General features: G+C 37.9%; 2 protein-coding genes and 1 long non-coding RNA gene across 5 annotated transcripts in view; 1 reads left to right on the top strand and 2 right to left on the bottom strand.

The window, feature by feature from the left end:
• Positions 1-3,577: 3,577 nt before the first annotated feature.
• Positions 3,578-41,009, bottom strand: tsc22d2 (TSC22 domain family 2). Its single transcript, XM_028027477.1, has 3 exons — positions 38,744-41,009; positions 6,197-6,248; positions 3,578-5,850 (listed from the first exon to the last, which is right to left on the bottom strand). Exons 1-3 carry the CDS (start codon positions 40,219-40,221, stop codon positions 5,560-5,562), a joined length of 1,821 nt encoding a protein of 606 aa, XP_027883278.1. The 5' UTR covers positions 40,222-41,009; the 3' UTR covers positions 3,578-5,559.
• A 17,666-nt stretch (positions 41,010-58,675) lies between these two features.
• On the bottom strand, positions 58,676-59,708 carry LOC114150451 (uncharacterized). The gene is made up of 2 exons (XR_003596750.1): positions 59,627-59,708; positions 58,676-59,222 (listed from the first exon to the last, which is right to left on the bottom strand). It is a non-coding gene; the product is annotated as an uncharacterized LOC114150451 (long non-coding RNA).
• A 9,845-nt stretch (positions 59,709-69,553) lies between these two features.
• LOC114150693 (profilin-2-like) overlaps positions 69,554-72,089 on the top strand; it is an 8,836-nt gene continuing 6,300 nt past the window's right edge. The window contains exons 1-2 of one of the 3 annotated variants that reach the window (XM_028027294.1): positions 69,554-69,660; positions 69,763-69,907. In XM_028027294.1, coding sequence (XP_027883095.1) covers positions 69,779-69,907 — 129 coding nt within the window. In that variant the 5' untranslated portion in view covers positions 69,554-69,660; positions 69,763-69,778. Of the gene's footprint in view, positions 69,908-72,089 lie in introns of all 3 variants that reach the window. The other 2 variants (XM_028027293.1, XM_028027292.1) reach the window with 2 other exon arrangements.

Raw genomic sequence — 72,089 nt, forward strand, 5'->3', positions numbered from 1 at the left:
TGCAAGATGATGAGATTAAGTGTAACTTTGTAAAATAGAGAGAGAGGAAACTGGATTCACATGACATGACGGCAACTGTAAACACAGGAGCCTGGATTCCAGGGAAGCTGATCTTTTCAATATTCAAGAGCAAATAGATTCATGATTTTTACATTTTAAAATTACAGCTATTCAACAAAGAATAGAATGGTTGGCATTTAGGGTGGATTTTAAGTCATTTTTATTGAATAGTTTCAGATTTTTACCTAATATTTCAGAATATTGCCACTTCTGCACTGCCTGCAACTAAAATTAAGCAATATGTATTTGAATGCAACAAGGCAATTCAAAGTGCTTTATATGAATAGTAGGAAAATAAAACAACAAACCAGCAAAATAATCATTACATTGTAGTGGTAAAGTAAAAGGAAATGAGGACAGGATGAAAAACAAACTACACTTTATGATGTTCTGGTTGCAATTAATCAACTGTACACAAATGGCCGTTAGCATTGATTTAAAGGAACTCAGTTTTTTAGCAGTTTTGTAGTTTTCTGTACGCTTGTTCCAGATTAATGGAGCATGAAAACAGGATGCTGCTTCTTCATGTTTGGTTCTGGTTCTGGGGATGAAAAGTAAATTAGAATCAGAAGACCTGAGTGCTATGGAAGGTTCATACAACACCAGGTTTTTAATCTGTTTTGCTGCTAAACCATTCAGTAATTTATAAACTAAAATACGTATTTTAATATCTGTACTCTGAGCTCCAGGGATCCAGTGTAAGGGCTGTAGAACTGTTTTATAAAGAACTGTACATTTTGTACATACTTATTGTTTTGGGAAAACGTTCTCACCCTCCTGACAGTAATGACAGTTTTTGCTCATAACAGAAAACTACGTAATAAGTGCTAACAGAGGGGAATGATTAAGGTCATCTTTAGTGTTGGATCTGCTTGCACACAAACATAAACATGCAGATAATTAGAGGCAGAATATTCTGAACACCAGCACTAACATGCTCTTCTGTCTGACTGTATACTAATGGACATATTTCTATTCAAAGACAAGTTGCAAAAAACAAATAGTCAATATCAGGTACAACATTAAACTTTATCCTATAAAAATATCTTACAGTTGCTGTGCCTTGCATAAAGTATTTTTACAGTTCAAATTTGAAAGGGAGGTGCATTTTTAATTGAAATTAGATCTGGACTTTGACTGGGACATTCTGACACATGAAAGTGACTTGATCTAAACTAGTCCATTCTAGCTCTGGGTGGATGTGTGCAACCTCCTTATTGCAGTATTGTCCCACATGCATCTTATCAGTCAATTATGACCAGCTTTTCTCTCCCTGTTGATAAAAAAGCAAACCTACAGCCTGCTGCTGCCACCACCACGTTAACTTTACTCCACATACAGGCATACAAGAAACAGATTTAATTTCAGTTAAAACCATTCATTTGATTTAATTTTATTTTGCTTGCTGCAAATTACCAGATTTTGCAGCGCACAACGAGTAGTTAACAGATTCTTTCACCTGAGTTGTGGATCTCTGCAGCTCTTCTAATGTTACCAGAACCTGCCAGGCTGCTTCTCTGATTAATGGTCTCATTGCCGAGTCCCTCAGTATAAGTGGTCAGACATGTCTTAGTGTGTTTATGTAGGTTTGTAGCATATTGTTTCCGCTTTGAAATGATGCATTGATCAGCGCTCTATGAAATATTCAAAACTTGGGATGTTGTTTTATTAGCTAAACCTGATTTGAACCTCTCACCCTCTGTATCTATGACCTGTCTGCTGTGTTCATTGGTATTCGGTTTGCTATTTGTTCCCTAATGTTCTCCAGCAAACCTCTGACATTTGCTGTCAGAGCTGTTCTGTTTCACAGAACAGCTATTTTTATATTGACAGCAATTTAAACATTGGTGGATTGTAGGCAACTGATTTCGCCAGGATATCAGAGAAAAGAAAATACTTTAATATTAATGCTTATAGCTGTAAATAATTTCCCTGTTTAAATAATTTCCCTGCTGGGATGAATAAAGTAATTCTTAAAACAGTGCTGCCATCTTACCATGTCTCTCTTGAAAAATTGATTGTAGATCTCAGAAGCTTTATCTGGTTAATTGTTTAACCAAGCTTTATCTGATTATTGTTATACTTATCCACTTTTGAGATTCTTATTTGTAAAATGTCAAAACTCATTAATTATTGTCTGTGATAGTTACTATGTCTTGATCTAACACATAAAGTCCTAATAAAATATGTTAAAGCCAGGTGTTAACATTAGCTGCCATCCACCCAGAATTCATTAAAAAAGAAAATAAATATGAAATCTGATTTGTATTTACACTCTGATTTATGTGCGAGTCGACACGTAGCTGACAAGTGGCTGAGGATGGCGTCATCTAGGATTTTACACGCACCTCTGCCTGTTCTGGTGTCATCTTCCTTCTTCCTCTGTATCAACAGGGGGAAAAAAACACAAAAGAATATCGCTCTCATCTCTAAGGAAAACAGGTAACTACTTCCTTCAGGGCAAAACAAGTAAATTCCTCCTAACCAACAATCAGATCAGATTCCCAGGAACATTATCAGAATCCAGCTATGAGAAATTTAGAGAAGGCTTCACCTCTTCTGAGGGTATAATTATTTTAATGTTAGGTAGGGATCATAAAAATATATATTCTGAGTTCTATTTATTGTTGTGACAAGACTGTGATGTAATTTTTGGGGAGTTTATGATTGAATAGTTACAGTTTTAGAGTTAGGGCATCTAGGAACATAACATCTAGATGACATAAGCTCAAAACAAAAAAACAAAATATATATAGATGACAAATCCCTGGGTAATGACTGCTCTGAAAATAGAAGGAAGCACGTATGCGACAGTAGCAGGTGAGAAAAGGTTCTGACTAACAGGAAGCTACATCAGAAACAGTCTGTGAGGGGAAGGCCTTGAATAGCTGGAGATGAAGGGACAAAGAAAGAAAACCTGAAAAGGAGACACTGCAGTTAATGTTTAGTCTAGAGATCATGTAAGATTCAATTCTAGCAAAAGATCTGGGTATTTTAATGTTTTATGGGTCTTTATATCTTGGTTTTTTTATGTCTGTTGTTCTCTATTACAATTTTATATTCAGTGTTTTAGTCAACAGGTAGAAAATGTCTGCACCTGCTAAATCCAGAACTAAAACCTGTTACACAAGAGAGCAGATTAAAGCTAAAGGGTTCTCCTGCTAATCGTTAATAGGAAATACAGAATTTGTAAGCCTGCTTTCTGGGTGCAAAGTGCTCTATGGTGAAAATGTGAAACTAATGGGGGAACAAATCCTGATCAAGATTCCTCACAATAAAGAATTCCAAAACTGCAGAAAAAAATATGAACCTCTTGATGTTTTTAAATAAGACTAATAAAACATAACTTTACCTGCAGGGTTTGTCCTTGCGATCATGTTTACATTTGACCCAAAGTTGATTTTTTGTTTGCACATCCCACTGTTTACAGTCAGAGCACGTCTGACATCAGAGATAAATTCAAGAGAAACTCCAGTATGTTAAAATTGAAGTGTTAATAAATACACCGACAGCACAATGTGGTAAAACAAGTCATTTATTTCTGAATGAAAACTAAAATTTTCTTTAACAGCACATTACAAGGGCATTTGTTTTGATATTTTCTCCTAGGCTCAGTGATCACTTTCATACAGTAATCTGGCATGTACGCGGCGTCTCCTTCAAATGAATAAAAAAAATAAGAGGGGGGCAAAGGGGAAAGAAAGCTATATATATATATATATATATATATATATATATATATAAAGATGTCTGATTGTACATTTATCAAGCAGCTTGGTTTGGTTCTAAGCCACAGAAATGGACCGAGCGGCCCGCCGACCGAAGGCATCGGCACCAGAGGCACAGAGACGTGAAACAGACAGGACATCCCATAATAAGCCCAGCGGCTTTAAAGTGTGAAATGTTTTAAGTTTCCGCGGATATTGCTCTCTGGTCTTTGCATGCAAAGTGCTGCACTTTGCAGATGAAATCGCGCCAACAACGTTCCTCCAAACATGAGAACAAGAGGACTCCTTACATCTTACGCACAAGGTTTGCTCCCTTCATCGCTAAACAAAATACATCTCCAGCCTTTCTTTGTTTTGCCGCCACAAACCTTGTGCGTCAAACATTTTACTTACTTACTCCACCCCTTCTGCTCACAATTCCCGTTCTTGTTCTCAAATTGTCTAACAATCATTCACAGACTTGATAGAAAACTAGAGTGCTGGAATTAAAAAAAAATAATAATTAAAAAATGAGGTAAGAAGGTGGTCTGGTTACAGATCATGCAGAACATCCAAACCCGCAAAATAAAAAAATAAAAAAAACAAAGGAAGGAGAGTTAGAAAAAAAAACGTGCATTTAATAAAAATGAAAATAATGACTTAACACAGTTTGAGTCTTTGGTTACAAAGTAGGTTGAACAATTTTCACAGCTTTTCATCTCTTCCCCCCAAAAACACTAAACCCCAAAAGTTTTGTTTTTGTCTCGACAAAACAATTAAAAAAAAAAGCCTAAAAGTAAATTAATAATTTCTTTATTGAAACATCCCATCACATATGCTATATCATAACAGGTATTGTCCTGTACAAACCCTCCTCGTTTTTAATACTTTACAAAATATACATTCAACCTGGATTTCACCTCATAAAATCTCATCTTTAGTGTTACCAGTTCTTGAGAACAATTTCAACCAAGGAACTTATTGCCTACTCATTCACGTTGGAAAAACCAAAGGATGTTATATCCGACAGATGTTAAAATACCCCAAAAAAACTAAAGTCATTTTGAATTTGTAACTTCATGACATTGTTCATTTTACATTATGAAAATAGCAGCCCTGAAATAAATAAATGAATTGCTAAAACTGAACAACTAAAGAGTATTTATTACGATTAATGTCAAAGTACAGAGGCTTTGAGAAAACAAGCATTCGATGCAGCATACATGTATTTTTAAAAAGCGGAGGTTTTCGTCTCGCTCTGATGGAGTAGAGACAGCCGATCTTGTCCTCCGCTCAACGAGGACGTTTTCTTTTTTTTTGCTGATTCCAACCAGCGCCATGTCTGGCCTTCTCCTCTTCCAGCCCTGGAGTGTTGTGGGGAAGTGGACACATGGAGGACAGTTTCAGTCTCATTTGACTTTTTCTTCGCAGGACTGCTGTTGCAACACCGTCTTCCAGCACTGTTTGTCCCCACAGTTTAAACTCACCAAGCTCGTGAACTCCCCCATCCCTCATCTCCTGCTCAAGGACAACATTCAGTTTTACGGCTCACACGCAGCCAAACACAGGACACAATAAGACTTCAAGTGTTGGTAAATGTCTTAACAGTGTGAGGGCCCTGCGATGGCAGCAATGCATGCAAATGCACCGACCAGAGCCGAGCCTTTTGCTTTAAAGGGCTGCGAGGACAGTTTGTTGACATCTTTCCCCAACGAGGACATTCTGCTCCCGTCCGTGGGAGGCGTGTCTTTAAACACGGGTTTAAAGGGGAAAAAAGGGAGGGTGAGGGGGTTCACGCCGAGGTGATGTTTGGCTGATAGGAGACCCCCTGGCTCCCCTCGTGGTGAACCAGGGAGTGGGTGCTGTTTTTGATGAACGGGGGCTGGTGCAGCTGCAGCGGCGGCGACGAAAGGCAGCTGAGCTGGTTGGACAGCTGGCTGAGCTGCTGCGTGTTAGCCAGCGACTTCAGCACGGCGTTCTCGCGCTCCAGCACAGAGTTTCTCTCGTACAGCTCCTTGATCTGCTCCTTCAGCACCTCCACCTCCTCACGGACAGCGTACATCAGGTGGCTCTTCACCAAGTCCTGAGAAGAAGAAAAAGAAAGAGAAAAAAAAGCGATTTAGCATATAGCAAATACAAACAAAACACATTCCTGATATCTGAGATAAAGCAGTGATGTCTGATCTATTTTTAGAAACAAGTTAACGGCACAGGTACCTTCTACATGTGATTACTTATCTTAGATCGTTTCTAATCAATGACGATTGATGAAACAGTTCAAACTGCAGCTCAAAAGTCAGTTTTATAATCCAACTTGTTAACAGCGGAAAAGCTTTCATGGAAAATTAAATCATTGTTGAGGCATAACAGGAAACCTGTGCAGCCTGACCTTGTTTGTGTGTTGAAATGCAGAAATAAAGAAAAATTACCATGGCCTGCTCAATCTTGTTATCGATGGCGACCACGCTGGCACCAGATGCACTGTGGAGAGAAAGATGGAGAGATAAGACGACTATTCAGCATTTATCATGAGCTTCAGATTCCTATCAAATATTTCATATTCACTAACAACATTAAAACATTTCATAATCACTTCCTGGAACAACAGTCATAAATCTGGAGGCCTTTTCAGGTAAGCAGTAGAAGCTAGAACATATGAACAATAAGAGCAGATTTTGTCACTTTTCAAGTCTCAAGGCAGTTAATATTTGTAGTGACAATACTTTTAAATATTTCAGTGCCACTGGAGAATTTAGTGAAAAAAAAAACAACAGATTGAGGCTAGAGGTGAAGAGTTCACCAACTAAAACTTACTCAATCCAGACATTCTAGATTAAAACAAAATCCCCTAAATGGATGTTGAACCTTTGAACTCTGACAAAACCGAGTCTAAAAGCTGTATTTTTTACTTTTTTTTTATTTATGGGGAGGGAGGAAAACAACAGCAAATTTACAGGCAACAAAAAAATATTAAAAACAAATCTAAGTGTATTTTTTTGCAGCAGTAAGCACTTCTAGATAAAGTAAATATCCAAAAGCTATGTGTCTGGAGACAAGCCTCAATCCATAATGAAGCATGGATTATACATGTGAGGGGGAAAAATCTGTTAAATCTATAATTTTCCGTTCCCTGTAAATAGGCATTACAGTATTAGCAGGAAGTCTTCAGGTCATTTAATTGAAGCGCAACACCTCTTTTGAGCCCAAGTATAAACACCACATCATGACCTCACTCTACCTCATAAAAAACAGACCACATTTCGACTTTTCCCCTCAATCACAATAGCAACACAAGGGACCCTTTAGTAGTGGAGGCGTGAATAGGTGTGAATAGAGAGCCAATGGAAAACAAGGAAAAAATCTGAATAGTATGATGAGAGAAAATACAATGTAACGCTATTGAAATGTAATATAAACAACTAATTCCAGGCACAAACTTCTCAAATACAATCCAACAACTACAACCTTGATCACTTTCATTATGAATAACGTTTAAATTCATGTGTATTCAAGCTTACAGGGGGTGGGAGGGTTGCATGGTCTCCTATTGAATCCATTATCTATTTACGTCCCGCGTGCAGAAGGGCACGTACAGCTCCGCGTGGAGCCCCCAGACCGCAAATGACAACCACACAGCAAACAGATGCCACATTTTAAGCGAAAATTAGGAGTACGTGTCCCAACCAGACACAAACCAGGCTGCTGTTCAAACACACAAAGTGGATGGCTTAAACGGAGAGCGGCAGGAGCCGACTGAGAGTGAGAGACGCGTAACAGGAGATTAAAACATAATTGTAAAAAAGTTTACCACATGGAGGTAAAAGCGGGATCATTTACCTGACGCATCTGGATCTGTACGGCATCAGCCTGCCTGAATGCGGAGAAGTTGTTCCCGGCGAGCAGGGAAGACTGTAACTCATCATGCAGCGCATGTTTCTGCTTCTTCAGATAGTTTTTTTTATTAAAAGGTTTACAACCGAGCGAGGTTCAAAACACGAACGAGTGTGGTTTGAACACGAAGCGAGAGTTTCTTAAACCCCCGCTGGATCACATGGTCAGAGTGAAGGGAGGCGGAGTCCAGCCATGCGCTCCTCCTTCCCTGCTCGCTTCGGCTCTTGAAGGAATACATCCACTGCCACCGTGTGCCAAGAAGCTTTCTGAAGTACAGCACGACTCATTCTAAAGACTCGGTGATAATTTAAGAAGAAAAAAAAAAAGAAGAGGCAATGATTTACATGTAGAGGCAGCGTTAGTCAAGCTGAGCCTGTTTTTTGTGTTAACGGACATGCTGAAACTGTTTTAGTAACCAAATTATCCATTTTCCACTACAACCTGGAGGCTTTTTCTGCTTCCTACAATGCATTACTTTCGTTTCTAGGTCATCTTCTTCCTAGGTCTTCTTTCCTTTATCGCCATTTTTGAAATTATACAAATAAAAGCTAATAGAAAATGTTTCAACCAGGTCAATTGATTTAAACCTACCCAGCCATTGTCTCTACACCAGTGGTGTCAAATGCCAGTGTCCAACAACTTTCAGATGTGTCCCTTGTCCTGAATTTCACGTGTCTTGATCAAGATTTGTGGCAGCAGAAGACATTCCTCCCTTTGAAGTAGGCACATACACATCTGGGACAAGCAACGAGAGGGAATGTCCACAAGGTCTTGCTGGAATGTGTTTTCATCAATAACAAAACACAAAAGCTATGCAGGTTGAATCAGATTAACAAGTTAAGCAACTTAGAAATGTGTCCAGAAGGAGTTACAGAAAATGTTAGGAGGAGAGAAAAGAACATTCCTATTTGGCGTTCAAGAAAAACGCAGTAAATTGTACATTTAACTCAATGAGGAAGACATGTGGTGGTTTATATAAGAACCACTTGCTGAGTTACCCTCCTCGTGGACCTTCCCTGCAGTCTGCAGCAGCGTACATTTGCACCGGTTCTCTCCTCACAGGAAAGTCACCAGGACAAGGCGACACATTCCAGCTCAGGACACCTCAGGACCCGAACATCTGTGGCTGAGCAGCCCTCACGCTGGGACAACACACAGCTAACTATATTCACAAAGTCTGCTTTAATCGTCCTTTACACTATCTTTATGTGCTGCCACACTTCATGATACACATGGAAAGTATCTCCTATCCCTCTCAACCACAGCATTACTTTACATGATTGGTTTATAGTTTCAGAAACACAATGTGTTTTTTATTAAAACCACAGATGAACCAGCACACGTCCCCGATCCCTAAAGCCCACAAACAGGCACTGTGGGGGAGGCAGCTGAATAAATCAAGGCTTGGGGCTTACATCTCCCCCCCTCTCTTTGTATTTCAAAACAATAACTGGAGGATGGGGGCTGACGACTCACTGTTATTCTCTTACAGATGCAAACAGCTCTATTTTGGCAAAAATTGATTAAAAGCACACAGTTCAGCAGTTCCACCAGAGGGGGGCAGTAGAGGTCCCAATCAGCAGGCACACAAAAAGTGAAAAGCAGTTATGACTTCTCTGAAGTTCCCATTTAATGAAAATTCTCTATAAGATATCATTCAAGCCAATTTATGCATAACATTTTTATAGAAACATTTAATATCTTGATTCTTTCTATTCACTGTTTATTAGGAGCTACAGAGAATCTCTCTGTTTTAAGTAGCAGAAAAAGTAAACAAAAGCGTGACCCCATCACTCTACCGAGACGACCCCTCAGCACTCTGTTCAACTAATGACCATCCCATCTGAAAACAAAGGAGCAGCAGTTTAGAAGCCTGGAAATCCTACATGTTCACATCTATCTGCATCAATTACATCAAGTCAACAGAGGAACAACTACTCAAGTTTAGAAACTTATTTCTGAAAGGTTGAAGCTTTATGACAATAGATAGTTGCATGTTTCATAAAATAAATTTAAGTTATATTTTTTAATCTATCAAGTACTTTCCTGTTTATTTTTCAAGCTCTTCAAATGCTTGAAGCTGTTCAAATGTGAGATGCTTACAAAACAAAGTCTGCTACAGTTTCCCTTAAGTAACCAATCAATACTGTAAGAAATTAATTTAAATGGTCAAAAAGCTGTGGTCAAGAGACATTTCACTTTTTAACCTCCCCATATCCCTACAAAGAGAGTGGGATTGTAAATGTTTTATTATTATCTTACATGTATTAATCTTAATAAGCAGCAGCTTTTTTCTACTCATTTAAAACTAAAAATTAAAGTTTGTTTTGTGTTTAATTATTATAGTTATCTAGAAATAAAAACAGGAACTTGTTAGAAATAAAAATGTTTCATTTTGATGTAAAATGGCATGTTTTTTTTTTTTACATTTCAATCTCCATCATTGAGTTAAAACCCACAGAAAACACAAAAGACTTCATTGCCTGCTACAGCATCATGGATGCTGAATGTTTGTTGCTCTCCTTCAACATGCCATCTTTTTAATATTCAGTGTCCTCCACATAATCACTAACCAAGAAACAGCAAAGACTGAACAAACTAGGACATGCAGCAGTAAAATGTGATTTTTCCTACAGTCAAATCAGTTATGAGTGGTAGGTGTGTCTGCTGTCACCAAGCTTCCTCAGAAAAAGGCCTCAGGCTGCATCATGGAGCTGAATCACTAAACTGACATTAGCAACTGTGTCCCAATGTGACACACTGGAAGCAGACCAGCATGTGTAAGACATGGACAACTCCAGTAAGTGCAGAAGCAGATGATGGGAGTACAAGGGGTTTCATACCGGCAAAGATAAGACTTTACCCATTCCTGTCCATTTAATCCGTTTATGGAAGCCCCTGTTATTTCAGGCTGATTAGGGGCTAAAATAATGACCAGCAGGGAAGTTTTATGTTGGTTTCTGAGCAACCTCAGCTGCTCCTGGAGAAACCCTAAAGGAGCTACAGAGTAACATGATCACCGAACTCCAACAGAACAGTGGGGGGTTTCAGGGGGTCCTCCAGCCTGAAATAGCAGTTCCTGAGGTGTTAGCTTAAATATTGAAAAGTGAAAGAGTACTTTTTTTCCCTTAGTCTTCTTATTTTGTCATTTACAATGTTTCAGGACAAACATATTTTAACACCAGGCAAAGATAACCTGAATAAAAGGTAATTGCCTCCTAAACCCAAGAACTGGTTGTGCCACCCTTGGGGGAAACAACTGGCAACAAGTGTGATGACATGCAATTAGTCTCCAACAACACTGTGGAAGAATTTTGGTCAACTCTGTCCACTCCTCTTTGCCAAATTATTTAAATTCAGGGTTCTCAAGCAAGAACAGCCTGTTTAATAACCATTTAAATGCGCACTTTGACTAGGCCACTCCAAAACATTCTTTCAGAGGTGGACTTACTGATTTACTTTGAATTTAGCCTCCTAAGCCAAACAAACTGATCACAAACTAATGGTTGAACATTTTCCTTCAGTATTTTCTGATAAGAGAACACAATTTATGGTTTCAGCAATTACATGCAGGTCCTCCATGTCCTGAACAAGCAAAGCAGCCCTCGACCATCACACTGCCACCACCATGTATGCCCATCGGTATGATTACCTCTTTCTGTAGTAATATTCAACAAGATAGACAATGCATTATAACCTTATACGCAGCATATGAGGTCAACTTTGTTTTTGTTTTTTTTTAGATATTTTCTACATCATGGAGAAGAGCTGGGAAACAGTAGTGTTAACATTATTTTGTTTCAATGTTTGCACTTTTAAGTAGTATTAAAAATGGGTGAAAGTGTCATTAATAATCAAAGTCTTGCAACAAAAAAAGACAGAAATCTTCAAATGCACAGTACAGTAAGTGCCTCTGTATCCAATTCCACCACTTTTTTTAAGCCATAGTGATTTGGGCCAACTTTTTGACTCCTTCTGGATTAAAAGCCCACTGGAATGTGTTAAGTGTAATAGAGTTACACTTGAGGCTTTAATAGGAAAGTTCTGGCAGCTCACTGCAAACAAGCCTCTGTATTCAGTGAAGCATTTATCACAAAATCAAGGGTTTATCCTCTCTCTCTCTCTACGGTTTGAGTCACAATATTATCTCTGAGAGCTTTTGCTGGAAAAACAATGAACTGCAGATCACATCTGTTTATCCACTGTGGGCTGCATTTGATTATCTGTAAATAAGCATAAGTATTACTATGTTTTGGACATTAGATCATGAAAATGAGCAAATGACAACCAAATGCTGAATTTTTATAGCAAATGAAACTTCAGCAGCGAGTTCAAAATGTAAGAGTCAGCCAAATATCCAGTTAATTTACAAAAACAACAACAAAAAAGAAATTGCAAGACATTTTTAAGAACAATTCAGCGGCCAACTTTGTGCATACCAATTATTCCTAACTGTAATAAAAACTGCAACAATAGTAATTTTTATAAATATTATTCACACTTAACACCTATTCTGTCAAACTGATCCTGGCAGAGTCAAAGAAATGTGACAACAGTTAAAACACAACAGATGTATAGAATTTTGTTCAAAGTTTTGCATTAAATTCCTTTTTTTTGAGAGGAAAAATGTTTATTTGTCGTGTGTTAACAATATTAATTCAACTTAAGGTTGAGTGCTAAATTTTCAACCTTCAATCTTCTCATTTCAACCTTATCTAATGTTGAAACGAGATTTTTAAAAATCTCAAGCTGGGTTTTAACAGTGTACAGGAAACACGTCGGATATCTTTATGAAAATGCTTTGTTTTTTTACATGGTTGTGTTGGAAAGAGGAGAATCCCTGCTGGGCAGAAATTTCCTAGAGCAATGCAGGTCAAAAGTCACTTCAATTTTCAGAGATGAAGCAGACGGAGTGAAAACTCCACACAGTACTATCATTTAGACATGTTGTGTGTTGAGCAAGTGGAGTTATCGTTGATGCTTAAAATCGCCATCCATCAATTCCCGTCTGCACAGAAAAAGCTTGTTAAAGCTGAAACGAGACCCCTGCTCCATGTCATGTTGCGCCATATGCATCAAAGCTCTGCAGTCAGAGATTTCGCTGGAGGGGGTCTTCTACACAACCGCCGAGTAATCCGTTCAAAACTGGGCTCTTATTGAACAGAGAGATCCCGAAAGTAAAAATGGGTTAGGTCCTCTGAGGATATGTCTCAGGGCCTGTTAGCAATTACAGTGTTCCTGACTGCGGGCATGCTTTCCATTTGTGTGCAGCGAGAGCAACTCCAACTGACAATGTTTAAACAAATGCAGAAGAAACTATGAAATAAACACTTCATAAAATACACACAGACTAAAAAGTGAAGTTTTAAAAAGCTGCAGATTAGCTCATAAAGGAGCCAACTACCAGAGTTCTGGCTTGTCAGCATAAAAAATGTGAAACTTCAGCTTTTTGTCCACTAACTTTGCTCCTCGACCTACAGGTAAATGTTTCTGTGTCGTAAATAGCGGCCACATTCATGGTCTGCATCAAATAAGGCTTTAGAACTCGGGTGACGGCTACTGATTAAGCTCACTCAGAGAAAATCTAAATCCACAGTCATAAAGTTGATTATTGTAGAAAGAAGGCAGTAAAAGGGTTTCTGCTGCTGAATATTGGGACAATTGACCCCCTTTACAACAAATCCATTCAGCAAGCTAATGCTTCCCTGAAGTGTTTACCAATGCAGACTATAACTTAGAAAATTAAGTCATTCTTTGAAGTCAAAATTTAATCTGTTACCAGAGATAAAAGTCCTAATGTGTAGGGTCAAATAACCATTTAGGATTTTAGGATAGCATGCATCCAATCATGTATCCCAGGCACTTTTATGGAAAATCAGAGGTTGTCAATCTGTTGAAGGGACAAGCCTCGGAAAAATAAATCCATCTCGTTTATTATCATACAAATTCACAAGTTTTAACTTGAAAATAATACTTTCATTAAAAAAAGACCGTTGTTCAGAATATAAGTAATATTATTAACACGCACATAATATTCAGTAGGTCTTCAAGGTTCAAGACACAGGGAGAGAGATGTGAAGAAAAAAAATAAATAGTATTTGTAGGTAATGAGTATAATAACATTAAAAATATTTTGACAAAAGAAACAGTCACAACTTACTGTTTCTTTTGTCTATTTTAGTGAGCCAGTTTCCTAGAGTAAGTTGGGTAGCAATGGGCAACATCACATCATTTATTGTTAAATCGAGCGAAAACTGTGATAAAAACTCTTTGTTCTTTCGGTGCACGTCTATTCGCAGTTTAATATTTTCAGATTTTTCTGTTCAAAGCTAAACTTGGCTTGTCTCATATTTTTCCGTACAGCATATCTAAACTATTTGACAGAAAGCAGCTTGGGGAGCTGAAATATCTTGGCACAATGCTGGCTGACATGTTATAGGATGGCGTTTGCATTGCAGCCAATTCAGGAGCGGCAGTCATTTACCTTGGCTCTGATAGGCTCAAGAGTGGAGAAAAGAAAAAAATGTGGAAGTTAGCTAAGTTGATTAAATAAAGTTTTGAATGATACTTTTATAATTATTGGAAAGATGGACAAAAAGCATCAGAATTATATTTTAATTAGTTGTCAATCCCTAATTTGAGATTTCTACATTTATCTTATTTGATTCCATGCGATGGCTTTCTTGAAAGTCTGCAGGCTGGGTAAAAACCTTAATGTTATGTAGTGCTGAATACAAATGCAGGCCAAAACTTTACACTTTTATTCATCATAAACTGTGACATTTATGCATGTTTTTACTGTAGTGCTACAATTATGCACGACAGTGCGTCAGTCTATTACATAAATACCCAATAAAACACATTGAACCTTGTGGTTCTAACCTTCCAAAACGTTCTGCAAGGCACCGCACTTGCTGCTTCTAAACTATGTCTCTATGACTATTTAGCATGCAGTCTTACTGTCACACTTTTTCAGACAACTTGGGTCACTTTAATTACCATTCTTTAAAGCAGCTCAGCTATTTCACACGAGTGCAGTTGTAGCATATACAGTACTAGCAAGTGAATCTGTAACGACAAAGGCATGCACATGTTGAACCTCGCACTGCTGGAGAAACCTGAATTAATTATATTTGATGAGAAAGCCCACAACCGAATTCAAGTTTTAAATTACTCACAAATCAATCACTGAGAAGAATGCTCTTCCATGCCCTCAGTCTGTTTGTGAGCAATGCCCCATTCACTCCCAACAAGTCCAACCTTGCAGGAGAGCTGGCCCAGGACAAAGGAAGTTGGAATGAGGCGTCTCCCACAGGTTTACCTGCGGTTAGTTGAAAAGTTTTGAATAAAGCTGCTCTGTTATAGAGCCTGAAGGCAAACAAGAGCTGGAAGAGGAACAAACAGTCTTTCTAGCTGAGAGGACAGACACACACATGCTTGCTCAACTGCTACTGTTTCTCCTACATAAACATCGATGGATTGTTGGGATGGATAAGGCTTCAATATAATCACAGCAAAATAAAGACTAAGAGCTTGTGGAATATCTTAACTTTTAAATTAAGGCTGTCAATAAAAGTGTCCTGTGTCAGTATAAATTAGTTTGGAACACTGAAGCAAAACTTATATTGTGAACAATTTTACAGAAGCAAAAATAACTTAGAGACTTGAAATTGAAATAATCAGGACAGGATTTCTTTTAATCAAAAAACTTTTCACTAGTCCTGTTTGGTCAAGAATGAGTCTGAATCAAAAGCACAAAAAATATTGATACTAGCGTTTAAAGAAGTAAGCTAGCCACAAATATTTGTATATTCAAGAATTTAAATTACAGGAAAAAAAAATTAACATTTTCCAATATATTTTTCTTGCAAGCCAATTTGGCCTGAGAGGTGATGGAACCAAATTGTGACCAGTCAGAAGTCCACTTCCAAGTAATAACCAACAGGCGTTCCTCTGCCGATTAAACTGATATAATTAAACAGGAATCTTCATGCTTTTGAGTTGCTGCTGTTCACGCTGAATAACAAACTGGAAGTGAGTAATGAACAGATGTGGGTGACGTAGCCAAAAGTTGTACACAAGCAGGAGTAGCACTACTGCAATATATTTTTACTCAAGTACAAGTAAAATATCATTTGGGCTTTTTTGTAACCAAAATACATTTAGTAAAAACGCCACTCCAGTACTGAGTCTTTGGGTATTATGGCTTAATCAAAACACCTGATTGAATTAGTGAAAAATACGATCATACAAACCAAAACTAATATGTTCTTTTTTCTTAGGAAGCATAGCGTTCACAAGTCCAGTGTGCAAACCACCAGCTTTGTCGTCGGAGCATAAAAATGACTCCAGACACTATTGCTTTTCTTTCTTTGTAAATGCAATTTGCTTTTTCAGAGCTCCTGAACTTACAATACAATAAGGAACGATAAAGTTAGGAATCTGCATTTTTCAAACATCAAATTGCAAATATGGTTTTACAAGCAGGAAAACCAGCTGAATGTTTAAAACCAATTTAAATGCCGTCAAGCATGTTGGCTTGACAGCATTTAAAGTATGTTCTAAATATAGTGAAAAAATGTGTTACACAGATTATTTTTTAACATGTTTTCAGAAACTCTGCCCTTTATATCTAACATTTATAACATGTGAAATTAGATGTCATGTTGACATCTAATTTCAAAGAATGTAAATTATCCTTAAAAACCTAATTATTATTTTTGAATATTGAAATAGTTTTCCTGTTTTTTTAAATTAAGATGTCAAAGAGAAAAGTTTAAGCTAGTTGGACTGAAAAAAGATATTCAAGTCTCCTTAAATGAAGAAACAATGACTTCCCTAACAACTGAGATACTCCTTAGGATGGAAATTTTGTTGTAAAGGGGTGAAAGTAGTGCAGGGTCTGGTTTAGCCAGCCAGTTCAGGCCACACACGTGTGTGTAAACACACCCGAGCTCATAGCTATCGCTGATGGGCTTTGACCCCGTAATCTGCTAAGCCGGAAAGCCTGATAGAAAGCAATGGATGGGTTCCTGCATTTATGAAGAACAGCGAAGACAAAAAGGAGGAGAAACATGGGAGGAAAGAGAAACACATGCAGACTGCGATGGCTTAAGACATACAGGAATTTGAGTGAGATTTATGAGAACTGAAAAATAGGGACAGAGAAGAGACTGACAGCAGATTTTTAAGATTTACATGCAACAATAAAATGCATTTCTGAAAGCGTGAACAAAGACATCTTGAAATGTTGTGAGCAGGATCCGTTTTCCTGTGTGAAGTCTGACAAATATGGTCCAAAATTTAAAGTGTACAGAAATATGATGCTGCAATGGGAGAGATCTATGATGACTCTTCTGCAGTTTTGAGTTCTTGTGAAATAGGAAATGTTCAGACAGAACTATGCTCTTGTATCTGTTCTTGGAGCACAAGTACAGGCCTCAACTCTAAAAAGAAGGATGGAAAAAAAGTGTATTCTGTTTAATGATCCCTTGAGAGTGACATTTTTAACTCAATAAAATTTAAAAGCATTAAATGCATGTTATACATATTATAATACCCATCACAGAAATATTTCATTGAAGTAGCTTTATAAAAAAAGCTCCTGATAGCGTGAGAATCTCATACAGCCCAAAGGAATCAGATCGAACTAAATAGTCCAGTGAGCTAAATTACACAGGAACAAAGTTATAATTAGAGATTTTTTTTCAAGCATCACTAGCATTAGTGGAGGACAGCAAATAATATGTCTCTGTTGGATACTAGTCTCCAAGCAAAGGGCTTAGTCAAGTGTCGCCACAGTATATTATTATACGATCTTTTAATTTATGGTTGAGCATGAACTGTCTTTTTTTACCCAACACAAAATGGGAAAGAATATTAGTTCTCCACACTGGTGTCCAGACTTATCTCATAGGGCGACACTGAAAAATGACGCAGCTGAACACACATCGTATCTGACGACCTCAACTTGTTTGTCATGATGCAACTTTTACTCCTGGACTGGATTTTTAGAAAGTTTACACAGTACACTATGCTCAACGTCAGACGCTGTTGAACAAATATTTCCACATCACCTTTCTAGTGTGACTACATACGTTTTTGAAGATGAAATCTTCGAAGACAAAATCTTTTAGTGATTGTTGCATTTTATAGTCATCATGAAGCGATGTTTTGATTTCTTGTATTTGACTGTCCCAAAACAAAAACTGACAAGAGAGATTAGCTGTTATAATTCCTATATTAGCTGCCATCCATCCATCCACATACATATAAAATCCTATTAATTTTTTCAGTTTATTTTTTGTTTCCAAACAGTTAATTTGATTACTATTTTTTTTTACATATTTCAAGTTTACTTAAGTATTGAAACCAATTCTGCCCAAAAACAGTTGCAAAGTCACAAGATGTAAACTACCCATAAAAAAAAAAAAAAGCCAGAAATGGTGAAACTGACGTAATTTAAGAGAGTCCATGTTGGGTGTTAGGTTTAAAATCCTGTCAAGTGTTCTGCTGGATGTAGATGTCTCGTCATGCATGAAGGAGCAGGGGTGGTCTACAAGATCAGGAGTTACAAATATACACAATAACCGGAGGCCGAAAAAAAACAAAACACAAAAGCCGGCAGAGTTAAAACGACTAACATGGGGTTAACCATCCACTACTGTGTAGCGGTGACTGTCGGGCCTGATTTATGGCCAAGTCTTTATATCTGAGCTTTGACAGATTTATCTCTGCCACACCTCACGCACAGCAGCTCAGGACCTTCGAGTTTCCTGGAGCTCTGCTGAGCTATTTAGACAATGCAAGTTTAAAGACCTTGGTTCAAGAAAGCAGCTGTGACCTGAGCTCCTTGAGGAAACCAAACTACAGGGTTTGACAAGAGATATGTACCAACTATTTATGTGGCAGGACAAGAATGACACACAGAGAGAAAAGCAATCATTTAAAAGTCAAGGCAGGAGAGTCTGGGAAAATTGGGAATTTTAATGAGTCATTTATTCTAAAGCCAACTCTGCAGTCAAAGACAAGAAGCAAAGTCAATGTTCTGCAGCACACAGCTCTGTAAAGTTTACCTTGAACATTTTTTTTTACAAGCAAGAAAACCAGCTGAATGTTTAAAACCAATTTTAAAGGATCGCTGGATTGAGTAGTTTTATGCAAGTAAATTTACTAATCACTGCTTTGTTTTACTGAGTTGTTGTAAATGTTATAATTTGTCCCAGAATGACTAGAAATATAAAACACATTTTGTTTCACCGAAGACCAGAGGTACTCTTTTATCAAAGTGACACTTCCTGCAATGGTTAACTAATCAATGATATAAATCCAACCTTGAGATTTATTTCAACATTACCATGAAAATCAAACAATCACTCACTATAGCAGTGGTGTCAAACTCCAGGCTTCAAGGGCCGGTGTCCTGAAGTTTTTAGATGTGCCACAGGTACAAAACACCAGAATAAAATGGCTTAATTGCCTCCTTTTTGTGTATATAAGTTCTCCAGAGTCCTGCTAATGACCAAATTATTCCATTCAGGTGTGGTGCAGCAGAGGCACATCTAGTTACAGGACAGTGGCCCTCGAGGACTAGAGTTTGACACCTCTGCTCTATAGCATCTGAAGAAAACTCTACAAAGGAATGTAAATGCAGTTTTACTAAGATTACCACTCCTACTGATCCACATGTTTTCATATTGACTGAGTTTTAAAATTAATCTCCAAAAACAAATACATTAATCCTAAAAAAAACAACAACAAAAAAACAAACAATAAGCATCAATATCAATTTACAACCAAAGGTTTAAAGTCTGCTTTTCTAATTGAAGTCCAATGCAGCAAAAGCTATTTTGATTTTGATTAGCATAAAACATTTAGATGCCGTTTCACCAGACTTCCTAAGCTAAGGTTTGCATTGTCAAGGTTTCACTTCATGTTTTTAACTATACCAAAAAAGAAATATATATATATATATACAGTATATATATATACTGTATATACTTAATTGTTTTTATCTTGTAACCAAATTGCTATGTATTGCAAATTTTTTGCTCAGGTCCCTCTTGAAAATGAGATCTAGATCTCAACGGGGTTTACCTGATTAAGGTATATATATATATATATATATATATATATATATATATATATGTATACACAGTACAGACCAAAAGTTTGGACACACCCTTCTAATTCAATGGGTTTTCTTTATTTTCATGACTATTTATAAGGCAAGAAATCCCACTTATTAACCTGGCAGGGCACAGCTATGAAGTGAAAACCATTTCAGGTGACGACCTCTTGAAGCTCATCAAGAAAATGCAGAGTGTGTGCAAAGCAGTAATCACAAGAAAAGGTTGCTACTTTGAAGAAACTAGAATATAAGGGGTATTTTCAGTTGTTTTACACTTTTTTGTTTAGTGCATATTTCCACATGTATTATTCATAGTTTTGATGCCTTCAGTGTGAATCTACAATGTCAATAGTCATGAAAATAAAAAAAAACTCATTGAATTAAAAGGTGTGTCCAAACTTTTGGTCTGTACTGTATATATAAAAACCTAAAATTTTTGCAAAACTATTGAGCTTTAAATAAAACTCCCAGAAGATCATGCTAGATACCAACCTCAATTTAAGGTTGAGAACAAAATAAGATCTCACAATATTACAGTGCCAGAATATTGTTGGTGTTTATTATGAAAACGTAAAAAAATGCAGCATTTTTCAACGTCTTTTAACATTAGGGCTCCTTATATTAAGACAATGATACAAACCACATTCAGATCAGTGTTTCTCAATTCCTCAGGACCACCGCCCTGCATGTTTTACGTGTTTCCCTTCCTGACCTTAATAAATGGGTGATTAACAGGCTTCCATAGTACTTGATGGCATCCAGAAGCTAATGCTATCACTTGAGTCTGGTGCGTTGGAGCAGAGACACATCTAAATATGCAGGTCATTGGTCCCTGAAGACCTGGATTGAAAAACACTACTCTAGACAAACCAGAACTGAATGACCAATTAGAGATCCCTTAAAACACAAATTGTGGTTTTTGAATGCCTTAAGGTGTTTGTAAAAACAAAAAAGGCTCATTTGTTTTATTAGAAAATATTCCGAAACCCTGATCTTACGAAGTCCAGGATTGCGTATTATCAGACTGATGAATAATTACTCCTCTACTTCTAAACAAAGGTCAATAAGATATTCTACAAAAAGACATAAATGGAATGTTGTGTTGAAATTGCTGTTGTTGTTCCTTATCTCATGATGAGTGCTCAACACTGGATTAACCAGCCAGTGTTTATCAGTACAGCAAGACAAATCTTTACTATGTAAAAATGCTCTGTTAATGCAATCAACTGTAAATACTTTAATCTAAAATGGCATTGTTCTTTCAACAAAGATTAGACATTGAAAGGTCATACACTGGAGATGTAACATCATTATTTTTGATCAATTCAGACCCACAATACAATGATATTAAAACCACAAAGGCTGATTACAATCATGCTGTTCTGCCCTTCAAACATCCAAAGAGGTAAGCAGAGTCTTAAGACAAGGCAGAGTGACACAAAGGACCAAACCCAATGAAAACGGAGTTCAGACATACAGGCTGTTGCTCCGGACTTGTTTTTCCAGCAACTACCTCTTTGATGTTGATCTCCACGCATGTAAAAACACGTGTAGAGATCGTGCTCTGAAAACTCTCCTCTATTTTTGATCGCAGAAGTTACATTTGTTGAGTTTTTTGGCTGAGAAGCAATTCGGGCCTGAGCGCCGACTAAAATAGACTTTGGGAAAAGATGTGACCCAGCAAAGTGCTTGATTCTCATAACGAGGCGATTAGGAGAGGCTGTGGGAGTGGGGGGGTTGGGAAAAGCTCAGTGGCAAACATGGACTTGATTCTCTGCATGGGGCAAAGCCTGCAGTCATAACCAACTCAGGCAAGGCCCCAGCTGTGCAACTAACCAACACTGACAGCACACACCCCACCCACTCTCATATCGAAGGCCTCAGTATTCAGGAAATAAAGAGCAGCTTGTTGGAGCAGTCTGTGACTAAACTTACAAACCCTGAGTAAATAAGAGCATAGCTCAGGCTTCAGCTGTGGCAGGCCACGACGTCTCTGCAGGGGCTGACAACAACCATGTAAAGTCAGAAAAAGATAAGTGAAAATATGTCACACTGATACGAGCATTCTCGGAAGCAGAGGTTGTTAATTTCTGCTCAACTTACACATAATTGTTACCATGAGCACAGATGAGTCAGGATATTCCCTCTCAGGAGGCTCAGTCAGCTGTGGGGCAAACATTCATGCTAAGCTACACAGGAACACCAACTATCTGCTTCACTTCATTTCACAAGGCTCAATCTTGTTTACTTCTTTGCTTAAATAAGGTGTAGAATTGGTTCCTGAGGCATGACAGCAGCCTAGTGAACTTTGCCACACAGATGGGCAGCACTGTTGTCAGAGCTCGTCAGCTGCTCTCCAGCAAGACTGGCCTGTCACATGCCAGCGCCTCTGTTGGGGTTAAGTGGGCAGGCCGGGAAGCTAATGAGCACATACAGTAACAGCCAAGAAATACACAAGACATAAGCAAATCAGTTACACTTTACACTCTGAGGAAATGTTCAGATCATTGATGTAATCAGACTTTAGCAAGACACTGTTTAAAATGATTAAACTATTAAAAACATATATTCTGAAGCTATTCTCAAATCCAAAATCAAAACTAAAGTTAACCATACACATGTCCATAAGGAATGTAACCAGCTGATGCAAATGTTTATCTCAAGACATTGATCAAAGGTCTCCAAACTAAGACTTAACAGCTGCTGTGTAGATGAGATGACTTTGCATATCATATCTAGCAGATTCCTGTGACAAATCACAGTTAACTCCTCTTACATACCAAGCACATGCTGCACACTGGGTGTATCGTGAGGGCATTACATTTACTGCCCCATGGTGAACTTTCCATGCTCAGAGTCTTTATCAGCTACATGGAGCCATAGTTAAGGTTCCTTATAGACATTTATGGTAAAAAGTCAAAACAGCAATGAGATAGCAATTCAGAATGTGGAAATAGGTTATTATATACATTACATTATTATAACTGTAAAACAATTTTTTATATGTAAATTACCATACTGTTTTTGTAAAAACAATGATCAGAATTGTGATGATAACAGTGATACTCAGTCCCAATGCTAGCAATTAGGGTGCCTAAGCACAAATGCTTTGGGAAATTTGCAATAATTCTGAATTTGAGTGCATTTTCCTTAGTAGTGGAAAATTAAGACTCACAAAGAAAACACATTAAAATGAGGAAAAGTTAGATAAATGAAATCTAACAACAAGAAATGTGATACAGAACTAGGATTCTTAAACTCAAATCGAGTTAATTGCAGGGTCTGTAATTAATTGCATTTTAAATAAAACGATATATCGACAAAATAAGCAACATTTTCAATTCAAAAACCTTTTTTTCTGATAAATAGCTGAATAAGGAATTTAGCAGAAAACATCTATGTCAACATGTTGTTGACATGAGCTCAACAACAATATTTGTTTTTAAACCGTTATGTAGGCTATTCAATCTGCAGATTGGTGCAAAGTGCTATTATATCCACTCAGTATTCAAATATTTCAGGAAAACCTACTGATTCACGAAAAAAATACTTTCGAAATGTGAACTGTGGATGCTGACATTAGCATTGGGAGCAATTTGTTGCAACAACATGTGTTGCATTGAGATGCTATTTTTAGATTGAATAGTTTCAGTGACAGGCCACTTTTGCACAACTTGCACACAATAGTCCTTTCAAGTGTTTCTTTAGAAACCCTAACAGAAGCACCTTTGTCATCCATTGCTGTTGTCTTCAGTTGCTGCTTATGCGTCAGATATAGGGGCCTACCAGAAACACATTACAAAAGTTTCAGTGTGGGACTTTTTATGTAAAAACTTTAATTGAAATTAATTGCTCAAAAACATTTGAATACATCAAAATCTGTGTAATTACTTATAATTAGCACAATAAAGTTCCCAGCTCTAGTTACAGACATTAATGTTCAACTGGTTGTCAAATTGCAAATTTAGTTGCAAATTATTTTAGAATAACAGACTAACGCTGCTCAAAGTAAATCACTTTTGAAGCAGTACAAATGTAAAAAACTGAACATGGGATCATTTCTCATGTCTTTGCTGCTTGTGTGTTTATCGTTTTCATTTGTTCAAAGCACTGCATCTTCTCCCTATAAATGGTAAAATAATTCCAAGGCTTCTTTCTGTTTTTTTTTTTTTTTTTTAACTCTCTACGGTGTTTTGTCCAACCAAATGGAGCATACACTGACCAATCTGTGAACACTTTGAGACTGATGTGAGTGCATGCATCTATGTGAATGAACAATAATTTGTGACGTACGCGTTTACATAACACACACTTGATCAATAGTTTTTTGGCATGAACTCATCTCTGACAACTCTCACTCTGCCAGAACCCTGTCAAGCCTGTAAGCAAACATGGTAATTTGCTTACAGGTTTGACAAAATGGTAAGAATGGTGACAGAATGAAACGGTAATTCACAGGTATGAAATGGGTGTACAAAATGGCAAGGAGGCTAATTCAACCAGAACATTTGCTACAAGGTTTGTTTTGTAAAATGATGTCTCTATTTAGATGTGAAGACATCATAATGGCAGCTGCCAATCAAGATCAGGGCCGAAATAAAAGCCTTATTCTGATCCAAATTAGTCATTAGATTCCTGAATGCTAATCTCAAGAGAGCGCTTAAGTTGAACTCTTTTTGTGTGATTAATTTCTCTTTGGGATCAATGAAGGTTTTTTGGGGGGGGTTTTAAGGAATCCAAGAACAAATGTCCTTTTTTCAAGTATTGAAGACTGCAGCAACTCCTACATAATGAATAAGTGCTTCAATGAGCAGATTTGTGTTGAAATGCCAATGTGTTACCCTTCCTAATCCCAACTGCTGTCTGTCTGCTTGGTGGGGATCATTCATTGACAAGCACAGGATGTGGTGGCTGAAATATTTTCTATTGTTTGGTATGGAGGTTTTTAGTTGACCTTGTTCTGGGCCAAAGCTAAGGATAGCAAAGGACTAGAAGAACAGACAGTCAACAGCAACACTAAAAATGAAACAACCTGAGCACAATGAAGTGACTTGTTTAGATTTTTAAGAAAAATGTTATGTTTTTTATATTAAAAACTGTTTTGGTAGATCCTCATCTTTCCGCTATTTTGATCACTTCAGCTGATAGGAGTGTTGTATAATTCTGACAAGTTAAAACAGTGGATGAGAAATGAAGAGGCGGAAAAGTGTGACTCAGCAGCATAAACAGGTGATCCCACCTCCCTCAAGTAATGAGTAGAAAGTCAGTTTATATTGTATTGATCAACTCCTGAAACACTGAAAAGCTACAGAAATCCAGCACCTTTGGGGCTTTCAATTATATGAAAAAGTCATAACTTTCAACATAATGGTTTAAGTTGGACATTTTACCTTGAAACAACCAAAATGGACCCACTGTTTTACAAGGAGACAACGATGATGATGATGATGATTAAGACCTGATTAAGTAAAAGCAAAAAATATGCTTGTGCCATCTGTTTGACACCGCTGTTTCAGTGTAGAAATGGCTGTCAGTCTACACGCTACAGTGACTCACATCCGCTTCCTTTCAGAAACCTGCTTGTTGTAAGGCACGGGAGGATGTACAATGACCCGCTGTGGTTCAACGCTGACAAGAGGAGACACTTCAGGCAAACTTGACTCGGCAAACAAAAGAAGAAGACGACGACAGGGGAAGTGATTGACAGAATACAAAAGCAGACATCAAAGCGAAGAGGGAAACTGAGGTTCTTACAAAACTGGCAGTTTTCAACTGACTACAAGGGGCCAATCTGATTTGCTTGCATGGATGTTCGAGTCTCTTCAAAGAACAAAACCTAGGAAGTTTTAACTGTCTTTACTTCAATTACAATTCTGTTAACTTTTTTTATTATAAGCTTTATACTTAGCAAATAATAAAATATAACCTAACATAATAAATTAGAGTTTTATATTCAAATACTTTCGATTTCAGTAAAGCTGTAAAATATAGTAGCTTACAAAAGTCCCAGGTCACTTGTTATTTTTGCCTCCTGTGAGGTAGATTTTCTTAAGATCTTATAACATGGTTAACTGAGGAAATCTGAAGGTTTTACAAAGTTTTCCTTTTGGTTTAGGAATTGGAGAAAGTTGGACAGTTGTTTGTGTTTGCACAATAACTTCTCGTCAGATTAACAGCATTCAAAATGCAGTGCAAAACAGTCCCAGAAATATATATAATATGTATTGATGCCATGACATGTTTGAGAATTCATTGTTAAAATAATATACAATGACAGAAAAAAAAATTGTAATAAGTTTATTAATGGTTAGTGGTTAAAAAGAAAAATAAGTGAATAAATAACATGTTTATTTTACAGCAAAATATGTTACAAGCTAAAGGTTAGAATAGGTTATGTATGAGCATTGTTAATTTATAGCCATTTAGTTAAATATTTCTAACTCTCCAGAGTCAGCTTTTAAAAGTAGGTCAATGGATTTTCAAGTAATCCTAATTAAAAACCAAGACTGACAACTTTTAAACTTTAAAACAAGTATGTGTTGCCTTGTTGTGTGCAAACAGATAGTGACTGAATGGTCAGCTGTCTATGTTTGGTCTGTTTACACAATCAGAGTGCAGAGAGCAGCGACTTAACAAGAACATCTTTTTGCACCAGTGCAGGGTGCCTGCTGAGTGAAAAAATGCCTTCTGATAAAAAGCTGTACATAGGCAGCTCTTGAAATCAACTTTTCAACTCCAGCATAGCAGTTTGATACCACAACACACAAGGAGAGCCAGAAAGCATACAAGGAGTCAAAACTGCCAGAGAACCAGATTGGACGATGGGCTTCATTGAAAATTCGGAGAGAGGATGCATGACTCAAGTGCAGCTGCCTGCCATGCTTTCCACACATCCTCATTACTCACAATGAAGACATGCAGAACTTTGGGAGGGCCTGAAGCTCTGAAACCTCATTGTTCAGCCCCATTTGAGTCAAACTTAACACAAAGCTTCACATTTTGAAACAGCATCTGCTCGACATTTTTAGAGTTAAAGACATTTACGGTATATGCCACAGACTTCCAGTCGACACAATTTCATTCCTAAGGGCAAAACCCCGATATGTGGTCGGCCTTTAAAATCTTCTTCCACTCAAAACGGCTCAGTCATTTCAGTACTACAACAAAGAACATCTAAAATGCCTTTCACAGATCTCTATTGCTGTTTCACAGAAAATGGCAAAAAAGAATGTGACATGGAAAATTTGCTCTAACTGTGGCATTCAACTCTTGCAAAGTAGCAGTCTATTAACAGACATAAAATGGCCTCTTTCTTTTTCACTTCCTTAATCCTGTATCAAAATATCTGCTTAACGGTAAAGCAATGAGTAGGGCAGATGATCAAAAAAGTGAAGACAGATTTCCGAGGAAGTGGCCTTTGACGGACCTTCGTTGATAAAAAAAAAAAAAGAACTGACTTATTTTAGACACAGACTTCAGTCTTTATTCACGTAAGCCTGACTGAATTTTGCTTAACTCACCTAAAGAAAATAAGTTTTCTTCTGCTTTTATAGTTGAGCAAGCTGACAATGATCTGCACATAAAGCAGCAAATTGACTTGAGATCTTCAGACACCTAGGCCTCCCAGATATCCATCATGTTGGGCAAAACCATATGCAGCATGTTTCACATGTTGGGGCAGAGCATAACACTTCAGAATATTAAATTGTTGAGTCTTTTGAAAACTATATTGAAGAGTCATCAGATTGAGCTTCAGTGATTGAATGTAAGTATATGAAAAACTAATTCAGTTTGAATATTAGCACTCACTCAGGTGCCTGAGCTAACTTTTTATTTCCTCACATAAAAATGTGTAAATATGCATTTCCTAGCCCTTTGGATCCAGTGAAGAAAACACCTCTGCCGCTACTCTGCTTCAGTTAAACATCCAACAATCCAGAGTTGTATCAATGTCACTGTCACATGACCAAACAAATGCCACATGTCCCTCCACCCAAAAACAAACACACAAATGAAACCAAAAAGAAAATAAACACTAGTTATTAATATCGGCCCAGTTCTACTATTAAAACCAAAAAATTACCAACATCAATAGATACCAATGTTAATGCTGATATGTTGTGTAACCATAATTTAGGCTAGGATTGCATATTAGCCAGAAAACTTCATATGTGCATATTAATAAGCAGTATTTGAATCCAGATTAAATATAATAGCCTACCGAATATTGTACCTAAGCAGTCATTTATGATGCAACACTGACTCAGTTTATCAGTTGATCTACACCCAGGATAGGTCATCCTTGTTCTCATAACATGCTGCCTACTGTTTCAAAAAATAACTAAATTAATAACTTAACCTACCATAAATAAATAAATAAATAAATTTTTAAAAAGTGATTGAGCCAACAGAGTTGTCATTTAAAGTTTTTTGGTGTGGAAAAATGTTGTTATTTTGGGCTATTTTTTAGTCTTCCTTGTCTCACATTTATTTTTAAGACATCATTAAAGTTGCATTAACTTAATCAAAGCCACAGAATTTAAGTATCTTTGGGAAACTTGTGGTGTTTTCACACCTGATAGTTCAGTAGGCTCGGTTTGATCGGGAATCAAAATTACAACATACTGTATGTTACATGTTCAGCTGGTTCAATTTATTTTCACACTCCACTGTCACCAAGCCAAAACCTTCGAGCAATAATCTTCGCTTGTGGTGGCATTGCACCATAAACTACGGAAGGAAACGACACAAAAAAATAATACATTATTTTTTTTTAACTGCAGATGAAGACGTGAAGAAGTGATTTTCTTCTACACGAGATGTAAAGAAAAATGGAGTGGTGTTCTCTCCCACTAGTACTAGACTTCAGCCTTTGTTTCAGTTGTATTTACCCAGAATACCCTGTTGTATAGTCCACCTCCAACTTTTGGAGCGCTCTCTGGTCGATTTGCAATTCATATATGCATTTGAACTGCACCACGGTTCACTTCAACCAAACAGAGACCTTGGTTTTTAAGCGAACCAGAGGTGGCAGTTTTTGGTCGGCACCAAAGTTCGATTTTACATTCACATGTCCCCAAACAAAGTGGACTCTCAAGGCAAACTAACTACAGTTTGATTAAACAGAGTGAAAGCAACCTTAATTAATGACCAATGATTCTTGCATAAAAATACTCCTGATTCGACAAGTTCAAATTGATTGGACTAATTGAATGGCTATATCTGACTAAATGAAATATAGCTATAATGAAAAGCCAAAGTTGTGCATTAATTTGGACATAGCATAATGCTTACATTCAGTACACTCCTTGTAACAAACAGTCTGGTAATGAGAAGATGCCAAGATATTGTTTTGCTTGCAGAGCATCTTCACACATACTTCATGTGCTATATCCACTCGTAATGAGAGGTTTAACCTGTTCTGCACTGACAGCACGTTGGAACGAGAACAAAGACCAACATGTTTCACTTGCCGACCTCCTTCTTACAACAATGCAATTCCTAACTGATTTAATTACCGTTTTCCAGCATGAATAAACATAGCCTTAATGGAGAAAAAGAATCACAGTTGTTTACTTGCCACTACAGAGTCACTCTGAATGGAAGTAATACCCCAACATCATCTGGATGGGTGTACGGCTACTTATTCAAACTGTTTTTCTTTAACTTCTGGACATTTTGGAACCAAAAAAGAAGAAGGAAAGATTTTGTAACGACTGGACAGGACATTTGGAGGGAACCATCAAAAAAAGGAAAGTCCTGCCCTTTGCCTTTAGAAAAATCACGGTTGTCATAGCAGGCATGAAAAACAAAGTTGAAAACCAGAAATGAGCAATACTAGGGCAGTTCCAGGAGACATAATTATCAGCAGCCAAAGCTGGTGAACTTATAAAGCTGCTGACTGCTCAACGCCTAAACCCCAACCACAAGTTTAAAGCCAAGTCCAAGTGCCAAGTCCAAGTACAAACTAAAGCTTCTAATGAAAAGCGGCTTTGTTATTCACAAAAAAAGGAAAGACAATGATGTGAATGGAAAACTGTCTACAACATCGGGAACCGAGAGAGTGAGGGGTTAATCGTTTTAAGGGACATAAGAGGGCGGCAGAAGGGGGGCAGACCCCGCGATTCTGGGCCAATAAACAAAAGCGTCGGCTCAGATCCTCCTCTGAATCATCATTCAGTTACAGCCATTAAGCGTTCCACAAACATGTCCCCAAAAATTAAATAAATGTACAAAGATACCCGCTGCCTTGAGCTCACATGTAGCAGAACCAAATCATAATCAACCAAACAAGTAATGGTAATATTTACTTGAATGATGACTCAAGTAAATATTCAATTTACTTTATAACAGAATCATACTGCTGCACAAGTAATCTACTATACTCATGTTCTCTATGACACTTCTTTTTTTTCCCCACAGGCTTAAAATAATACAATGCAATTTGCTGGGTTTCCTTAGAATGTTTTTTAAACAATTTGAATATTTAACTGGACTTAACTGCATTGTTTGAAGGATGGGATCAATTGGAATGTATGTATAATTGGACTGAATTAGAGTTATATAAATAATCTTGAACTGAATTACATAGGAATGATGAGGGGAGCTCCTTTAGCATCACATGGCTGTATTTTTCACACTAATATTTCCCAACAGCCAAATTCATATCTGTTTTACACAAGGAGAAGGTGTATAAATCATCTTTCAGCCATGTGAGGCTAAGTGCACAGCAACATGTGTTCATATTTAGACAACAAGAGAAAGATGGGCTCCCATTTTGTGAGAGAAAAATAATGGAATAAACAATTTGTATTCTAATAAGATAGTCATTTAAGAGGTCGCTGCCCCAAAATAGTAACTTAATACTCCCATCAAGGTGTATTAATTGAAAACAGGGCACATATCTGCCACTGAAATGAGAAAACAACCAAATAAGCAACAATTATCACCTTCAAGTGAAGTTATCTTCTGGATTACTTTCAGAAGTAAATACAAACCAAATAAACTTTCAGTTAAATCTATTAAGATCGGTTATGTTATGGGGACTGTTCTGGAACCTATAGAGATGATGGTGCAAAGAAGGATTCGTTTAAAAATTAACAACATTATGGATGATAATTAGTATCCTCTTCATCAGACTGCTACACAACAACAGTATGTTTGGTCAGAGGCTATTAGAGCTGCTGTAATAAAGACAGCTGCAGGAGCTCCTTCTTGCCCACAGTCATACAGGGGTGTCAAACTCCAGTCCTCAAGGGCCGGTGACAATGCAAACCTTAGCTTAGGAAGTCTGGTGAAACGGCGTCTAAATGTTTTATGCTAATCAAAATCAAAATAGCTTTTGCTGCATTGGGCTTCAATTAGAAAAGCAGACTTTAAACCTTTGGTTGTAAATTGATATTGATGCTTATTGGGGTTTTGGGGGGTTTTTTAGGATTAATGTATTTGTTTTTGAAGATTAATTTTAAAAGTTCTCAGTTTATATGAAAACATGTGGATCAGTAGGAGGGGTAATCTTAGTAAAACTGCATTTACATTCCTTTGTAGAGTTTCTTCAGGTGCTATAGAGCATCTGAAGAAAACTAGAGGACTAGAGGTGTCAAACTCTAGTCCTCGAGAGCCACTGTCCTGTAACTAAATGTGACTCTGCTGCACCACACCTGAATAGGATAACTAGGTCATTAACAAGGTTCTGGAGAACTGATCTACACAAGGAGGAAGTAATTAAGCCATTTCATTTCAGTGTTTCGTACCTGTGGCACATCTAAAAACTGCAGGACACCGGCCCTTGAGGACTGGCATTTGACACCTGTGATCTACAACAACTGTGAAGAAACTCGAATAAATTGAGTTACAACAATATTTTATTTAATTAAATTTTGAGTTAATCACATCTTCTGAAGCAAAACAATCTGCGTAGCTACTTTGAAAATAAATCACTGAATGTTGAATTTGCACTACTATCACGCTTTAGTTTTTTTTTTTTATATATTTGATTTTATGTACCATATCTAACAAAAACTAAAATATGCTACTAAATTTAAAAACAAACCTTATCAATTATAAAGAAATATTGGTATATGTAGAATATTATATATCAAAAAAACCTTGCTTACAACCACAACCTGATACTTGAGGTCGGAAATCCTTGCTTGACAGTACAGTATAATGTGTCCTCTCAAACAAATCTCCATTTGCTTTAAATGTAGGGCGGAACACTGACAAAAACAAATCACACAATGTCAGAAACTTTAAACTAATCCCTAGGGAACAACATCAAAGTCATGTCAATCCAACTCCGAACTGTACTTCCCACAGGGTTGGTAGATATTGCGAAAAACATGCTACAAGTAGGCCAAAATGTACCAAAATGTTCTTTCGCAGAGATTAAAGCAAATCATACCTGCTGGACTGACGGGTTAAATAATACCTGTGATACAGAGTGTTGTGATCTAGGAATCATTAAAGGTTTGCAATAAAGACAGCTGCCAAACTTCAACTAATCCTCAAATCAATCAAGTTCTTGTTCTTTCTTTCTTTTTTTTTCTTTTTTGACAGCTGCATTAAAACGATTCGTGTCAGAGTTAAAACCACTTTTCTTTTATGAATTGAATTAAGTGTAAATTGTTTTAAGAACTGGTCCAAAGGTGGTTATTAACAAGAATAAACCCAATAAATCACCTTCACTTAGCCGTTTGTGTGACATTTAAGCGTGTGAGAAGACCATTTTATTTTGTCTGCAACAAAGTTTTCCCTTTTTGGCGGTGACATCACATGCAGACAATTTGATCAATCTCAGGAGGTTTTGGCAGCTTGTTAATATTGTTGACCCACGGTAACTGACTCACTGGTGATAAGAGAGGTAATATTTCTATCTACATGCTTCTGACTGTACAGCTGTTATCAATCTTTTTCAGGGAGATACATATGCCTTTTTTTTCCTGGATTACACTGTATCGCTGCATAGATAAAGCTCTTTTAATGTTACTCTTGCTCATCTTTGCTCATTCATACAGTTCAAATAAAGGCAGAGTCCATTCATTTCTGCCTAGGGGCAATAAGTCCTCTAGTGTTCACAGAAAATGCTTCTTTTTAATATATTCCACTCTAAAGATGCTTTCCTGGAGCCTCATTGTGCTATATTTATAAATTCTTTCACTTTTAGCCAAATTATGCTACCTACCCTGCCCACAATTCATAAATACAATGTCAGCGACATACGGAAAACACCAAAACCTCAGTCATTTTTCACATTGTAGTGCATGCGAAACCCTATTTGTGAGGGAAAACGGGAAATTCATTGCATTCTTGAAGCATTCAGGTAGATTTCATCAAGCATCTGCAAAAACTACCCATGTGTGAAGGGGCCACATGGATAACAGACAACATGTGATCGCATCACAAACAGGAATCACAAAGGAAACAGAAAGTCCATCAGTATATCTCAATGCATCACAAACCACAAAGAGTTTGCTGCCAGCTTCATGTGGTTAGTATTAGGCTTGAGAATGATTTGGTTACATTTATTGATGATTCATGAAAATTACAGTAAAAATGACCCATACTACGCACAAGCGTGGTTACTGATATCAAGGTACATGAAGGTTTCAAAAAACTCCATTTCCAAAAGAGCAAATATTTTCCATCACATTGTTCCTATGCCTCAAAATCCCTCCAACTGAGATCCCAGAAAAAGGTATGGAGGGAACAGAGATGTTCCCAGCTAACATGGAGGTTTGAGTAACAGAACCATTCCCCTCCCCAACCTGTTGCTTTGCACTGCTGACGAGTTGGCTAAATAAAAGAACACAATCATTTTCCTTACATACAAGGTCAACTTCAGCTCAAATGGATTTTTTTTCTTTGCTTCAGTAAATCATATTGCGAAACTCTCAGTCAGCCCATGGCAAGTCTAGGAAAGTTTTTGCATATTAAACAAACTTTACATTAAGCAAATGTTTTTTTTCTTAATGATGCCCCCAAAACTTGCCCGGAGTATTCACCACAAATGAGCATCAGCACACGGGCCATGTGTACACGTGAGGCACGGTAACGTGAAAGATGACTTAGCCTACAGGTGCGTGCAATTATACGGGTAAGTTACCAGACAATCACAACAGCATGATATTCACGTGCTACTACAGCTCCGAATATGTCACGCTTAAGCTCACGGTAATTATTTTTTCCATCATTGTCGCTGGGGACACTTAGAACTTCAATCAAAGAAAAAGGTCAGAGGATAAAAATTAGTCAAAATGCTTCAAGAAAAATATAAAAAGGAAAATATAAGACAAAATGTAGAAACTCTGACATCCCCCGTGGAATGTCAAACTGAAATGAAGGTCAATGATCCACGGGGGGTTTTTTAGGTTTATTGAAGACATCCATGAAGACATACCGATGGGAAGATGAAATGCACATCCTTTTAAGCTATAATGTTCACTACTTAACACTTTAGGTATTTTGTTTTTTTGTTTGTTTTTTTAAATGAAATTTCTGGGTTTAATTGAGTCCATAAAAACACAAACTTTAGACTCTTCATTGCCGAGTGTTGTTGCAAATGACATCATTGGAGATTCGACCACAGCCTCTCTGTGCTCACGGCCTGCTTACACTCCCACTTTCCTGCCCTTATTCACACCCACAATAGTGAGGAACAGACTGACAATAGAGACACACCTAACTTGGCTAGAACCCAACCAGACATTAACCGGCTAGAGTGAGACTTGACCATCAAGAAGGGGCTTAAAAAAGGCAACAAGCAGCTATGTTGAAGAGGCAAGTTGGGTTTGATAGATTTCTTTTCTCCCTGAATAAACCATAATTAGTCTACAACTCATGGTTGTTTGATGATATGAAAACATACAAGTGTCACAAAATAAGTTGTTCGATGAAGTGTGCTCCGCTCTTCACAAACAAATGAAAACCCATCAAGAAAAAGTTGCTTCCACATAACATTTACTCTGTTGTGTAACTCAGCCACCACTGTTGATTCACTTGAGTAAATGTATTGAGCTATGAAGTAATCACTATCAATCCACGCTCAGACAGTAAAGTGAGAGGTGGTCTACCCAGGGAAAAGGAATTACAGCAAAGGCCGAGTGCTCCGATTAATGGGAACCAATTTGTCCCTGGGGGAGCTTCATCACTCCACTTGGCAAAGATGAGGGGCACTGAGCCTAAACCCAAACCATTTCAAGCTGAAGGGAAATCATTGTTATCTCTCAGCTCCACCCCCACAAAGCCTTGTTCCACTTTGTGATGAACTCTAATTCAAAACAGAACAATGAAGCTCGGAGCAGATTCCTCAGGGAGACCGAGTTTGTACACAGAACAATGGTCCCGCTGCCAAGAGGAGAAAATTTTAAAAATCCCAGTCAAGTCATGTATGGGTGTGTTGTTTGAAATATGTTTGGTCGTCAAAAACATTTACAGGAAAGTTATGAGTGAACAAGGCGTTTTAATTACAGCTGAAAACAGTTAAAATTGTGGTTCTGGCTGCCAATTTGCCTTTGGGTCCACAAACCTCCCTGGACGTTTTGTGGCTTACGATATGAAAGCATCTGGATTTCTTCATAGGGAGCTAAAACAATCCTTTCTGCAACAGAGTGAGTAAAAGATAAGACATACTAAGGTAGATAATTAAATATTTTCATATGTCTGGGTTTAGACAAGACTATTAAAAAGGAGCTCCTCCTCATTTTTTTTTTACAGTTGCATATATAAGTGATGATAAATGCTTAGAAAAGTTTCATCTATTCCAGGTAGGAAGGAGAATAGAGGATAATGGACACTAGAACAAAAATATCTTCATGAAAAAGGGGTTACATTCCAACAGTTATTTAAGTGAATAAATGTTTCTGAGATTTAGAACAGCCAAAAGTTTCATGACGGGCTTTAAAGTTCATTTGCAGCAGAAAGAAATGCCCATCTACTGAACCTGGTCCATCCCAAAACCAAGATTCAGAATAGTTAAATCTATTCTTTGGTTTTAGCTTTACAATCAGCCCACATAATTATTGAAACATCATAGTGCTTTAAAGGGAAGTGTCAAGACTTCTTGAATGAGGGTCTTATAAAGGCTTTAAGCGGTCAATATGTGACATACAGTAGATACTTTTCTTTGCACCTTTCTGAAGTTTTAGCCAGACCAGGTGACAAAACTAGCAGCTAATCCAAGTAGAGTTTAGAACTAAATGGACTGCTGTTTAATAGATTTATTTTTCTAAAAATCCCCTCTCCAAAAACACCAAAGAGTTTAAGTGAAAGTCATTTTTTGAACCACATCAAACAGAACTTGATGATTTATTTTATTTAGGAGGCATCAATGAGCTTCTTGTGGTAAATCTGTACTTTGAACATAACGTGAAGCATTTTCAGGCAGAATACCCATCAAACAGAAAAGAACAGTGTCACTTAAACCTCTGTCATATGTTTGATTCTTACACTGATTTACTTCTGTATCAGTCAATTACTCTGACCTGAGAGACTCTTTATACCCCATTATTAGGTTGTGTTAAGAACAGGAAGATCATGGTGGTGTCCAGCCTCCCACCATCTCTTGTGTAAGTAGTCATGGGTTTATGTGCAAAATAAAATGACATTTGCAAAAACAAAAATATTCTTTTGAAAGCTTCTGCCTCTGGATCAAATTATTCTGGATTTATACTAAATGAAGATGCCAACAAAGTTCTCTTTTGTAGATTAGATATTATCTGCTTATAAGCTTTTAAAAGGACAATTGGTTCAAAAACCTCCTCTATAAACAATGTACCCAAGGGTTTCATGTTGCTGCGATCTAAAGGATGCGCCAGATCAGATCAGTTGAATAGAGGCTGCTATGTTTTGCTGGCTTGCCCTGGACAGGTTACACAGCTTTGTCTGGACATTTAAGGCCAAGATAAACCCTTAAGTGCATAGTTTTAAGTAAAGCCAATTTACAATCTCATATAAAAACAGGGAATTCGCAGGAAAGAAGCAAAACTCCTCAAAGGTGGAGCACGAGTCAACACTACGTTAAGCTTATGCTTCAAAGCTGACAGCTCCTTCTGGGCTCCTTCAGAGAGCCAGAGCAGAAGGCAGTCAGCATCCTGCTGGTTCAGTCTGGCCATGTCACTGCTGCTACGGAGCGGATTACGTGCCAGCTATTGTTGCAGCAAGTGTGTGTTAGAGAGATGTCCATCCTGTCCCTCTCTCCGACATGCCCCGTCCTGCCAGGATCTCTCCAGTTCCCACATACACCTACTGATATCTCTGCCTTTCATGCATTAAAACAGATGAATGACAACTAAATTGATAACAGCTGTTACTATTTAAATCAAACTCAGCGATGTTTTCCACATAATCAAGATAAAGCCAAACTGATGCTGCTTGGACAAAGATCTTTGTAAATAATAATTAACTCGGTGTTCTAAAGACCATAAAAATCCCAACTCAGCATCACATATTAAAACACAAATTATATCCCACACACTGACTGGATCATTCATAACAAGTCCAGAACAAAGCACACAGACAAACACAGAGGCCTCCACAAGACAGACGATGCACGTGTGTGGACGCCAGCCCTCATTTTAGGTTATTCTTGGCCCAAGCATCACCTCGGCGGCAGCACAGCTCGCAGCCAGAGTGTTGCAACATGTCAGCACAAGCTCCAATCAGTCCTAAATAGAGTGTGTACATTACAGGAGTCCTATAGGAGAGTCTGTATTTATAGGGTTTAAAGTTAGGAGGTTGGGAAAGGTGCCCAGAGTAAACACACAGGCTGTCTTTCCCCAAACAGAGCACAGAATAGAAGCCAACCTCTTTATGATTGGCACTTACTTCAATCCCAGTAGCAAAGCACAGGTTGTCTTGTAGCATATACAGGGGATTTTTAATACCCAGAAGCCCCAAACACACTGGTAGAGTAGCATAAAGAGAGAAATTACCATTCAGTTTAGGCACACAAGCTGCTGAAATCTACCGTCACACCCTTTTTACGGTTTAAATTCGTCTCAATGAGAGTTCAGAGAAAGTATTCGGTTTTCTCTGGCTGGATGTAGCAGAAAGTAAATCTGCTTTACCCCTCCCCCACTTGTTGCTTCACACTGCTAGTTAGCTGGCTGAAAGAACGCAGCTGCCTGCAGTTCTCATTTACAGACTAGAATTGTTTGGAAAGAAATCTTACAGGTCACAACAGACACATATTCAAGACCTAGAAACAAAATCAATTCATTATATAGCTAAATCACTCAGCTAACGTTTCTTTTTTCTTTTTTTTTTTTTACAGCAAACAAACTACGAGCTGCAAGTCTGCCAATCAACCAATAGCTGAGTAGGCGGACCTGCAATAACTCTGAGAACAGCCAAACAGCAAAAAGGTATAACATTCAAAACATTCTGCAAAAACTACAAATAAATGTAGCACATTCATATTTAATTTATTTACTTATGTCAATGTATCAAAACAATAATATAGATAGCATTTTTATTACTGTAATAATCCATGTGAGGCTGTTTAAGCAGCAGAAGTAAAAATTGTTACTCTACTAGTTTTAAATAAACTATGATAATGTTACACATTTTGCTTTAAAATTTTGTGTAATTATCATGATACTGAGGTATTTTTATTCAAGGTTATCACAAAATGAGAATCTCATACTGACTTATGCCTACCTAGTATTTAAATTCCCCATTATTGGCAAAATATAGTAGTAATAAAACGCCTCATGTAAACTAAGTTCAAGTAAGAGGCATTTTCCACAGTATTTAGTGCTATAGAGTAAAACTGAGACCTTCAGTTTAAGGGCAAACTTCAATTCAATACTTTATTCTATAAATAATAAGTTCAAGTGGTATAATTTTCCCCTGACACAAGGAAATAAAGGCGTACTGTATTACTGATTGCCTACAGGGAAAAACACGGATGATTGACATGGAAAATAAACCATCAACTGGATTTATAACCTCTTACCCGTCTCCATCCTCATTCATTGTAATCTGGATGCCGAAAAAGCTGTTGACAGCCGGACTGGTCAAGCTGAGGCCCTCGCCAATAGGAGACTGCACATGGTCTTTCACTGCCCCCACACCAACACTCTGCTGAGGTAGGGCTTCGGTCATCTTCCAACCATCCTCCGCCGGATTAACGACTCCTCCGTACGCTCCCTGCAGCTGGATGAGTCCCACTACACCAGGCGCCTGACTGGACACACCTGGAGGTACGCTGGTCGTATTTGGCACTGTGGCAGGCACGTTCTGGACACCGCTGTGGATAGAGACGGTGGTCGTGGATGGTGCAGGGGCGCTGCCCGCACCCCCGGAAGGCTGCTGTTGTGTGCTTCCTGAAATTACAGGGGCCATGACTGATGCATTGGCCACCTGATGCATGAAACTCAGATCTCCATTGGGCCCTTGTGCTCCTGGACCAGCAAGGGTGAACTGAGGTGATGATACCTGACTGGTGGAGCCTATGGAGGAGGACGTAATAGGAAGATTCTGGGTGCTTGACCCAAAGTGTTGCTGGCTAGGAAGGGGAGAATAGACAAACTGCTGGGGAAGCGAAGCAGGAGGTATGATGGCACCATGGTGCACACCATTGAGGCTGTCAGGTATGAAAGTCTGGGGGGTACCAGGGGACATGGTTACCTGAGCCTGTTTGGATTGCTGTGATGCTGCTGCTGCATACCCCGTGGGCTGGAAGGCACTTGCTCCACTCCCAATCTGAGGAGACAAACTGTAGCCCTGCTGCAGAGACTCTGGAGCCTGAGAGTGGGTGTGGAGTCCAGTGGAGACAGAGTAGCCACCATCTGTGGAGTTCTCCAGAGCCTGTGCAGGAAAAGCACTGCTACCGACAATAGAATTACAAGTTGCTCCTAGCCCACTGTCTCTGTCCACACTGTGATCGACGGATGGAGAGGACTTCAGGCTGTCCACAGTCCGATGAACTCCTGAATCCGATTCTTTCACATAAAACTCAGTACAAGTCCACCTGCCCCGTCTGAAGGGCTCTCCATTACTATGGTCGAGTTTAATGACTCTAAATCGAGAACTACAACTGTTGCTGGGCGCTGTGTGGCTCATGCTGGTAATAACAGCTGTAGCACTGGTTACTATGTGGGAGCTGGGGACAAAAGGCACACTCCCCCCTACATTATGTGGGGTGTTACGACCACTGGATGTAGATTTCATAGAGATCCCCCCGATAAAAGGGCTTGTAAAAGGCAGCTGGCCCTCCTGATTCTCCCCAAAGCAGTTGTTCAAAGTATCGACTGGTGAGATCCGGTCACACCCCCCCGGCGACCTGGGATCAGTCCTGGGTTCCTGCGGATCGTCCAGTCGCTCGCTACCGTCCCCAACAACGATCCCGCCCGCCTCCGGCTCACTTTTCTGAGCCGGAGTTACACTCGTAATCTCGAAGCAACTTCTCTTCTTTCCTGTTATTTTCGACATCGTTAGAGATTCGGGTTGCCCAGAGGAAACAGAGTGCTGCACTAACGTGTTGCGAAGCAGTTCACAGCTGAAGCATGGGATAAAGGCACGTACCGTCACAGCACATTTCCTCAGAGTTCATCTTTCAATCTGCTGTCCAGAAAAAGTGTACAAACCCCCAAGGCCGGGCCCCGTAGAGAAGGCTCAGGGTGTGTGGTCCCAGTGTATGTCGGCCTTCCTTGTATCCGGGCAGCGAAGTAGTAAACAGGCCCTTGTCAAACTTCTGTCTGAGCAGCAACCACCGGTACTCTAGTCTGAGGCGGGCCCAGCCTCTCAGCGGTTCAAGTATTTCTCACCACTTAGCCAAGATAGCTGCTGTTGGCTACTTTCCTCTGCCTCTGTTGGAGCATATGCGCCATCGCGATGTAAACAAACTCAGTCGCAGTTTCAAAAAATCAGTACACAATCCCAGCAGCAGACGAAAGGGAGCGTTTCTCAAAGTTTCTCCGGAAAGTTTGCCTCTCTTCTTGTGAACAGCACTTCTCCGGCAGGTAGCTGACAGAAACAGCTTCTTCCCTCCCACCCCGCAGCGGCACCGAGCTAACGGGCAGCTAACTGCTCCTGACTGCCGCTCAACCGCTCCGCAACACGCCAAGAACCGAGAGCATCACGAGGCGGGAGGTCAAACGCATCCTCTGTTACCTCCAGCAACTTCATTCAGTCAGAAACTCCAACTGTATACGCCCTCCATGGAGTTGGAGCTCCAAGAAATTGCGAAATTAATTTTAAATGGCTAAGAAGTTAAACATTCACTGTCGTCACTTCCGGTAAGCGTCACACCCGGTAGTCGGAAAAGGGCTGTTAGTTTAAAAAAAAAAAAAAAACTCTCTCATATTAATGTGACTTTTTTCAAATAAAATATTTATATTAGTGAAAGGGGAAATTATACATTTATTAATAATATAATTTCAGATACAATTCAAAATACCAGCATTGCTTCTGTTCTGTTAATTTCTTTTCATCAAAGCTTCTGCTTTTCCAACTTTCCTCTCTTTACACAGTAGAAGCGTTTCTTCCCGGTTGTGATTATGTTAGAAAAAAAAAAGTTCACTAGAAAACACACGATAAACTGAAAATGTCTGCCATCATATAACTGAGTTACTTTTCTCCTACATTTCCATTTCCTTGAGCTTGATGTCGCTCACTTCCATCCATCCAATGGATGAGGGGGACGTATTCAATAACTGAAATATTACTGAAAAGCCCAATTATTTTAGGAACTTATCACAAAGTGAAACATATTATAAAGACTAATTACACATAGATGGATGTTTGAAAGCCTTTATTTCTGTTAATTATGAGGATTTATTTTCACCTACAGCTAATGAAAAAATACCATTTAGAATTAAAACCTTACATGGGATATTTAAAATATATTAAATAGAAAATTTGGGTTTAATTAAACTTGTGCTTAATATGTCCTTATAGCTTGTTTCCTTCAAAGGGTACTTTTAGGTTCATCTTATTAATATGACTGTATAGGATTAGATAAAAACTATATACATATCAAGTTTATTTGTATAGCAAATATCAGCATAAAGGCAGCTCAAAGTGCTTTACATCATAAAATCACACAAACATACAAAGTCATGAAACACAATCAACAATTGAAGCATAACATTTTGTCTGGTGGCATTATTACATATCAGAATGTTTATTAATGTCTTATTTATTATGTTTCTAAACAAAGGGATTTTGAGTCTGGATTTAAAGGAAGTCAATGGAATATCATAATGATTAATTTAAATTAAAAAGAGAAATTTCTACTTATTATTGTGGATATCAGATGTGAAATAAATGCACTTTTTGCAAATTTTCAGGTTTACCAAATATGACTACATATTTGTTCCTTGTATTTTTAACAACACGTTTTCTATATTTTTATAGAGCTTTTTTTATATATAGCTTTTTAAAAAAAGCTCCCTAGCACACACTGGCCTGTGTTGAAAGTTTTTAACTGGATTTAAAGTGAGAAGCATTCACCCTGTAAGCATGCAGATCGACGCTTCAGCTGAGTCCACTTGAGTGAGTCATCAAAAGACTTGTTATGATTAATCATATAAGTTTGAGAAATCAGGGAATGTTGGCTGACAGGGCAACAGGTGGATTCTGCTTGGTTGTAGTCACCAAGTTAAAACAAACATCCTAATAAAGCTGATAAAGCTGATATGCATCCAGTCATTCCCTAGAAACAAAGACACTTTACATTTATGACTTATGCTTTTGGCTAAAGGTGTGTCACAAAACCAAACCCATGAAGAAGTTTCAAACATTTTTTTTTTTGCAACTTACAACTCTTGGAAATGATTTGTCACGATAGCTGTGAATGATTTATGTTCCTGAGAAGTAAATGTATCCTTCACAACTAGCTGTAATCTTCATTTTCCAGCTCATTTCAGCCAGTTTGATTACTTTGAAGGTTGAATCTCTAATTATTGCAATTTCCTCTGGCTGCACTGGAAGGATACAATATAACTTGTAATTTAATTGCAGTTCTTCTTTCCAATGGCAGGGCACACCCGTTTTAAACGCATGGTTTGAGTCGATGAAGTCCAAGAGTTTAAGAGATTACCACTCTAAAGACAGAAACAACTGATGTTTTGATAGAAACAAGGAAAAGGGTGGAGCGGGTTGTGACACATTTTATATCTGGATCTTTTGTTGCCAACCTCACATATCTATCGTCATAGGATTTCAACACCTCATATTAACACAGTGACTCATCTTCCATGTGACTATCTGTTCAACCAGCATCTGATAACTCGTCACGATCCCGTTTGAATGAATCTGAAAATTTATCATGCTTCTATCTGCTTTTTTACCTGATTTTTTCCCATACTCCGTTAACTACATTATTCTCTGCAGTGACTCCTTTGCGGTCACCTGATGGGAGGTTAATTCATCTGCAGAGGCAATCACTCCATATTACATTCAGCTGTGGGACAGTATGTCACAAGATAAGCGCATGATGCAAACACAGAGAAAAGGGCCATAAAGTTGACCTATTTTGACTCACTCATTGATATATGCAAAATTTTGCATGTATTTCATTTTGACCATGTTATGTTGCATCACTGTCTTAAAAAGTTTTTATAGAGGAGCCAAAGGTTGGAAAATATTGTCTTCAACTGGAAGTTCAGGAATTATCACATCATGTACTTCAGTAAAATAGAGTTTTTAATTTTGACAGTATATTAAAAAAATCTAAAGTGCATCAAATTATCCAGTAGTTTTAATTTAAAGAAAAGTTGCCACATTTCTTACTGCTGATAAAATTAGATCAAAAATGTTTTCATACAGTTATCATATGTCAAGTTTAATCTCTTTTTGTTACAATTTCAGTACCCTAAAGCAAAAGTGTTGAATAAGTAACTTGCAGTTTTACTTGCAGTTGTGAAGCGCTTATTGCACAGAATAATATCCCTTTTTGCAAAAGCTGATTTTAGGTGGTTAAAATATCAGCCTAAGTTTATAGCTTGCCTTCTGTAGTTTTTAAACAATTGCCTAATAAAAGTGGCAAGTGGTAAATATGGGCATCATAACGGCCCATACTTTTGTGATCATGTATATTTTTAAACTTCCTTACTTGTCCTGAATGAGAGAAAACTGTAACAGTCTTATCCCAGCCAGATGACAGATAGCATGCAACAACAGGTTGGGAGAGAGAGGGGCAGTGCCCTACTATATCCTCCTTCCTTCTTTATCGCTGGCATCTTATTACAGGGCTTTCAGCCCAGCTTTAAAACCTTAATATACTTGGATACCCGAAACTCACCTATGCCAAGTCCTGAAAGATACGTTTTAAATTCTGTATTTACTTCTGTACTGTTTTCACAGAGGGTCTTCAAATGGTGCATTTGTCTATTACATGTTTTGGTATAAGTAATATTAGCAAAAGGACTTAGAAAATGTATAAGTCTAATCTTACATGTATTTTTATTACTTTGTGGGTAAAAATGTTTTGTTTTCTCATATACTAAAGATTGTGACGGATTTCATCGTAAAGCACCTTTGAGGGTTCTGAAAAGCATTTTATGAGTCTGGTGTCATTTTATTTTATTCCATAAGTCAAAATAGCCCTTTACTTTTAAAAGACCGGTAAAATGAAATTGTCAAATTATTCCCCTGTCATTTTGAGTTTTATTTCTGCAAGTTCATTTCTGGATTTCAGTTTTTTACAGCCTTATCTAAACACTTTATAGGTTAGTTTTATGTTTGCACATGCTGTTTGAAGTGTTTTCGAAGTCTTGTGGGTAAGAACTCTGTCTTTGGGTCCTTTACAAACAGAGCATAAAACCGTTAGAGAAATCATTATAAAACATGTACACAAAAGAAACACTCATTATAGTTATATTTTTTATTGTATTGAACAAATGTTTGTAGTCCAAAGCTCTCAGCTTTTCCAGGGTTTAAACTCAACACATGAGCCATATACACTGTTGGCTAAAAAGTTTACACTCAGCATGAGCAAGTTTGTAACTTTGGACTAGCTATGCATTTATCCGTTGTTTTTTGGGGGGGCGGTGGAGGAAATGTTCAACAAAAAATAGCTTCAATTATTGTTTTTATCAGAGGGGAGTATACATGTTTGAATTCAATGAAGATTTCACATATGATAAATATAGTAAATGTTGTACAGGCTCAAATGTATACACACACTCCAACTTCTATTTTCTTAAAGAGGGGTATTATGTATTTTCCAGGCACATAGTCCCATTTTATTCTGCAATCAAGTAACTATGTTACTTTGAGTTGAAAATGCTAAATATATTGCAAACAAATTAAAAGAAATTTGACTCTGCGTCATTTCTGCCCTCAACTATGGTCATGAGCTTTGGGTCATGACTGATTGATTTTCTGAGATTGATCCTCAGGTCAATGCCAAATTGTGAACACAATTAAAGTTGGGGGTTTGAGGAGGCCAATTCAGAAACTCAGTGTTGGGTAGATTTATCCTAATCCAGTTTTTGCTTATGTTTGGGACTCTTTTCCAGTTTTAACATCTGACTGTGTCCAAGTTTCAACCATCACCACTGCTGCCGCCATCCATAGGAATGCAAATTCAACCTCAGCAAGAAAAGGTGTGTTGCCGTGAAAAAGTTGACTGCACCAAATCTGACATTATCAATTAAAATGCACAAAAGCTGTTTGAAGAAGTCAAAGTGAGGCTTTCAAATCTGAGAACACTGTTCCAAATGTCCAGCACGGTGGTGGTAACGTCATACTAAGGGACTGTTCAGTTACGCTGGCACTTCTGGACTGTGCAAACCTGGATTCAGTGTTTTCAACAAAACAATCAAAGAACATATGTCTTTTTTTCCCTTTTTTTGTAATTTGCAAAGGAGCATTTATCCAGAAAGAAGAAAAACTAAGAAAAATAACAATAAATTCAAAGTTATGCAAAGGTTTCTAACCAATTCACATCACATTTTCTTTGTTGTTATTTTTATGGGTGCTTTATTCTCAACCACTGAGTTATTTTGTAGGATCAGGCAGCATGCCCAACTCCATTCCTTCAAAGCACATTCACAGTGACATGAAAAATAACTCTACTGTATTATTCCAATGCCACAACTCACTAATCATTGAATTACATGGTTACATAACATCCGGAAGTGCCTCATAAGGTCTGTGTGACAAAAACAAACTTGTGCCCTCCTCAGATATGAGAGAGTACTGTAGATGGGAAACAGAAGATGAGCAGCAGGACATACAGATCTATGGTGTGGAGAGGCTTATAAGATGTCATCAGACTCTGATTTGGTTCATGTAAACAGTATAGAAACCAAATTGGATGTGTCTCTTGAAGGTTGTCAGTGTTACGGATGAGGAGCATTAATACAGTCATGTAGTGTTACTTGTTCATAAACTCATATATTTCATACAATAGTTCCATTTAAATTTATTCAAGATCAGAAATGTTTTTCTATTGGCTAAACAGAACAGCTTTCCTATCTCCATACATCTGGAAACAGCTCCTGTGAAAACATTGTTGCAATATCAGCCCTGATTAACCCTCTATACTTAGATGCTCCCTCTTTAGGAGCATGTTGAACGTGGGCTTTCCCAGACCCATTCAATCTGTTTGTGTAGCTGGTTGAGTTTATTTGCTCTGGGCTGAGGGCAAAGACTGCCAGACTGTACTGCGGCCTGTCCCAGTCCAACATGCCTGCTCCACTTTCAGTAAACCACCTCCATAACAACACAGACATTGTGCAGGTTGTATTTTTGGGGTCTGGTAGGAGGGGGTTGGCCAGTGGTCACTTTTAGCTGCTGAACCTGAGAGACCTCTGGCCTTCAGCAAAGACTTGTGGGGTTCGAGAGGGCATGATCAACAAACAATCTGACCTAACATCTCTCAGCACTCGCTAAAAAAAGGGCTTCCCAAGAGCAAAAAAAGGTACAAGGGATTGGTTCAGTTCAACCTGACAAGAATGAAAGTGAAATCGTGAAATATGCTTGTGAACATTATGTATCTTTTCTGGTTTAGTGGGCCTCATTTCCACAGAAACACTCTTTAGTTTGTTAGCTTTGACCTGCACCATTTATTTCCCCATGTTTGCCTTCTATAAAAAGCATGGAAATACCACTATAAGTGTTTTTTTAAGGATGCGGTTCTGTCCTGTTCACACAAAAATGTTCCCGACCAGAGTAGGACTTGATTTGATTGCACTTTTTTATCATGAAGTACAGCTGATGCGTTGAGGCATGCTTTCACCCTTCTCATAAATTTTAATCAAGCATGTTCTATAGATTTATATTACAGTGAACAAGTAACCCATGAGCATACTGTAGAAAAGCTGATGAACAGACTCAACAGGCACAAAATTATCCTCACATAGCTGTGTTTCCACTCTTTGCCCGTATAATACAGTATAAGGTTTTATTTAATTTCTGTTAAATCTTTTTCATTGAATGTCCCACTTCTTGCTCGTTGATTGATTCAGAAAAAAAATGCTCAAAATAATGCAGGTTCAGAACATGAGATCACTCAAAACAGAAATAAACTAACTTTAGGGCCCTCAAACCAGCAGGAGCCCCCATAAAAACATAAGTGTTAGGCTGAACATATATATATATTTTTAAATGGAGTGTGAATACCTGTAACAGGGTGTGAATTCTTTTTTGGAGGCTGAAGCAGCAGCCAGATGCGTCATGTGAGACAATACCTTGACACAGACTGACAGGCAGAGGTGCTTGCATGTTTTTCAAGCCCAGCAGTGGACGTCATGCTTGAGGTGCAGTTGTGCGAAAATCTTTCTAATTATGGAATGTGAGACGTTCAGAGATTTGGATGTAGTTTTATACCTTCACACAGCTTTAAGCTTCTCTGCAACTTTATCCCTGACTTGTCTGGTCAGTTTCTTGGTTTTTTTATAAGCTTTTAGTTTTCCAAAGTTCCCTATAGGATCTTCTGATGCCTTCAGAAAATAGATTCTACAGTGGACTCTTGTATTTGCAGGATTTAGGGGCCACAATTGTCTTCAAATAGCTTAAATACATGAGCACCACAGACACCTACTACAAACCCTTATAAATGCCTATTTTAATAGTTCAAACACCAGACATACCTTAATTATATAATAAATCAATTAGCACAAAGGACAATGAATGGTGCTAATTGGCACCAATCATTGTCCTTATTGGTGTTTTGTAAACACCAACCAACAGTAGTAGCATTTCCTAGGTATTTCAGCTTCCCAAGCTGCATTTTCTTTAGAATATTTTTTGTTAGAATATTTTTTGTTACACATACTCTGCAGATGTCAAAAAACAAAACAAAAAAAAAAATATTGAAATTCCATATTTGTGCAAAAACATCTCCTACTCTTTTTACAAGCAAATACATGTTTGGGAAGATGCTCCACATAGTATTTAGTTTGCCAAGTTCCTTATAACAACAATACTGTTGATATTATAAGGAAGCAGGATGAGAATATGAAAAGATTTCCCCATTTAAGCTTTGAATCAGAAGTTTTGAATCCCATAACAACTGCATTCAGTTTCCAAAACACATTGCGACACTCTCCTCAGGGGGAAAAGCTTTAAAATGATACAGAGCAATGCATGTTGCCAGCAATACAAATTCACCCCCTTAGCCAATCTGATGCACTGTGATACTGTTCATCAAAGTTACATCAGAGGTGCCTGCAGGATTGTGATCCCACACTGTCTCTGTTGTTGCTGCAATAAAGTCTCTCAAAAATACACACAGATCAAGATTAAGGCAGAAATGCATAGATGTTTGGCTGCAATAAAAAATAAATTAGCATTAAACTCTCGCTCAGGGTTATTTTTCTTTTTTTTACCTCCCATCTTTTATCTTCCTACTGAGACTGCTGCGATTCATTTTAGCACCCATTCTTCCATGCTAGGAGTCTGTTAGCATCCCACATCTTAACTTGGTAATATAACTACTTTATCAAGTAACAGGTCCCCAACTCTGTCAGACTGTAACGACATCTCTCTGCAACTCATCCCACAGATTTAGTTGAATTTAGTTCAGAACATTTGTTTGACTGGACCAAAACTTTAATTTTCCTCACTTTTTGTATAACTGGACGCATGTTTGGATTAATTGTGACAGGAAAAGTAAAATCCTTCTCCATCTTCAATCACATGAAGAGTTTGGATCAAAACTTGCAGGTGCTTTGAATTGTTCATTGTAGCATCCAGGTCTGTTTTGTATCAAACTTACGTTTTGAAATTGTTTCCCAAAGTTGAACGTTGGTTTCTTCAGACAGCAATTTCCCTCTCACTAGTTTAGCCATGTCAGGATGATTTCAGCCATACTAATTGGTCCAGACACAAACAAAAATTTCTTCCGCTCCTTCATTGACGTTGGCTATTGGCAGCCTCAGACCAGTTTCTAAATAGCTTTTTCATCAATTTTGGGAAGTCTTTCTCTAATGTCATTGCTGACCCATAATTTGTAGTTTTAGTTCTCTTAAATTAACAGATACATTTGTATCAGTAGGCAGTGAATGATGACTGTAGAAAAGCACCTGATGACCACCAATACATACAGTGGGGCCACTGTGAATCTGTGGAGCTGTTTCTCTTTCACAGGCCCTAAAAAAGCTGCTCGAGTGTATGACCTCATAACACCACAACTAAAAAGTTTACTTAAGGAACTACAGCACAGAGTTTATATTATTCTTCCTTGTTAGTTGCATTGTTTTAGCAACCTTGTGTTGCTTCACCCTTCTTCACCTTTGAACAGCTTCGGTTAAATCTGTGCAACAGATTTAAGGCCCGCATGTTTAAACCAGAGAATTAAAAAGAGGCTCTTAATATTTTTTAAATCACTGATAAATCGTTTCTAAAAGAACAAGTCCAAGTGCGGGACGCTGGAGCCTTAAAACTGTTACGACACAAAGACTTACACCCATTAGTCTGAATGCAGGACGGAGGAGTTGCTGACGAACATATTTTTTAGCTTATAATCCTGAGTGAGACAGAATCATTGCTTCACAGAGTAGAATTACAGCACAGACTAAAGCAAACAACAAAATTCTTGCTTGTTCAACCAGTTGCCCTGAGGGATTATCCATAAAAGGTGAGAGAGAAGGATGTGAGGTAATTCATAAATCTGTATGTGTGAGCATGGAAACAATGCTGCATGCTTACATGCAAAACTCTGACTGCATCTGCATGTTTTGCATGAGAATATGAAGATATCTGAAGCAGAAAAAAACTTCCCCCATAATGATTGGACTTTGGGTGTTTTAGAGTTTTAATCTACCATAATATGTCATGTTATCTAAAAAGATGGGTATGAGCAAGAATGTGTGATGAAAAGGATAAGAGAAAATTATGTGGCAAACTGATTAGGGTCCCTCCTATCTGCATGTGTGTGGTCGGATGTTAGTCCAGATCTTTCAGCAGATTTGTTTGCTTTTCCCTGCTTGTTTTGACAAGGAAATGATGACCCACATTAAGAAGAGATACTTTTTTTTGAAAGAGAAACAGGGACATGTAGGTCAAAATCGTATTCTAAAGGGGGTGAGGTGTAATGTAAAATATACTTTTTTGAGCTTCATATAATGTAATAATGTCATTCCCACATTAAAAACATTCCTGGAGTGTTGTTTTGATTCCTTCATGGACGTTTGAGAAATCCTCAAATCTCCTGTGTCAGCCATTAGGAGGTGCCTAAACGCCGCCTATTTCCACAAAGTTCCTCCTTGGAGCTGCAGTCTTCAGCCGAGCCTCCACCTCACAGAGCGACCCTTCCCAATGTCTTTCCCACTCAGCTCCGCCAGACTATCAGCAGCAGCAATAAGCAAACAACTGTTGTGATAATATGCTGAAGGCATCGGAAGTGTCAGAAAGAGCAGGAACTAAAGAGACAGAGGCCCAATAGCAAGGTGTCAAAGTGCAAAGTCAAATTTCATGTTTGATATAGCATTTTTATAACACCTGAAGGTAACATGCTTAATTGGTTGTGCTATAAAATGGCAATATCTGCCTGGAAAATACATAATGCCGTTCTTTTTAAAAACAAAACATTCACACAACTTGTTTCATGATTGGTATGTTTTTGATGACACTGTCAGTTGTTGCAATTAATGTATGACAACCAGTTTCATAATAAAAAGTATTATTTTATTCCCTAAACTCTTTATTTCATATATGTGCCCAAGTCTGGACATTACAGTTACAGAAGACACCAAGTGAATGAAAAGCATCACTTGAAATGGATAATTAATAACTTGATGATGAATATTTTTTTTCGTTTGAAGTCATATTAATCTACTGTGTATAAATTTACTAATGGGCTGAACATTGTTCTTTTCCTGTGTTTTGGTGATAATAGAGGAAAGACATTGTACGACAAGGACCCGACAAAGACAATATGACTTTATCTGACATGTCAAACATTTAAAATTGTCCATCAAATTGGAATGAGTATTGTTGACTGCAGAGTTTTACATAGTTTTTACACTCATAAAATCATTCTGACCTCTCGTGTCATGGAGATGTGGAAAAGAGACCACAGACATCAAAGTGCCATTTCTGTATCCACTTTCCTCCAGCTCCAGGTGAAGGCAGAATTTCTCACAGTTTCAAAACATTTGTTTTGTCGCTCTGCTCTTTAGACTCAAGAGACGTATCACTGACCCTGAATGTTCACCTGGATGCATCCTTCAGGTCCTCAAACTGCTTCCTGGTTTAGGAGCATTCACTTTTACCCAGAAGAGTTCACCACAGGTATTATAACTCACCTGCCAGCCCATTCTAAACCCCAAAGTCCTTCTGGAGATTAGAATCAGAAACATGTAACAAATGATCACCTCTTCTTATCTGTTTTCTTTCTGGCTCATCACCACAGTAGATGACATATGTATTCCTACAGTGACGCACAGGTGGCTGGTCCAGAGTTTAATGCTTTTTACAGTCCGTTGACTACTGGAGAGTTGAGTTGGAGTGGGTGGATTTACTTTGACCTTTTGCTTTAATGCCTTTGGAAAAAAACAACTACGACGGGTAGGATGGAAAGCAACATTCTTCTGCTCATATAACCTCAGAAAAGACATTTAAAAAAATATTTTGCTCTACTTCTACTCAACATGAGGGTGAAACATGAAATGTGAAAGATAGGTGGCCTTACTTTTTATGTATTTGAACAGGATACATTTTAACTGCTAAACTCATGATTTAGCTCTGAAGTAGCTAACAATAAACTGCACTGAATTTAGTGAATGCATAAGAATTTTTTAAAATAACTTTCCAATGTAAAAAGATGAAGAAAATGTGTGTGTGCATGCGTGGGCGTGTGGGTGTGTGTGTGTTTTTGGCAAAGATGCTTAAAGATAAAATGAATAACAAAAAGGTAAACACAAAAGGGGGCACCAGAAGAGTACAGTAGGTAATACTGTTGCTAGAAGATCCTGACTTCAAATCCTCACCTGAGATCTTTCTGCATTGAGTTCCATGTTCTTCCTCTGCAGAAGTGGGTTCTCTCAAGGTAGTCCAGCTTCCTCCAACAGTTAAAAAAACATGACTTTTATACATTTGTTGTCAAATTTATTTATATAGCACATTTAAAAACAACAACGTTGACAGAAGAGCTTCACAAAAGGTAAAAGCAACAATGCTAAAACCAAACAAAAAATAGAATAAAAAGACTTAACTCCAGGTCAATTGAATACTAAAACTGTAAGGATTTGGTTTTCTCGGTGTTGATTTGAGTTTTTCTGTGTGTTTATTTTGGGTTTCTGTTGTCCTGTCTACCCCTTGATTGTTCCCAGGTGTGTCTCATTCTGTGATTACCCTCTGTGTATTTAGTGCCACCTGTGGTTCTATGTCTTTGTCGGGTCCTTGTACCAGTCTGTCGAATCTGTCTAGTCATGTCAAGCTGTCTAGTCTGATGTCTTGTCTGCTGTCAGTTATTTTGTAACCAGTTGCTACCAGAATTTGAGCTTTTAGCCTCCTGCTCAATCTTCATCCCAACCTAGGTCCTCAGCGTCTTCCTCATCACCACTCATTGCAATTCGTGATAAAAACCTGACCTGAGGTATGGTCCTTTTGTATCTCTCAGTGGCCCTGTGATGGACTGACTCATGACTGCTGGCAATGGACACCAGACCCCCAGAGCAATGCTGAGAGGAGAAGCAGGTTTAAACAATGCATGTATGGAAAGTATTCAGAATATAGGAAACAAAATCAAACTTTAAAGCATAATGTTATGGATTTGATTAACCTATTTCACAGTTTCTAAACCAAGTTTAGTTTGTGGGATGATAAAAGCGAAAAAGATTTACAACAGTCATGTCAGAACAAAGAGAGGCCATCTCCAAACTGTCTCTCAAAGTTGGAAGTTTAACATTTTCAGAAAGGGCCATCCTGACCCCTGAAAGAGCGCCAGACCATAATCCCCCTTATACTCGTCTGACACAGTGCAGTCAGACGAGTGACGTTCGCCTGGAAACTGACACACCCAGACTGCTCCATTATATTGCTACACAGAGACATGAGTTGTCACTCTAGATTTCATCTCCACTGCTGTATGTACTAGCAGTGTCCTTTACACCTCATCTGATGCTTTCTGCTGCACTTGGTGAAGTCGATCGGCCATGGAAACCCGTCCATGAAGCCGTCTGCATAGTGTTCAATCTAATCTAGAAAAGATCTTCAACTATTGACTTTCTTTTGACTCCACTCCAGGATTTTTCATGGCCCACCACTTCATGGCTGAGTTGCTGTCATACCAAGGCTCTTCCACTAATACCACTAGCAGCTGACTGTGGAATATTTAGCGATGAGGAAATTTCCCAGATGGCATCCTATCACACTACCTCACTGGAATTCACTGAACTCCTAAGTGCGACCCCATTCTTTCTAAAAATATTCATCGAGGCACTCCTCAGGGCTATGCACTGGAGCTTACAAACCTGAAAGTATTTAGAACACCTCAATTCAATTAATCATGCTGAAAACAAACCAAAAGCAAAAATTAAAAACAAGTACTTTATAATTACACATCACACTTGGTGCAGCAAGATAAATCCAATTATGACCAAAGAAGAGGGAATCAGGAGTGGCCAGTGAACTTTAAACCTGCGGCGACATTGTTTAAATAGATCAAAACAAAAGCATATTCAAATAAAACTAGCAAACCATGGCCTGACCCTTTGAATTTCCTTATCCTCTGTAAACAGCATGCTCTAACTTTGACAATACTCTTTCACTAGTATCAGATAAGATTATTCTCTTTTTTCACAGCTTTAAACAAAATACTAAACAAACATCAGCATCTGAAGTACAACACAACAAACACATGCAGCAATGTGATCTGATCAGGAGAAACAGTGCGTGTTACCGTGAACACAACATTCCCACTGCGAAGCATTGTGGAGGCTGAATCATGCTAGGCAAAGAATCTTTTTCTTTTCTTTCTTTGGAGTGTGAGAGGGGTCAAGGGTCAAGGAAGCTGGTCACTGTTTGACTCTGCAAAAGACTTGAGACTTGGACAGAGGTTCACCGTCCATCAGTACAACCTTGCAATTGGAGAATTTAGATCAGATCATATTCATCTATTGGAGTGGACCAGTCAAAGCCTGTAGCTAAATCCAACTGAGAATCTGAAATCTGGTCCATAATTTTAGCCTCCAGGTGTCTTAATTAATGAGAACCCAGATGGCAAAATGTACAGAACAGGATAATTATTAATACAACACTAACTGCAGAAAAAAGGTTCTTCAAAGTGTTAAAAGGGTGGTATTGGTTATTTTGCAGGCACATAGTGCCTTTTTTATAGCACAATCAAGTAGCTATGCTTCCTTCAATTATTATAAAAATTCTGTAAATATCAAACATGAATTAAAAGAAATTTGACTTTGTAATTTGATGCCTTGAAATTGGGTCTCTGTGTCTTTAAGAAGCTCCTGGTCTTTCTGCCACTTCTCCTTCAGCGCCTCATCACAACGATGCGCCTCCATTAAGCTGTTTACAAACATTTCTATTTCATTCAGGACTTTAGATTTAAAAACTTAGAATAAACTTTACTTAAATTACACAAAATAAAATCATTCGCAGAGTTTCTCATAGATTAAAAGCACTTCTTCTTCTGTGTTCCAGAAAATGCATTGACACATTACTTTTTGTCTCACAGGTAAATTCTTGTGTTTTGTGTCTAAATTCTGAGTTTGCCTCCAGCCATAGAAACAGGGTTTGCAACTAAAGCAGGGAACATAAAGTACTGTACATGCGGGTGCCTCTCCATCCATCACCTCTCAAACACATGCCTTTGGCAAGATGTGTAAGTTATTTATGTGAGCTTAATTTCAAAGTAAGTTATCCTATATGTTGCATCCTAAGAGCTGCTCTGCTTCAATCATATATAATTCAGCCTGAAGCGGACAGGAGCGCAGAGAGCAAAAGTTGAACGATATCACCACTCTGACAGGGACTGTGGGAAGTAATCATAAATTTGTCAAACATGATATCAGTGCTCAACTCTCTTAGTTTCAGCCCACATAAATCATAATTTGATCCTAAACATCAGAGTCATGAGCTTTATATTTCTCATTTTCTAATTAGAACTAACGACCTTTAACCTGTGCTCATACCCCCATGTACATACCGGCCAACTTTTAATCCCTCCATTGTATCCTAAATCCTGAGTGACTTAATTTCCTAATTGTTCAGATTGAAGGGGATTATGGTGTCTCAGAGGCCAGCGGGCAATCAGGGGGTTTAGCATGGGGTGAGAGATGGGGGAGAGGTCAGAGTGTTCTACCTGCAAGACCAGACGAGGTGGACACACTGTGATCAGTGAGCATCACATTCTGAGCTCAGAAACAGCTATACAGGTTGTAACTGCAAGCCTTTAGGTTACAGGGACATTTCAACAATGATTTGGGTTCATCTTACCTGGAAATCCTGGAAATCACTTCCAGCTGTGGCACAATGGGAAAGTCAAAAGAAATCAGTCAAAATATCATTTCCAGCTGCTTGAAGGTGTTGTGTTCATCTGTTCATCAAGTATAAGTAACAAAATGAAGAAAAACATCTAATGAGGTGTTCAAACACTGCTTTTACTATTCATGCAACAAAGGCTTTTTTTAATCAGTAATTTTTTAATATTTTGTGACCTAAAATAAATCTTTCAGTAGTTTATTCCTTTTCATCTTTAGAAAATGATGCCTGGATAAGACATTTACAAAAAATTAATGCACACTGTAAAAAAATAAAATGTCTCTAAATTATAGTTACATACCGGCTGCCGTGGTTTCCAGAGTTAACTGTATAAATACGGTAAAATCACAGCAGCTGGTACCATAAATTGGAGATGCAATCTGTGCAATCTCAGCACGATTGTTCCTGCACAAATGTTTTTAACTGAGATGCTTTAATCCTGCTTCTCTCATAAAAGGTCTTGAAAATAGCAAAAGGCAAATATTGCTTCATTTTTATGACATCCTTGAGGTTTTTTTTTTTTGTTGAAATCAATGTATTTTGAGTTGAGTTCAAACAAATAAAAAAACTTGCTAAAGTTAATGCAAAGATTAGTGCATTGATAATATTCATTGGAGGTGTAGTTTTTGTTAAAAGTTGGATACATGCTTAATTTTGATCAAATTAACTTAAATGATGTTCCTATAGAATGAGACTAAATGACAATTACAAAAACTCCTTCATGAAAATTCTTCATAAAATTCCTGTTCGCTACCAGTTCAGAGAAAAATAAAACATTTCATTCTCTGCAGAAATATGTACATCAGAACTGAAGCCTGAAATGTGTCACAATTGTGACACATTGTGACTTTCTGTGCCATTTCAGTCTTTGTTGCCTCCATAACACTAAGTGACACACATCAGCACTTGTTTTCAGGCAACTGATAATTTGGAAAAATTTTGACAGTGGTTTTAATTGAATTTTAAAGAGGATATGTTGGAACAGAATAGGTGAAATAAAATAATTATTCTTCGCACGGATTTGAAAATATGAAATTTAACACTTAGTCATGACTAATTGTTGTTGAAAATATCTCATGCCTTTGAGCAGGTAGTTTATATTCAAATGAGATTTACTTTCATTTGCTTATTGCTCCTTATGAAAAATGTGATTTATGTTGTTTGAAACAGTGACAGCTTCCTCCTCCAACCAGTTTCTGGTTTCTTTGATGAGGTTTGTCATTGGCATTGCAACTCAATTTATTATTATTATTATTTTTTTTGTGCAGCCAGTGCTGTCTCCGTTACTGCTCCTGCTCCTGCCCCTGCATTGAATCAAAACTGTAGGAAAAGTTTCCAGCCACAAGATGTCACTGCAGAGCTGGGAAACATCATCTGCTGCCCTGACAACCTCTTTATTTGTGCGTTTCTCCTTATCGTCTTATTTCAAGCGTGTTCATACCAAAGTGTGTTAATGATTGGGATAGAATGCTAAAAATAAAAAAAGAGCTTGTAAGTACTTTTTATAATCAATTCAGTCTATTATTTAATGTTTGCAAATGCTCTATTTTGTCTTTCCCTTTAAGTCTGAGCCTTTTAACCGTTTATAACTCTTTAAATGTTCATAAAGATAATTGAACTGAACTGAAAGTACCTTTATAATACCACAAAAAGCTTTTATTACTTTCTCTATGTGGACATTAGCCTGTTTTAGGATCATTATTCTGCAATAGTATGGAGCTGAATGTGTACTGACTTTATTCATCCTTCTGCTGCTGACATGTTGATGTGCTGCATGTGAGCATTTATTAAAAAGCTCAAAAGGTACATTTGAAAACAGATATTTACATACACTGAATAAAAAGACACATGCACGTTTTGTTCTCTCTGCCTAAAGCTAAACTTTTCTTGTTTTAGCTTAGCTGTAAGAACCACATTTTTTTCTCTTTGCTAAATACCAGAAATCTGGAGAGAATTTGTTTTAATGATGTTTCTGGAACTTTCTTTGAATTCAAAAGTTTACATAAATTTGGTCAGTATCAGGGATAACTATCTTTTAAACTGTATGATCGAATTATACCATTAAGACAAATCATTCAGTTTACTTGTTATTCTTGTAAATACCTTCTTAAAGCTGTTCGAAATTCATTGAAATTCTGATGCATTTCCAATGTATATTTTTGGTGAAGTATTTCAATATGAACACAACTCTGTGTAAGACTGACATCTTCAAAGAATTGGGGTGAACGTTTGGAAGTATTTCTACTTTCGATTGCATATCAAGTGTTGGGTCTGCATAGACTTCAACTTAAACTTGTTGAACTGCCATCCTTTGGAGGAATTTTTCATGCATCTGCTTAGATAACGGATTTCTAAAATAATATTTAAAGAGTATTATGATCATTGATTAAGAACAGATACAGAACTACTCTTGGCTGTCTTGAAAGGAAACATTCTGAGATTACATCCTTTTACTTTAACCTTGTTCTTCAATGCTCTCTGTGTCCCGCAGTACCGATATGTATTTTTCATTTGTCCTACAATGGCGGTGGCTCTTTAAGTAACTTCGAAGTCGATGTGCAGGTGTGTACACCTACAGAGATAGGCGGGTTTGGAAGTGGCCATGCAGGTTTCACAATGGGTGTTTTGTATGTGACCTGTAAACATATCAGTGGGTGTGGTGAACAAAGCTGAACCAGGTGTGTTGAAATGTTGATTCTATCCAATTTGGTCCAGGAGTTTTGCAGTTTGTTAGCAACCCATAGACACGTGACCTATTTGACAACAAAGTGTCTGCAGTGCTTTAGTTTTAGCTTCCAGAATGTGTTTCATCTGATATTTTAGTTTAATCTAAAAAGATTTTGATTTAAATTTTTTGATGTCTTAAGGTGCATTGATGAAAATGATTGCAGAAAAATGGACTAAATAGTGCATTAGTGTTGCAGAATGAGCTCAATGCTTAGCTGATGCAGGAAAAAAAATGTCCTTCTTATGCATGAACCCTGACTCAGCAGATTTGAAAATATACCATTTATTTTATTCATACTTTCCAATATTATTTCATGAACTACCAGCAGGAATGCAGTTGATTTTGCCGAAGAGACCACATGAGAGCAGTAACTCATTGCAGAAAACAGAACTATGAAATTATCAAATGAATAAAGGGATTGAACTTCTCTCTCCTGCGTCTTAGAATTTGAAGCTTTGCACAGTACAGTGGCACAACATACATTTCACCTGTTTTGTTTACAATAATTTAGAAAATTTGGGAACAATAACTATTCAAAACCATTTCAAATCATCATTTTTACATATTCAGAAATTGCAATGCAAAAACAAGCTATAGAAGCACACAACAATCTGCTAAATCATTTGCGAATTTAAAAACGTAGCTCCTCTGAGTTGAAAAGCAAATCATCTCAAAACACTTTAATAACCCCCCAAAATTTGACCCATACTGTTAGGCAATGAAACAGAAACAAGAACAGATGTTCCTAAGACTGTGATCATCTTCAGATGAAACCGGACTTCATCTGCATCCTTATTGGTCTCCTGATCGCCTGCAAAAACATACATTTGTCAAATAAAACACAATATCTACTGATTATTTCAATTTTCACTTCTAAATGTATTGTCATGATCAACCTTTTTACTGCAGAACAATCTAACATTGTAATATTTTTTCTGCATTTTCTGCCATAAAAGCCATAGAATGAAAACTACAGAAAAGGGAATCAGAAAAAGAATAAGAATTGTACAAGTCAGCTTTTCAGAAGATCTACTGTCTGTAAAGTTACTGCTCTAAAGCAATGGAATAGAATAGAATAGAATAGAATAGAATAGAATAGATAAATGAATTATATGTGTTATAGATAACATGGTACATTGATAAAACGTGATTTAATATTTCTAACAGTTCATGTCTTCAGAAAATTGCAATACAATCCAAAAAAATAAATCTTACCTTTCAGAATGTTTGCATTCTTAATCCTGTACACAGAAAGGAGTTCCTGATCCTGAATTCTAATTTAAGAAGAAATGCCTTAGAAAAATGCACAGTGGCGCAGTTGGTAGCACTGTTGCCTTGCAGCAAGAAGGTCCTGGGTTCGATTCCCGGCCGGGGTCTTTCTGCATGGAGTTTGCATGTTCTCCCTGTGCATGCGTGGGTTCTCTCCGGGTACTCCGGCTTCCTCCCACAGTCCAAAAACATGACTGTCAGGTCAATTGGTTTCTCTAAAATTCTCCCTAGGTGTGAGTGTGTGTGTGAATGGTTGTTTGTCCTGTATGTCTCTGTGTTGCCCTGCGACAGACTGGCGACCTGTCCGGGGTGTACCCCGCCTCTCGCCCGGAACGTAGCTGGAGATAGGCACCAGCAACCCTCCCGACCCCATTAGGGACAAGGGTGAACAGAAAATGGATGGATGGATGGATGCCTTAGAAAAAGCTTTCTTCTTCCTAAAATCAATGAGCTCAAGAGAGAATAAACTTCTGCTGTCTGTTCATCATCATGTGAAGTGAATAATTTTTGGCAAGTGGGGAGTGGTTTAGGGTTTTATGATGTTTTTTAAAGAGTGTTGGATGGATCAGCCAGAAAAATAGCACCACCTACAGAAACTAAGGAGGAAAAAGAAGTAAACTCTAATAACAAATCATCTAAGAAATATAAAGGTAAAAGCTTCACCAATAAAACAGATCAAAGATATGCTTATGTTTGATTATTAAGATACAGTAAAATCCTCAGCAATTAATGTTGAGCTCATGATACCTCTTTGTTTGCATTTTAAGATTTGCCGGATATGAAATCATCTAGGAATTCAAACTACTTCAGATCCACTGAGAATGATGTTGTGGCTTGTGTTAACTGTTGCTGCTAAAACAAACCACTCCATCATTTTCATTTCACTGTTTATAATCCAGCATTATATTTTTAGACTCAGACACAGGTCTGGAAATGTTTTATGATGAATCACAGGCTTGTGTCGCTGTACGTTCAGGTCATGATGAGAGGTGTGGAAAAAAAAGCCTGCACAGCACAGAAACTGAGTTCACAGAAAAAAACCATTATTCAAGCTGAGAGTCACTTAATGCCTGTCTATGAATCATGACTATTCATACTTGGAGAACAGTGGGGTTTTACATCCAGACTGTACATTATCTTACTGATGCACCACTGGGAATGCAAGGACAGAGCTACACAATTACAACTATGTTCTTCTGCACCACATAAAAGAGGTTTTGTCAGATAAATTATACATTCTTTGTTAAATTAGCATCAATTTAAAGACTTTATCCAGATTATGATTGGTGGGATGTAGCATGCTCAGCCACATTCTCTTTCCTACCACCTATATTTCATGGTACTGCTGCCCAAAGTTCTTCATGGAAGGGTCTTACTGAATGATTCACCAACCATACATTAGCGATATCCTCCCTTCACTCACACCTGCAACCCTTTAGCTCATCAGTCTAGGTCCTTTCTTTCAGTATTCAACCTCCCAGTATTTAAGCACTACATTTTCAGCCACTCCTTGCTGGATCCTCTCGTCTACTCCAGTCATGATCTCCTTGTGTTATCCTTGTGTCTCCCTCTTGGTTTTCCTACTTAGATTTGTATTTATTCCCACCCTGGTTAGCTGTTAACTTTGTAAGTTTGCTTTTCATAAAACCTTCACATTCATTTACCACCTCCATATCTTGGCATTTGAGTCCAACTTCAGATATAAGGTTCTTTCATCCTGATGCCATATTTTTTGTTTCTCCTGTAACAAATCACCAGCACAGCATCATGAACAAAAACAAACCAGACAACCGGGGGTTTGTCAAGTGAATGTAACTGTATCATTCAGATCTAACTTATAGAAATCTACTGAACTTAATCATTTTGATCCCTTTACATATTATTGACCAAACAAATGTGATATTTTAACTGTAAACAAATCTGCGGCTTCAGTTTTTCCTCTGCCATGCAATGCATGTGAAGCTCTCCAGCCGCATCCTCGCTATTCAAATCCAGACTAACCCTCTGCCCTCTAAGGTCTGTTGGACTTTATGTAAACTTACCTTTCGTGTATGCGTGCCGACTGTGTGTGTCGTACACATTTGAATAACAAGTTGGCTCGCACAAGAGAAAAAAGCTGGGTGTGTGCAAGCTTTTCAGGGTCGATTTGCATACTTGCGTGACGTCCTTGTTCTTGGTGATGTAGCTCCATTCCACAAAGGGGCGGAGAGCGAGTCTCTGAAGAGGAGACCTCGCTGTTTGCACAAGCAGAGTGGCTGCTGGACTTGTAAACGGACCAGTTCACTCATTTCTTTGGAGGACAAAGGTCACTGTAGCTATGCAAGGGTGTAGTATAAGTTGTACGGGTGTACTACGGATCACAGTGACGGTTTTCCTCTAGTTCTACTGGATGAATTTCGGCATTGTCCTTCTTCATGATAATATGTTTGCACATGTTCTCTGCAGAAGCAGTTATAGCTCAGAGGTTTAATCTCTGCAGGGGTTAGGACATGTTTTTCCAGTTCTCTCAAAAAAAGATCTGCTTTCATTGTGACAATCCAAACCTGCAAAACCAGGAGACATTTTCTGGAAAGAAACTTATCATCAGCACTCTATCTACTGATGATGTTCAGTATTTAAGGTTCCATGTTCGAGCATCTCCTGAAAAGGCATAACAAAAAAGACATTTTGTTTTCAATTTTCTTTTAAAACGAATCTTAAATAAATCTAAACCAGTACGTTTTATGCTATCCAGTTATTGCAAAGACATTTGTCCAAATCCTCATTGATGTATGAGGCTACCTGAGAGCCTTCAAATGCATGATATAAAAATATCTTTTTATTCTGCTGCTGCAAGACAGTGAAGGAAGCAGGAGTTATGAATAAGTAATTTGGTGTAATTGTGGTGAAAAATGGTCTGACCTGTATTTGGCTCAGTCTTCACTGTAGAGCCACCTATAAAGTCATGAAGGAGAACAGAAGGCTGATTATCTCAATTTGTTTATGAAGATTTTCTCATGACTGTCAGAAGGACAATTACATATGTAAACAAACTGTTTACAGATCAGTCTAATTTTGCTTTTATGTATCTCTGAAAAATAATTGTATTTTATCTGAGGTATACAAGAAAACTGCACTTAATATGCACTTATTAAACTAATGTTAGGACACCCTACTCCCTAATAGTGGCCCTTTTGTGGAAGCTAATCCAACCAGACGCTTCTTGTAGCCATCTAGCAGTGTCTGCTCAACATACAACTTTTTCAATGGTTTTCCTGTCAGGTTTTTTTTATGTACAGTCAGTCAAAGGTCACCCCAGAGCTGCTTTGGGCTATCACCCTGCCAAGGTCTTTCTCTGACAATCTTTTGGAAGGGAAGTGAAACTTATTTAGTTTCTTCCTGATCATGCAAGGATCTATGTTCATATCAGCAGCAACAGCAGTCTGCTATAAGTCCCATGATAACAACTGAGGGTTTCTGAAACTTCTTTTAGCATCTTACGTTCTGTTGTTGAGGTGAACCTGATTGGATCGTCAGATATGTGCATGTTGATGCAGTTGTTTTGAATGTCTTCCACTTGCAGACTGTTTTATTTACAGTGGAATGATTGACTTCAAAATCTTTTGAGACCTCTTTAAACCACTTACCAGACTCTTAAGCTGCTACAATCTTCTTTCTGATGGCATCTTTACATCTTACCATTGTGAGATGGTAAGATGATCTCACTCTAACTCTAAGGAGCACACCAAACTAAATAAAGTTTAAACACAATACATTTTGTGACCCTGAAACTCGTAAACCAGAGACCCGCCTCCTGATGACTACCCCCTGAGATTTTGTCTATAAACACCACAACTGACTTGATTGTGCTATAAAATTGCACTACATGCCTGGAAAATACATAATATCACCCCGTCAAACTGCAATTGATTGTTTCCAGTCACTAACATGCGGCTGTGGCGTGCAATGCTCCAGCTCAATAAAACTTACCGGATATTGTGTGTGCTGTAAGGGCCATGACATCTTTGCCAGCATTAAAATGTCTTAAACATTCCTCTCACTGCAGCTTTAATTGCTCAAAATTTGAAAGTGTGTCCAACACCAACTGAATTGCTCATTTCACTTTCTCCACTAAACTACCATCCAAACTACAACCAAACTGCAACCCTACATAGGTAGAATACATTTCTAAAAGAGAAAATCAAAGTCTTTGTTCACAACTCCTCTTTGCTGATCGACTCAGTTGAAATCCACTTCTATAGGAGAAATACCAGATGGAGCACTGAGGGGAGATGACAACTGAGAAGAATTTCATAGGAAATCAATGGCCAGTAATCACATAGCCTAAATTAACTACAATTAAGGTAAAAAAAAAAAAAAAAAACAATGGTCAAAAACCTTCTTTAAACCTATAAAGCATCAGCGGACTGGAAAACCTAACTACCAAACCCACAGATCTGACTCACAGTCCCACAGCCAGAACAAAAGCCATCCTTATCTTCCTGAATCTGAGGTTTGACATTGATCCTTTCCAACATCCTAGATTAAACTTTATACACCATTCTTCTTTTCCAGAAAAGGACTCTAGTTCTTCAATCCCAAACCACTCCTATTGATTTTAATCAGCTGAAATGACCAAACTTGCTTTATCTTTCAGCGAGTCTGCTTGTGTACATATTTCAAATTTAGATTATCACTGATATCAATTATTATATTTGGCCACTACCCATAAAAGCAAATTCAATGCTCTGCCACTGTCTTCAAAATAAAAGCTTATCACATGCTTTCTGAATGCTTACTTCCAGGCTTAACAATTTAATCCTCTCACTTCGGAGATAAACACAAGATATTGATGCGTTCATGAATAGGAATATGAGAGAAAGGCTAGAAGACACTTTTGTGCAGTCTTCGTCATAACTATATGGTTCAAAAGCAAGCTTAGACTAAAGCAAACAGGTTAGCCCTTCTGCTGCTGCATGACTCATACGCTGTATGGATGATAGATGCAAGTCAAATGATTTTGACTCAACATAGGTGCCAAGCAGAGGTGACCATGGAAACTCCTCCATCCAATGGGAAAGCAGGATATGGGTGTGGCTCTCTGTCTGAGCGACAGCTTTTCTTCTTTAGTCGGGTGAAAGAGCAACTTTCTGTGCTCTAATTCTTCAGCAGGCAAAGACAGGAGGAACTCTGAAGAAAGATAAAACTGTCATACTTCTAACATACTCACGTTCACTTTAGTATGCAATTAAATTAACAGGAATTACATTTTCTTTGGCATTGAGTGGATTTGTCTTCATTACGCATATTTTATTGCAGGTTTTTTTCTGCTGTAAAAGTCTCAGAATCATGGTTACTGTTCTAAAAAGGAGGTAGTTCTTGACTAACCTTCTTTATAAGTCATGTCCAGAAAAAAATGGATGTGACAGGGTGTAGAAGAGGGAAAACAAGTGGATCATGAGATTCATATGGTTATTAATGGTTTCCATGGACCAAATACAAATACAAAGGTACACAGAGGCCTGCCGGTTTGATGCTGTCGCGTGGAAGTCAAAGGTTGTATTTCAGAGCTGATATCACCACTGGGTGTGAGTGTCTCTCCTGGTGAGCTAATTTAACCTTCTTTACACTGACTGTTGTAATGATTTAGAAAGAATTGTTTCTTGAGTCCAGCTGATTGTAATTTAAACTCTGCATAAGTACTGTGTCTCTATGAACACTTGAGAGGTCTTAAGCAAGAGGTTTAAGACTTTTAAAGCAAAATTAGGTCATAAAACAGTCTTCTGAGGTTTCAACATCTCACAGACCACTGTTCAATTTATCCAAAAACTAAAATAGTGTGACACAACTGCACAAATACCAAGACATGGCCTTCCACCTGACCTAAGGAGACCTCAAGGAAAGTGTTATTAGGAGAAAAAGCAAGCACCCAATGTATTTAAAGGAACGCTCTGTGGAACAAGTACAAGAAGAAAGGGATTGCTGAAAGAAAGCCATAAAAAATTATGTTTTCATTTCACCACATGCCATGTAGGGACACAGCAAACGTGTGGAGTAAGAGTGCCCAAGTCCAGTCCTAAAGAGTTACTATCCTGCAACTTTTGCATCACTACTCTAACATACGTGAATCAAATTCCCTCATCAACACTCACTCATTCAGCTCTGCAGAGGCCTGGTAACAAGCTGCTCATTTGATTCCGGTGTGCTTGCACAGTGATTCATCTAGATGTGGCAGGATGGTAACTCTTGAGGACTGGAGTTGCGTACCACTGATGTAGTGGAAGGTGAGGTGGTTAGATAAGACTGAAACTCTAAGAATCCAGTCAGAGCAAGACTGGATTCTTAAACCCAGGTAAACTCGTATTTATGTGGCCCAGTCAAAGTCCAACTGAGGAAAGACTTGCCATTTATAGACATGCTACATCCAACTTGGCTGAGCTTGGGTTGATATAAAAGAGGAATGGACAAAGACTCCAAACTCTGTATGTGTGAAACTGGTACACTTTGTAGCTGTAATTACATAATTTGATCCACTTCACAATCATGATCTGCTTTGCCTAGACAGACCACATAAAAGTCCCAAAGAATTAATTCAACTTTAGTTCAGTGTATTTTTTTTTTTTTACCCTCCAGGGGGTCTTTTGTGGGTTCTAGTGTCCCTTATTTGACAGTAGGCTGACAGGAAAGGGGGAAGGAGAGGGGGGAAGACATGCTGCAAATATCGTCGGGTCCGGGAGTCGAACCCGTGACGGCCGCGTCGAGGACTCAAGGCCTCCAAATATGGGTCGCGCTAACCACTACGCCACCACGGCACGCCCGTTCAGTGTATTTTTATGTAATAGATATACATTCAAAGTTTAAAAAGTGAGGGACAACACAGTGTGCCAGAGCAACATCAAATATAAGTTCATATTTGATTGGGAGAATATCAGCAGTCTATGGCATCATCAACTGATATTACTAACATCAGTAACACACTGTATATGGAATAAATGAAAATAGAAATTAGCCAAATCAACCCCAAATCAATCAGATATAACTCCTCCTACCTTGTCCTGAACAAAAGAAAGAGTTATTGCTGTAGGGATGAAAGAGTGCTTCTACCTGTTATTTTCATACAGAGAAGAGAAGTCTGAGCCGGAGGAAGAAACCAGAACTCGGTGTGTAAAAGGTGAGAGCTATCAGCAATAATGACACTAGTTTTCCTGATGATCTGTCTGTTGAAGAGTTGTGTAAGTGTGCACTGTTCAACTCCTAAGACCTTATTGCATACATATACAGTACCTGTGACAAGTTTTATGTTGTAATGTGACAAAATAAAGGGAAAAAAAACTCAAGAGGAAGGTATAGTTTTCTAATATATTGCATATACTTAGAGCGTCTGTGTGAGAGCTTTTCAAGAACGCTTCTGGTCGTGTTCTCACTAAAACCATGAAGATAGAGCACATTACGCCCATTTTAAAGTCCTTTCACTGGTTCCCTGGCTAAGAGAACATACTTAAATATGTAATACTTTTATTATTTCATAAATCACTGAATGGTTTAGCACCAAAATACATTAAAAATATTAATGTATTTTAAAGATATTGTTGTATCAATCTTCCAGACCTGAGTGGTTTGGTCTGCTCTGCATCCCCAGAACCAGAACCAAACATCGAGAAGCAGCATTCAGCTTCTGTGCACCACAAATCTGGAACAAACGTAGAAAAACCTCCAAAACAGCTGAATCACTGAGTTCCTTGAAATCAAGGTTTAAACCCTACCTCTCTAAAGTTGCTTTTGAGTAGCAGTAACCGGAACATTGATCGTCATATTTGATGTGTATTTGCTTGAGGATTTTAAAAATTACATTTGTCAAAATGCAATGCTTATTTCTTGTTTCATAATTTATGACTGTATCATGTTTTTGTGATGTAAAGCACTTTGAACTGCCTTCTTGCTGAAATGTGCTATATAAATAAACTTGACTTGACATGTATATATGCAACAGTTTTTACTTGGAAATGCCACACCCATGAGTGCCTGGAAAAACATAAAATGGATTTTCCCATGGGGTTTTGCATAAACAGGTCGTGAATCCAATCAGTTCTGTGTTTTAGATAACAAGTCTTGTTCCCTACTGATTTAAACTTGTAATGCACCAAAACTGCTAAAGAACAGTGTGAAGCGGAACCCTAATGCAGAGAGGAGGCTGCTTATCTTTCAAATAAACCTGTTTTAAAATTAAAAGCTTTACTGAATAACATAAAAAAATACAAAAAACAAAATCCAGGGAAACTTATGGGAAGACCAGAAGGCTTTCTATGCCTTCTGATTCTGGTCAGACTTACTGAAAGATATTTAAAGGGGCAGTACTATCTCTTTTCCAGGAACATATTGTCATTTTATAGCATAACCAACTAACTATGTTAACTTTAGATGTAAAAAAAATGTGTATCAAATATGGCTTAAAAGAAATTTTACCTGGTAATTTAATGCCTTGAAATAGGGCCTCCGTCGCTTTAAACATTTTTGCTCTTTCTGAAACTCTGCCTTCAAAAAGAAATCACATCGCTCCTCTATTTACCCTTTAACAATGTTTTCACCAGCATTGCACTGAGAAGTAGCTGGTATAATGAACTCAGTTCCACTAGGTGTTTGCTAATTGTTGCTGCCGAGTCTGACAAAGCTGAGTGACGGAGAAGAAGCTCTGTGAGATGGAAACTTGGAAGATTGGAATCTGTAGCTCCAAGGATGAGCTGCACCTTGAAGGAGGCACTAGGTCCACCCAGGCTTTTTGCAGAGCACAGTTGAATGGTTGCCACAGGAGATGAAAAGATTTCTCAAACATGCATGAAAGAATCAAGACAACAATCCAGATGTGTTTTTGAGGAGGGAGTAACATTATAACATGATGTACAGCGCAAAAACGTTGATTTTACATAATACTGTCCCTTTAAAACTAAGAAAAACACAAACAAGTCCTAAAGATAGTAAATGGCTTGCATTTGTACAGCACTTTGTCAAGTCTGAAGGACTCCAAAGCACTTCACACTACATTCAGTCATTCACCCATTCACACACATATCCTCACACCGACATGCTGGGAAGCTACTGTATCATAACCACAGCTGCTCCTACCACCATTGCCACTGTCGTCCCAAAGATAATGACAAGAACAAAAATAGTCAGTTTAATTTTACTTTACACCTAAAGTGTGGTTTTGTATTTCTTGTCTGAGAAACTACATACAGATTAGGCATTTATAATGCAGACAGCCTGAACCAAATTAAATGGTAAATGGTAATTGCCTTGAGCTTATATTGTGTTTAATCAAGCCCAAATTAGTTTAATTTCTGTGTTTTTGTTATTTAAAGTTTTTAAAAATAATAATATTTGTTTTGCTTCTTGAGAAGCATTTGTCTGTAAAACTGAGTAAAAATATCACTACTAGGGTCATTCAAAAATAATTTTATATTTATTTTTGTCAGATGGTGATGACAAAGTTCTGGGTCAGGTCCATTAAAAATGTCATTTTCAAAAATATTTTGCAACTGGGAGTCTGCACCTTAGCATCTTTACATTTCCAAAACATTATTTGTCATATTTGTATACATATGCTTGAGGAATAATTTTTAAAAAATTTGGAAAAATTTAAACCCATTTTGTCCCTCTTCTCAAGAATCACTGGTAAACAAAAGGGAAGGTTATGTTTAGTAAGACTTGGACAATTATGTTACTTAAAATTGATCTTTAAAATATTTATAATATTTATGTTTTATAATTTACAGTCCAAATTCTACTCAATTCCAAGAAAATAGACCCCCCCTATCTTAGGGAATACTAAATTTTTATTGTATTCATCCGCGGCGCAGTATATCATGCACCGAAGGCGTAGGGCGAAGAACGCCTGGCGGAGTGATTTAGTAAGGGCTACACCCAAGTCTGTGTCTGGTCGCAGAGGCTGCTCTTCGTTGCCTAGACCAGAAGAAAACCGGGACGTGACAGAGCCGGGGGTTGAGGTTGCTGGATGCCCGTTAACCATCAAACAAATACTGCTTCTTCTTCGTTGGAGAGACAACCGTGATTTATTTTCACTTGCCGTGCTTTATTCCCCATCCTAGAACTAATATCAATAACATGTCCTGGCAAAGCTACGTGGACAACCTGATGGCTGATGGCAGCTGCCAGGACTCGGCCATTGTGGGCTATACGGACGCCAAATACGTCTGGGCATCGGTTAATGGCGGAGCCTTTTCCAACATTACGGTTAGTGTGCTCTCTGTGTCCTCTGTATGTAGATTAGAACCCTGTAAAATACGCTGTTGATTAAAAAAAAAAACAAAAAAAAAAACGTTTATCTGCATAGCCTGGCCTTGTTGAATGAGTGCGGTACACATGGTATGCAGTGGTCCACCACGAGATGTACACGAACTAGCGTGCATACTTGCTTTTTAATCTTTCGTTACTATTCAGTTACTCGTTTTATGTTTTTAATCCGAAAGGGGTTTCAATTTCCCGAACTGTCCTTATACATGCCCACTACAATTATCGGAGATGACCCAAGTGGTCGGAAAACTGTAGCTAACGGGGTTAGCCATGTTTGCTTCTTATACCGGTCATTTGTTTTGAACATTAAGTAGCCGGTGTGTGTGTGTTAAACGTTACCCATATATAATTTTACATTTTAATACTAGCTTAGCTAAAAATTTATTTAACAATTAAACCTCTGTAGCTGAGAATTCAACCTGAGGAAAGCTGTATGTCGGCATCGGTAATCAAGCTAACGGCTTAGCTCAAATGGGGGTGGTCATCCTCATTGGAAAACCGTTGGAAGCTAATGCTACGAGCTAGCAGCCGTTGGTCTTTTTTTTCCTGTTCGGCTTCTGTGAATCTCACTACCGCCCCTTTTCTCCAAAATGGCGGATACACATTCAGTTTCTTGTCCCTTTATTTTCTATTAGAAAATGTCTCTTATTCTTATTTTGGATTCTGGTGTCTTGACACCAGGATCTTTGTTGAACTGCTGTCTGTTTTAAATACGTTTTCTTTTTTTCAGTATCAATCGATTGCAGCTATGGGTTTAAAATCTTTGTCGGTTGTCCTTCGCGTTTTTCTCGAGCCACCATTTTGTATAAAAAATGTAATTATAATATTACGGGATTTCATGATGCTGTATATGGATTATAACTATATTTTTACGCTTTGATGTGCATTGTGTAACGCCATAAAATGCTGAGCCATGCTACAATACATGAACGTGTTTTCCGCCTTTAGCTAAAGCTACTGGGAGTGTCCACCCCTTCGATCTAAAATGTAATTTTCTCGTCTCTGTCGATCATAATCAGAAAAAATATATTAATGTTTGACACTATGGAAACCACGTTTTTGAGCTAAGCCTTTTTCCTACACTAGTAAAGATGGATCTTTCGAACATTATGGTGGAGAATCGCATATAGACGTCTTTCGATATATAGGGCTTCCCGTGATAGTATGTACTCTTACCCTTATTTTAAAACTCCGTCAAATGTGTATTATATATATTTATCAAACTGCATACAAGTCTATCTGGACTTGAAATATTTATATGTAAATAAAACAACCTGCACATTTATCTGAAAGTTATTCCAAGTAACTAACATTTACAGTTGCAGATGTGATGTAGCCATCAGACTGCAGAACTCAAACATTTTGAAAAAATTTTCATGTTATTACTTCTGTCTTCAGGCAAATTGGATAGAAATCTTTCATATACTTTACTGTCATTGTAAATAATTGAAAATAGAAAAAATTGTATTCAGATATGAGATCAAGAAACTTTTTTGTTTTCTAAGAATGTTTAGATAGATAGATAGATAGATAGATAGATCAGAAGATGACCAGTTTGATTATGGTGAAAAAGTGTCAAACTTTAACTGACCCTTAAAACATGGACATATGCCTCAGTCCCTTTTTAAACATGTTAAATTTCAAAGACAAGGTTTTGGCCTGAGATAAGTTGACATTGCAACACAGAAGTTCTGGTTTTGATCAACTCTGTATAGCAAGTATTCATGGTAATCTGAAAAAGACTTTTTTTTCTTCTTCCTTTCTCCCCTGTCCCTCTTCAGCTCTCTAGTGCCATGACTTTGCACTTTGGGCCTGTACCTTTTTGATAAAAGGTGTTTAAGTTTTTGAAAGTTTCCATTTTTATGTGAGATTAGCTTCTTGTTCTTGGGAGCTAGGATTATCTATTTACACTAAGATTTAATACTTTACCAATTAATCTGGCTTTTAATTTTCTCAGACCTTACTTGATGGTCCTCGGTATGTGTGTGTTTTGTTTAATTTTTTTTTTACTGCCGGCTGAATAGAAAAAAGTCCATGTTTGAATTCTTGTGCCTTCTCTTCTGGGATTGGAAATAAAAGCATCATTGTTAGCCCTTATTCAAATTTAGTAAAGGTGACATTA

Source organism: Xiphophorus couchianus, chromosome 9, assembly GCF_001444195.1.
Source record: "Xiphophorus couchianus chromosome 9, X_couchianus-1.0, whole genome shotgun sequence".
Lineage (NCBI taxonomy): Eukaryota > Metazoa > Chordata > Actinopteri > Cyprinodontiformes > Poeciliidae > Xiphophorus > Xiphophorus couchianus.

What these genes read in the sequence shown, in the direction of transcription:
- tsc22d2 (XM_028027477.1), bottom strand. Translation starts at nt 40,221, where the DNA reads ATGTCGAAAATAACAGGAAAGAAGAGAAGTTGCTTCGAGATTACGAGT. An exon ending in ATGAATGAGGATGGAGACGG is followed by an intron (nt 6,249 to 38,743) that starts GTAAGAGGTTAT and finishes TTCTCTCCACAG; the next exon opens with TGCATCTGGTGCCAGCGTGG. An exon ending in ACAAGATTGAGCAGGCCATG is followed by an intron (nt 5,851 to 6,196) that starts GTAATTTTTCTT and finishes TCTTCTTCTCAG; the next exon opens with GACTTGGTGAAGAGCCACCT.